General features: G+C 40.2%; 1 protein-coding gene across 1 annotated transcript; it reads right to left on the bottom strand.

Annotated features, from left to right (window-relative positions):
* Positions 1-21,804: 21,804 nt before the first annotated feature.
* Positions 21,805-64,978, bottom strand: LOC117049839 (cadherin-19-like). The gene is given in 12 exon segments (XM_033154827.1): positions 21,805-22,911; positions 24,126-24,377; positions 30,902-31,019; positions 46,920-47,041; positions 49,644-49,780; positions 51,598-51,695; positions 51,697-51,852; positions 52,929-53,110; positions 55,336-55,497; positions 56,754-56,855; positions 61,682-61,784; positions 64,751-64,978. Coding segments are annotated over 12 exon segments (2,151 nt in total). The 3' UTR covers positions 21,805-22,420.
* Positions 64,979-72,089: the final 7,111 nt, after the last annotated feature.

Genomic DNA, 72,089 nt, shown 5'->3' with positions numbered 1-72,089 from the left:
GGTCACCCAGCAGCTGCATGTGGAGGAGTGGAGACGCGAACCCGGTTCCCCAGATAACGAGTCTGCCGCTCCTAACCACTACACCAAACTGGCTCTCTGTGTATGCAGAAAGGGGGGATTTCCCCCTTTCCGAGGCTTTTTTTCGGCAGGGGGTGGTGACCAGCGAGGAGGGGGTGAGAAGCGTGACCCCCCCCTCGCTGGTCGGGCCCCCCCCCGCCGAAAAAAAGCAGCGGAAAGGGGAAAAGGAAGCAGAGCGGCGCTTAAACGCGCCTGCTCTGCTTCCTTTCCCGCCCCCCCCGCGGTTTTTTTCGGCGGGGGGTGGTGACCAGCGATGAGGGGGTGACAAGCGTGACACCCCCCCTCGCTGGTCGACCCCCCCCGCCGAAAAAAAGTGGCGGCAGCACCCCATCCATGTGCTGCTGCTCCTGGGGTGACGGAGGGCGCAGCGGCGCGTGGGAGTGGCGGGAGGGGCCGCCGCTTGTCACCCCCACCCGCCGCTGCTCACCCTGTCACTGGGGGCGTACCGCCCCCACCGCCCCTCCCCAGTGACGCCCCTGGCTGTGAGCAGCTTGAGGGGCCTGCCCATCCAAACAAGCGTGGACTAGGTTCTAGGAACCATCTTTGTTGTGAGAGTTTGGAGGTGAGCTGTGAGTTTGTCTGAGCCCTAGTTGAAGGCCAGGGATGGAGTCCTAGATGAGAGCTAGGAGACTGAGTAGTGGTGAGTGTGTCATAAGAAGGCATTTATACTGGTATATTTATTTATTAATAATCTGCATTAATATATTTCTACAGCATTTGTTGTTATGTTAGTCTGCTGTTTACTGTTTTAATATTTTTATATATTAAGTGACATAGAAATGGTCTAAACAAGCAAATAAAATAACCTTCTAACCTTCAGCAAGAGGTCTCACTCCTTTATAAAGTGCTTGCAATGTCAGTTTCACCCACCCATTATCAGCTATGAACCTCCCCAAGTAAAATGCTTACCCTTCTGTGAAAGAAGCAAAGTTCCCAGCTTATGAACTTCCTTTTCACAAGTGATATGTATGATTGCTCTTCCAATAGGAACTTTTCAACACTGCTGAAGGAGTAATTTCTCATAGCCAACTGGGAGTGAAATTAAAACACTGGTTCCACATAGCACCTACTGGTTTCTTCTCATCTGTTTTACCTTTATAGAAAAACTGAGTGATTTCACAACAACAAATGTGAAATAAGGGTGGGGTGGGGGTGGGGTGGGAAAAGAAGCAACCTGTAATTAAGGCACCCCCCCCCCCAGTGACTCTCATTAAAGAACAATTTGGAAGCTAGTCACAGGGCAATTCAAAGGTTACTCACTAGTAGTATTACATTATCTTCAACTAGAAGCAATAAAAGGGAGACAAACTGGAGGAACCTTTTAATTAAAGGCTCATTAGACCTGAGAGGTCTCTATATATCATTGCCAGTCCATATTGGATATCTGGCACCAACACTGCATTGTATTACACAAACAAACACACACACACAGCGCAAAACAGGTTTGAATTTTTTTAAAAGAGCAATATAGAGACATCTAGAAAATACTGGGCTAGCAATAATATTGTATGGATCCTAAGTAAAAAGGGAGTGGCAAGTTCCAGACTAATGTTATAGTATGCAAAAGCTACCTACACAGTTCTCCTAGAAGATCTAGCTGCCCTTTCATTTGCCCGGGCAGTTGCGTTATGTGATGCATGAGAGCAGCAAATAAGCAGACTGTACAAGGTGATGGAATAAATCAGGCCAAATCATTATTGACAGCAACAGGGTTGGTATGGCATTGGGACCAGGATCAGTTCATCATTCCACAACCACATATCGATCGAATGGGTTGGTTGGGTTTGGACCACCCCAAACCTGTTCCATGGGAGTTGGCCAGTGTGGAACCTTGTTGTGGTGCAAGCCAAGCAAGCAAGCAAAGATCTCATTGGGTGACCAGGGTGCAGATTCTCACCAGGCAGATACCCCAACCCAAGCTTGTGAAGTGCCATGGTCAACCTGCCCCATAGCTCTCCCCGCATACTATGTTGGTCCTGCCCAATGCCATTTCTGTTCTCATACAAACAATGTACTTCTGCTTAACAAAGGAAGGCCATAATTTCACTGAAGGGAAGGTGAGAAAACCCCAGAATCAAGTGCCAATTATGCTGATAGACAACATTCCTTTCTGGCTTCTCAACCAGCAACCCAAAAGTGATCAGTGAAGGCTCTAAACTGAGGGTGGGAAGCACTCAAGGCAAAATGCCTCTGAGCTCCTTGCCTAGTGATTTGCTGCAGTCTATGGGCCACAGCGCTTCATCTTCTCAACAGATCTATAGCATAACAAAAACCCACCTCTTTCTCATTTCTATCAGCCTGAAATAAAGCATAACCTACTTTTGCATCCAACCACTGTATTTAGTTATTTTGTCTTAAACAGGGATTGGTTTCTGTCAAGTTCTGTAGCTATGTCTCCCAAGCAACTTTTCCAGAACTCATTTTGAACAACAGATAATGTGTGACTGTGGATATGCTAGAGTGAATATGCCAGTTGAGCATCTGCTCAGCATTGTGTAAGCACCTTTTTTCTCTGAAATTTCTGATTTGCTATGAAATAAATTATCTGTTTTTATGTTCAATATCACCCACACATTTTTGGGTCACTTTTTCATGTCACCCCCTAAGAAAGCCTGCCTTTTCATTACTGGTAATTCAGAGAGACTTGTGGAAGGTGATGGTGGTAGGAGCAAAGGCCAAAACTCCTAGCAGAGATTTGTGGGTGATGTTGCTCCGGTGTAGTTTTAAGTCAGGCTAACACTCCTTATTGTGTTAAAATTCCCAGTGTATTTTCTCTACTGGAGAAAAATGTTTTGCATGTTGGAAAGCATATATTTGATTGTTGATGAAATATAGAACAGCATGAGAAATGAAAGATCATTGCAAATATCTTTCCCCATCATCATTATTTTTCTCATAATAGGAGCAAGGAAAATGAATTTACCAAGAAAAATATATATATATTTTTAAATCCCTAAGGCAATAACATGGATAATTGCAAATATTATTACTTTAGCTTGAATTATACAGACAAGGTATTTCAACAATTTACAGTACCACCATATACATGTCTACACAGAAGCAAATCCCAATAATTTCAGTGCGGCTTACTCCCAAATAAATAGACATAGGATTTCAAGTTTGGGCTGCAAGCTTAACCCCACTTACTTGGGAGTGAACCCCACTGAATTAAACAGAGCTTACTGCAACTGCATTGTTGCAGTTGCCTTCCAGTTCTAGGTGAGAAGACAAAAATGCAATCATCCAGAGAGAGAAACTGTATAGAAAAATTGACAGAGTTGTGCATTTGATAAAGGAAAAATAAATACACAAAGTTACACATAAATAAGCAATGACAAAGAAGAGATTGATTATTTGGGGCTTTAATAATAAATGTCTGCAGCACAAGCTGAAAAAGAAAGTATAATAAACAGAAAGAACATTCAAGATTAATAAGAATTATGATGAGCTGTGATGATTGCAGGATTTTGAAAATAATGGTTTTCCAGTAGTCTTTTCAGCCGTCATTATATGGACATAAACCCTGTAATTTCTTCTTCTTCTTTTCATTAGACTGGTAGTAAGCAAGAGTCTTGGCTGTGTTTGGCAGTAGGTTATGAAATGGGGAAAACACCCAACTCAGAATGATTATAGATCAGGATAAAAACTTGAATGATTATACTTCCTAGTTTTGAGGTCACTTGGCAGGGACACACAAATAAAATAGCCACTTTATCAGTGTTTGAAAACAGTTATTACTTTGCCATTCTCAGAAGCCACTGTTATGAAATGCACTTTCCTTTCCAGGGTACAAATTCCCATGAAGCATTGACTAAGAAGGGGATGGTTTGAGGTTTGGATAGCTTTTTCCACTGTAGCTGAACATGACCTTAAGTTTGAGTCTGTGCAGTTTAAATATGAATCTGAGCAGTTTACATAAAATAAAATTAAGGAAAAAATAAAGTATTATTATTATTAATTGCTACTACTACTATTAATAGCTTCCCATGAGACATACCAAAGTGATTTAGGATCCAAGATACAAAATGCAACAATGACAACAAAACTTTTAAAAACATAAATAAAAAGAGAATAAAACCAACCATAGATAAAACCGAGCAGTTTTATTCAGTGTGGGGGCAGAGGTTTGTTTCTTTATGGTTTTGGTATTTTTCAGTTGAAACCTCTGAAACCTCTGTTGTTGACTGCATGGGATCTAGAACTTGATCCTTATTGTATGCCCAAAACTGTATTAGGGAAAGGGCTTGTTATTAGGAAAGGGGCCATAGCTCAGTGGTAGAACATATGCTTCCCCCCCTTTTTTTTTTCCTTTGCATGCAACAAGGTCCCTGGCTCTTTCACCAGCATTTCCAGGTAGGTTGGGTTGAAACCACTGTTTGAAACCACGGAGAGCCACTGCTAGACGGATCAATGGTCTGATTCAGTAGGCAATTTCCTATGTTCTTGTATCTTTTGGGGACTGCAAATCTAATACCACCACACATTTGAACAATGTCACTTGACACAGCCTGAATCAAACAATATAAAAAAGACACAAATCTGACATTATTGGGTCATTTCTCCTACAATGCCCTATCACCACTTCTGATCCAAGTGACCTGAAGATTAAGCTAAGATTGCAATTAACCTACATGATTTTTCTACCTGAGTCCCTTTAAACAAAATAAGCTTGTTTCATTCTTCTTGAGCAGGCTGATTTTTATGGTGGCATACTTGGTTCTCCCCTTCCTCATTTAATCCTCGCAACAACCTTATGAGGTAGGCTAGGCTGAGAGGCAGCGACTGGCCCAAGGTCATCCAGTGAGCTTAATGGCTGACTAGGGATTCTGGTCTTCCAGTCCTACACACTAACCACTATGCCACACTGTCTCTCCAACTTTGCCCAAGGCTTTCAGAGGGATCTGGGGTGTTAAGAGATATATGTATCTCTTACTAGGTAGGGGAAATAACAGGTAGGTGAATATTTCATCCTGGAGTGTTAATATTATCTACACACACACACACACACTTCTACTTCCACTCTCTATTCCTTCTGAGTCTCACTTCATTCACTTTTTATGTTTTTTATGTTGCAATAAAAATACTATTAATGAACTTTATGCAGGTTTATAGACCTGAGAGCTAAGCAGGATGGCAGAAAATACATTATGGCATGTGTGTCACCTTCCTTGATCTACTTACCTTGCTGTTACCATCTTTGTACTACCTTGTTCCCTGCATGACTCTGCATATCTTTGCTGGGATGTCAAACAGGGTCCCAGTATGTTATGAAATTAGTGAAGTTATAAAAGAATGAGAGATTATAGATAATTCTATTTAGAAAGAATCCATAGCTAATCTATATTAGCTTTCAACATCATGCTTCCTCTCAAAATAGCTACACTACAGCTACCTCTACAGATAAGCATATTCTCTCTCTCTCTCTCTCTCACACACACACACACACACACACACACAAACACTAATAGCACAATACAAAAAGTATTCCTATTTTGCCTGCCCTTCACTCTAAAGTTTTGGGACAGGTTACAATCACAGAAATAAGGTGGGTTCTAAAAATATACAGCTCAAGTGACAAATGCCAGGGTAAGCAGGTGAATCTTCACCATTCACCAAAAGCTGAAACTCCCTTCCAGAGGCTCCTAGGGCTTGAACTGTAGGGCAAGACAGGTGAAGAAAGCCATCCCCCAATGGCCAATTTAAAGTCTCTCACCCCGTCATATTTAGGCAGAAGTACATGAAAAAGAAAAACAATGCCTTTTCAGATCCACTTTGGATATGTTTTGTTGGTTTTTACAGAATGCTACAACTATGAAACATGCTCAGAAGAGCAAGCAGGTTTGCATGCTTCCCCCCTTGGGAAATGTTAGCAGTGGCCACTGGCCAGTACACAAATAAGATTTGTGTCTTATAAATAGTCTTGTACATGCTAATTACCCTGCTGAAAATGTTCAGTCAAATAAACTGTTGCAGTGGGGGAAATTAGAGGAGAAATGTAGCTGTACGCAACAGATCTAGGTTATTTCAAAGACATACAAGCTGCCATTGTGGGAAATTAAGAATGAATGGGGCCCAACAATGAAACAATGTTCAAGGTTACCCATGTACGCTTACAATTAATTAACAGAAATGAGTGCATTAGTGCTACTTAAAAATATTGACGCTGTGGCGTGATGTAATGGCATGGGGGAAGCAAGAGTCAGCTACCGCTGCAAGTCAAGTAAGTCTCAAATATTTGCATTTGATCTCATCTAGTCTCACCAACTCTCAGGTTGCTAATACAGTTTAACTTTGAGGTTGCTTTCCCACATTGCCTCTCTCTATAATACAACTAATAATCATTTATTTTCCATGCCACCCATCTGACTGGGTTGCCCCAGCCACTCTGGGCAGCTTACAATATCCAAGAATATACAAAAACACAACAGCTTCTTCTGTGCCACTGAAGTAATGCCAGAATTCTAAAGCCATATGGGAGGAGCCCACAACTATGGCTCCTTCCTAATGTCAGATAGTGGGACAATACAGTGGTACCTCGGGTTACAGACACTTCAGGTTAAAGACTCCACTAACCCAGAAATAATACCTTTGCTTCAGGATGAGAACAGAAATCGAGCGGCGGCAGCGGGAGGCCCCATTAGCTAAAGTGGTACCTCGGGTTAAGAACAGCTTCAGGTTAAGAATGGACCTCCAGAATGAATTAAGTTCTTAACCCGAAGTACCACTGTACTGTTATGGGAAGGAGACAGCAATGATTTGGGAGATATTGACAGAAAGTGTGCCTACAAATGCATGTATTAATTAAAATGAACATACAAATGCATCGTATTGGGGGAAATTGCTTTGCAAAGAAGTGTGTATTAGGCAAAGTTGCATACAAAACTTCTGTTGTCTGTGCTCTGGTAACCTCCATGCTAGATTACTGCAATATGTTATATGTGGGGCTACCTTTGAAGATGGTGTAGAAACTGAAACTGGTGCAGAATTCAGTGGCCAAATGGCTGACCAGAGTAGGACAGTCTGAAAATATAAAACCGATTCTGGCACAACTGCACTGGCTACCAATTACCGGTAGTTTCTTTAGCTGATTTTCAGCTAAAAAGCCTCATGCAGCTCAGGACCCCAATAGCTTAAGAATCACCTTTCCCATTGTGAACCCCAACTCAAAGCTTGCTTTCATCATCTGAGGCCCTTCTCTGTGTGTGTCATTGCTCAATAAGGTGTGGAAGGAGGCAACACGAGAAAGGTCCTTTTCAGTGGTATACTTTCCTGAACCTCTAGCTGTGTAAAAAACAGCCTGTCTAATTAATCTACTTTATTGTGGCTGCCTCTTACATAAAATATATAAACATGAGATAGGGTTAATCTAATATTCAGCATGATTCGGTCCCATGATTTTCCCCTCCCCAATTTTCACTTTTAAATAAGGATTATATTAGTTCAGTCAGAGTTTGGGAGTCATAAAACATTAGAACTTTTGTCTCAATAGCCTTGTAGCTCATTCCTAAACCCTGGGGGGGGGGCAGTTCAGGGTTCAGATAGATGAATCAGAAGATAAATCAGAAAAAGACTATTTGCTTATGTTGTTGTTTAGTTGTTTAGTTCTGTCCGACTCTTCGTGACTCCACGGACCAGAGCACACCAGGCACTCCTGTCTTCCACTGCCTCTTGCAGTTTGGTCAGACTCATGTTGGTAGCTTCAAGAACACTGTCCAACCATCTCGTCCTCTGTTGTCCCCTTCTCCTTGTGCCCTCCATCTTTCCCAACATCAGGGTCTTTTCTAGGGAGTCTTCTCTTCTCATGAGGTGGCCAAAGTACTGGAGTCTCAACTTCAGGATCTGTCCTTCCACTGAGCACTCAGGGCTGATTTCTTTAAGAATGGATAGGTTTGATCTTGCAGTCCAGTCTCCTCCAGCACCATAATTCAAAAGCATCAATTCTTTGGCAATCAGCCTTCTTTATGATCCAGCTCTCATTTCCATACATCACTACTTGGAAAACCATAGCTTTAACTATACGGACCTTTGTTGGCAAGGTGATGTCTCTGCTTTTTAAGATGCTGTCTAGGTTTGTCATTGCTTTTCTCCCAAGAAGCAGGAATCTTTTAATTTCATGACTGCTGTCACCATCTGCAGTGATCATGGAACCCAAGAAAGTAAAATTTCTCACTGCCTCCATTTCTTCCCCTTTTATTTGCCAGGAGGTGATGGGACCAGTGGCCATGATCTTAGTTTCTTTTTTGATGTTGAGTTTCAGACCATATTTTGTGCTCTCCTCTTTTACCTTCATTAAAATGTTCTTTAATTCCTCCTCACTTTCTGCCATCAAAGTTGTGTCATCAGCATATCTGAGGTTGTTGATATTTCTTCTGGCAATCTTAATTCTGGCTTGGGATTTATCCAGTCCAGCCTTTCGCATGATGAATTCTGCATATAAGTTAAAAAAAGCAGGGAGACAATACACAGGCTTGTCGTACTCCTTTCCCAATTTTGAACCAATCAGTTGTTCTTGTCCCACATAGAGATTTCTCAGGAGACTGATGAGGTGATCCGGCACTCCCATTTCTTTAAGAACTTGCCATAGTTTGCTGTGGTTGACACAGTCAAATGCTTTTGGGTAATCAATGAAGCAGAAGTAGATTTTTTCTGGAACTCTCTAGCTTTTAGAGATCTTAGTCCTCAGCAAGAAATTTATTCTTAATAGATAATACAAATGTATATTATAACTAATGGATGATATACACAGTGGACAATTTTGTTTTCCGTTTAATATACTGCAGTAGTAATATGGGATTATTTTACCCAAACCACATACTGTATTTCTGAGTACCAATAATAATAAGGCAGAATATAACATCTTGTGAATGAACATCTACTCATGCAGCAGGATGTCATCTTCCTCCCCCCATGCCCCCCACAATCTGCACCAGAGGGTCCCACAGATCACTCCCCAGAGCAGATTTTGAGGAATCCCATGTGGCTTCAGGTGTGGGGGGGGAAGAAGAAGGTGAAGTCTCGTTGCATTAACACACAGTTTTTGATACAACCCATAATCAATAAAACTTAGTGTTTCCTATTTAGAGTTTTAAGGAAACCAGGGGGAATTGATCACTCTGAAAACTCCTGTTTACTTTAGTGGTACTCATAACATTCATATTGGCTCTAAGCTACTGGTATCTCCTTCATAAGATGTCTGATATATTTTTGCGCTATGAAATCATGGAAACTGAATTCTATTATGTGTAGGCCATTTAAGGTGCATCTAAGCAGTCACCATAACTAATGGATAAAGTCTGCTGAAAGCTAGTTTTCAAGATTTTCATTCTGCACACTTTTTAACCTTGAAAATGTGTGGCTTTCTGTTTCTGGGTCCTCAGAACAAATTCTTCCTTGTACTTTGTAGGTGGACATATTTGATGGATGATTTCCTTAGCTAGTCTGTGGCCCTGAAAGAACAGTGCAGCTAAGAAATCTTCATGGTAACAGGTCTTAGTGCTATGGGCCCACCTGTGCTAATGTTGCTTGACTTGGATCTAGTTCTGTTCATAGTATATTGGCTGCAGAACTGCCTAGTTGTAGTGTTTTTGCTGTATGGCTTTGTTTATCTGATCCCTTTGGGAAAATCCAAAACATTAAAGGCTGGAGTACTAATAAAATATACATATATGGCTTATATTCTACATAACAGCAGATTTTATTCTATTTTAGCAACTAACCACCATACAGTTTCAATGAAAATGTCCACTCATCTTTAGCTTCACTGTGACATTAATCCAGAATCATACAGACTAAAAGATATAGAACTACAGTGAAGTAAAATGCAAGTGAGCAGCCTGGTTCACATTTGTTGCACTTATATCCGGGGGAGAAGGTGAATTCCTGCTAGACATTTTACAACTGCATCCTTATGTAGATTCATTCAAATCCAAGCACTTTCCCCAAAGCTACCGTTATGAATTTTGCTATCTTTACTGTGCCGTACCTACACTAATCAGAGAATAAATATTGTAATTTATCATGGCTTTCTTCTGAATTTCAGCAATAGCAGTTACACATTTCTAGTCTCCCACTCCAGTAAAAGATGCGAAAGAACCTATATTCTACATAGTCTATGTACAAGGCACACATATTGTGGAGTCATTGTGGTATACTTAGGGAGCAATCTTATGCACAAGAAGATGGCATAAAGCATACTGTTGTTAAGTAGGCATTAAGTTACACCAGATCCAAACACCATTCAGAAGCGCAGCTGCTGTTGCTGCTCTGCCTAAGCCTGGTAGAAGCGGGGGGACAACCTTTTAAAATAGTATTTTATGCTGGGTTGCTAGGTCTTGTGACAGAGGTGAACTCGGTCACAAGACCCTTTGGGGGACTGAGCCCCAGCTGAGCCAGGATGAGCAAGTTATGCTAGTTCATCTTCAGCTGAGCAGGGGCTTGGCCTTAACATTGGCCATGCCCAGCTAATCTTGCCACAATATTGCCTCCCTTAGTGACATATTTGACTAAGTGAAACTCAGGACCCTGCCCTTGTTGGAGACCCATAGAGGTGACATAGATTGCTGGCCTCCTCTTACCTTTGGCAAGTGACTGTACTGATGATATGGCGACGAGATCGTACTGGCCTATTTACTTTGAATGTTTGTAAGTGATGCCAATAAAGGTTTTGATACTGACACTGACTAAGTGACCTGATAAAATGTTTATTTTAGGAATGTCATTTGCTTACATCATATTTTGATTCCCAAACACCACATTTGCCTTGATCCCTTGATCTATTGGGGAAAGTGATGAATGCAAGGCTATCAATGAATGCAAGGATGACCTATCCTTGCACCTTCCGATGTAATGCCTTGAAGTGTATGTCTTAAAAACCTTCTCCCATTTGATTGTGTGACACCAAATAGGAAGTAGATGCAGAAACATCCATTAATTTTCAGTCTAGTCACTCAGTGGTTTGGTTAACTCATCCTTGTTTCAAATACCCCAATAATTTATGAATTATTTAGAAAGAAACAATGACAGCACAACATTTTTGACAGTGCCCTCACAGCTACAGAGTTCCCTCCTCAGGTAAATACCCACATACTGACTTTTAAAAGAATGTTGACATTGACTTCTAAAAGAGCCATGGACTTTATTTTTTAAAGATCTATGTTTGTTTGATGTGCTCATTCTTGAATTTTATTTGTTGCCTCTCATATAGGGTTATTTGGAAAGTTTGTTTTATGTGGTTTTATGTTTGTTATTTTTTTTTAAAAAAAAATAATCATGCTGAACCACCTTGGGAGAGCTGTGCTCTGAAAGGGAGGTTAGGAATAAATAAACCACAAATAAATAATACCTACACCGTAGCTCACCAGGGACAGCTACCAGGAAAATTGGGATTTTTCTTGGGTCATTTGGCTCAGAGGTCAGCATATGTAGTACTAGCAGCAGCATAATGGTGACTGTGATAGAACTAGTCAGGTGAGTAAAATTTAGACCTTAGGCATTTCCCTTCATTATTTTTTTAGACAGAAAAGCTGCAAATTCTTTGGATTTCAGAGAAACCTGAATGCATTATGTGAAGGGAAATCCAGAAATCGCAATCTTTTCAGCTGAAGTGCTCCTCTAACAGACATAAGTTTATTAAAGCCCTTTATGAAATACTCTATCTGACTGCCACTGAAAAGTTAATCACAATATGAAGCTGTGACTGGATATCAGGATTTCCTCCAATAAGCTCTGTGATCTGCACAGAAGGCTCCACTGTAGCGCTTCTGTGCTTTACATGTTCAGGCTTGGACCCACAAAAACCACTTTAAGCTGAAAAGAAAGGCAAGAAACACAGTAATCAGAATTTAACCTAATGCAAGAGCATGAAAGGATCTATATAATCATGTGCTTAGTGAAAGCTGCTTGTGCGGTAATTCTCACTAAGCACTCGTTCCTAACGTCCTTAGTAAAGGCACTGCTTAAAAAGATGGCAAAACTATTCTTGTCAGCAACTAAAATTACTGCAAGGACAGCAATTCTTAAAATACTTTTTGGGTTTTAAAAAAACACATTTCAAAGCTCAGTGCAGTTGCTTTACACTAATCTAGCAGTTTGGGGAAAACTGCTGGAATGACGATAGAGGTATTCCACATTTAATGACATGGCTTATTAACTTCTTTCATCTTTTTTCCGGAAAAACTGTATCTTGTGTTGTGTGGACCATAGGGTAACAAAGCATCCTGCTAGACTTAGGCGGCAATTCTGTAGACACTTCCAGGGAAGTAAACCTCATTGACCTGAGTGGGATTTGTTACTGAGTAGACATGTGCAGGGCTGCATCGTTTGCGGAAGCCTGACTCACTGCAAACACAGAGGGCACACATTTATAGCTTCAGAGAGGCGATAACCATCATCTCTGTGTATGGGAAATGCAGGCATTTAGCAGTCTGGCCCCTATAGAACAGAAATACGCTCCTGCAGATTTTAGGGGTGGGCTGAATGAGGTGAAAAGGAACAACATACTGGATCCATTTGTTTGTGCTCACTTTTGTTAACAAATATTGGTAAAATACAAAAAAGAATCTACATAATATGAGGCCTAGACAGTGCCCCCCCAAAAGGTGCTGGTACTCAACATGAAGTTGTTACAGTAAGTGCCACACTTTTTTAACAACCAAAAAGAGGTGCCGGTACTGCATACCATTGAGTAAGCCCTCAGATAAAAAGCACTGGGCCTGGATGATATTATATGGACAATATCCATATTTACCAGGGATTGTCTGGTTTTTCTGGGGCTATGCTGAACATTTCTCCTTTTCCTACTCAGCCATTCCCCTTTCACTTAATAAGATAATAAAATGCATTTGAAAATTATCAAAAGGTAGATAAAGTATCATAGGTGTTTTGTCACATTTATTCTTATTTTCAAGGTGGCTGTTGGCAGAGGTGTAGGAAGCCGCTCGGGCACCCGGAGCGGCAACCATGACATGCAGCCGGGGGCATTGCATCGCTATGTAGTGCGCATGCGCAATGTCACTACGTACGATGCATGTGTCGTATGTAGCGGTGCTGCGCATGCACGCTACATAGCGAGTTGCTGGTGGCGGTGCTCCAGCGCCATACAGACGGTGCCAGGATCCTCTGCTCGCAGCTGCAGCCATGAATGGAGGATCCTCTACATGCAGCTGCAGCCATGAGCAGAGGATCCCGGCACCGTCCGACGGCACTGGAGTGGCGCCACTGGCAAACCGCATGCCTTGTCACCCCCAGAGATGTGGCATAGGGAGCGCACCGCCCCCACCGCTCCCCCGTTGCTACGCCCACTGGCTGTGGGGTGTTTTCAAGTGGCCTTCCTTTAGTTCAACAAATCATCTCTCCAGTGGTCTCTATTCTGTAGCCCTCCCAGGGGTCTTTGTTTCAATCAAAGCCCAGAGGAAGACATCATGAAGTAACTTCCTTCAGGAATTGCTGATAGCCAGGGACACTGCAGACTGTTAAAGGAAATGTTTACTGGCAAGAAAACACACACCCACACACCAAACACACACACACACACCCACCCACCCACACACACACACACACAGGCCACCTTAACCCAAACTCAAAACCAAACACTGAGTGCCCTGAGAATGAGAAAAATGGAATCTTGTTTCACAGGGCAAGAACACTTTTGAGAAATTGGAGGATGGATGTTGGTATAGAACTAGAATTTTCTAGTAACTGTCCTGGGAGAATGACTGTCCTTTTGCTCTTGATGCCAGAGATATCCAAGTTTCACTCTCCAATCTCTAGATTTTGAAAGGGGGAGGGGGGAATGAATCCTAACTCCCATGCATATGGATGCAAATTTCAAAACACTACTGCACTATTTTCCTACCACCTCCCCATAACTCTCAAACATCCTTAAGCATTGCTTCTTTCCATATATGCTTTTGCATGTCGAGGCTTCCGGCCAGCTCCCACCCCAGTAACTCAGACATCACACAGTAATTTTAGTTTAAGGTTTTTGGCATAATTTTGGCCACAACTTTATTTAAATACAGCCAATGTGAGTGGTTGCTTAGGCATTGGTTACCGACTACTGTCCCCCCAGCCATGGGACAGCTGACATTCGCTTTGAGGGCGAAGTCAGGAAGGGTAAACACCTAAGGGAGAAAAGGAGTCGGGCCACGACCCACGGTTCTCCCCCAAATGCTCCCAAGGACTCTGCGTGGCCCTAGCCCCCCACCACTTGAGGTGGGGGTGGACAAAAGCAAGAAGAGCCCCTGGATTCCTTTAACAGAATACCCTTTTTGCAGGGGTAGGCCCAGCCAATTCCATACCCCTGCCCAGCGCATTCAGGGGTAGGCCCAGCCTATCCATACCCCTGAAGCAGCATTACTAGGGGCAGGCCCAGCCTATCCTGACCCCTAGTGCGAGCAATTTTAACCAATGCCTAACCGCCAACCTTACAAGTTGTGACGATTTGCTACGCAGTAGGCAAAACCAGTGACAAAAGCCAATCAGCCACTGGACAAATTCTACCAGGCTCCTGCTCCAAAGCAGACAACCCCATGACAGGCATAGCAAGGTCAAGCAGCAGGACACCATTCCCTAAAGTTAGGGAGGGCGGGCGGGAGATCCGTTGCACACAGCAAAAGTGAAACTAGAGTTTCACAAACACAGGTTTTATAGGCAGCACCTGTCAATCATCAAGTGGCAACATACCCAACTCCCCAGCAACTCGCCCCAACCAATCGCTAGCTGTGGCCAAACCAAAAACTGCCCAGCAACTGGGAGCTGCTCCTTTAACCCTCCTGCAACCCGTGCTCTCTTTTAAGGGAGAACACGCTTTATTAGTTTAGGATATTAATAAAATAGTAATGAAAGGATGGAGCAGCTCTAAAGCCTCACTATGACCTAAAGAGGGCATGGGAACTCCAACGCCCTTCTGTCCCACACATAATGGCCCAAAGTCCAGAATGACGGAAATTGTAGTTCAACATATCCAGGGCTGCAACTTTCTTGTTCCAGGCAAGAGGTAGATCTAGCTAGAGCATGGAAGTTTTACCGACTTATGTTAGGAGCTGCATTTTTAAAGATTTTTTGGGCGGCGGGGGGGGGGGGTGCAGTTTCTATTCCCTGAAGGTATCCTTTTCTGCAGGTTGCTAAATTGACAATGGTGTCTTCAGCAACAAGGAAAAGCTCTGTATCACCCTCCATGTGTTAATAATTAGAGAGACAACAGCGACTCCCTGTGCAAATTGCAGCTTTTTATCTGCAAATATGATGAGATGCAAAAGGAAATGAAATGTATCTACCGAACACACACATCCTTTTAGGGGGTGTCTTTAAATGTGTTCGTTTCTTGTCCCACTTTGACCATATGCTTTGTGGATACGCAATATCCATTCTTTGTCAGTGTTTAATGTTGCAGAAGCCATTTCGCTTTGCTTTCCAAAGGCAGAGGTTTCCTGTCAAAAGAATGTACCATAAACGATGTTAATGCATAATGATGAACTTTTTTCCCTAGCACTCATTCCTTTTTATTGACATAGTTCTCTGCTACTTTCCCTTTACATATAAAATGCATTAGAAAGGCTGTATTGCCAATCCAAATAATTAAAAAACTCAGTGAATGAATTTCACAAAACCACTATGCAAAGACACTTGAATAAAGTGTCAGGTAGCCTACATAATATGAAATTCAAAGACAGCCTTTCTTCAGGTTGGGATTCCTTTGTCAGGAGAGAGCCGCTGGACTCTTATGGTGTTACATATCCTTTTTTAAAAAAACAAATATGCAAGTAGAGTTTAGGTGGAGGGAAAATTAAAACAAAGTTAAAGCACTACCGGTATTTCTTTTTTCTTTGCCTGTTGAATATAGTGTTCTCCAGTTTCCTTCTCACATTTACTATGTATATATGGCAACTTGTATTTCTCCAAGGGAATCCTTCTCTTCCCCCCTCACCCCAATTCTGTCAATATTTCCAGCCTTATTTCCAGACTATCTTTTTTATTTCATTTTGTAGCTTATCTCGGCTCTCCCTAGTGTTGCAATATATCCCATTTTTATCATTGGCAAATGCCATTAAAATGCTGTTTATCTCCTCTTCCTGATCATTAATGTAGGTGTTATAAACAACGTGGATCCTGTTTTTTGCCCCAGGGAACATTTCCCTCCATTTGATGTGTTGAAGTTTATCATATTCCTTTATTTATGATCCTTCAGTTACTTTCCAATTCTCTTGACAAACTAGGTAGGTATAATTGTCAAGAATATGGAGTATCTGGCTGCTGACTTATTTACCTTGAGGCTTTGACTGTTTATTTTCTTCTTCTTCTTCTTCTTCTTCTTCTTCTTCTTCTTCTTCTTCTTCTTCTTCTTCTTCTGTGCTAGGCTTTCATTAGCTTTCATATAAACTGCTAGTTATCTAGTACAATTTGTAAACTTTCAAATACCATCAAAATTATAGGCTCCTCCTTTTTTAGTGTAGTATTACTCTGGCTGATTCTGTGATGTCTTGAAGCATATGTTCCTTCATAAATATGATGCGTCAATCAGTTGGTGTCAGGCAGACAATCTAGGAAAAATGAGGGACATCTGCTGCCACCTTATTGAGGATCCACTCTGTATTTATCAAGAACTGCTTCATCATATTTATCAAACACCAAGTGCTCACATCTTGTTGGCATGTAGTGAATCAAGGGGTAACAGAAGTGTGCATGTCTGGAGTGGGTAGGAGAACAGCAAGAGTCTGATGATGGGAATTGTTGTGCTACATACCCTCCAACATTTCTCCAATAAAAATAGGGATGTCCTACTATACCCTCCAACATTTCTCAGATGAAAACAGGGATGTCCTAAGGAAAAGTGGGACATTCCAGAATCAAATAGGAAACTGGGACAGCTGCTGTAAATCCAGGGTTCTCCCTGGAAAATAGGAACACTTTGGGGGTCTGGTGCTATACCATGTCAACTAGTGTAAATGAAATTTAGCATGCCATGGTGGTACAACAATCTACAAAAAATGCAAACACTGCTGTGTAAAGGGAACATTAGCAATTGGGACAGTTTATATCTATTAAAATAACACAATAAACCCCATGTCTGAATGCAGCCCTAGTCTTCGTGGCTACATTGAGCTGGAGTGTCTTTAAATAACATAACCAATTCAATATTAATGGCAAACAACTGGTTTGTCATTGTACTTTGGCCACCTCATGAGAAGAGAAGACTCCCTAGAAAAGACCCTGATGTTGGGAAAGATGGAGGGCACAAGGAGAAGGGGACGGCAGAGGATGAGATGGTTGGACAGTGTTCTCGAAGCTACTAGCATGAGTTTGGCCAAACTGTGGGAGGCAGTGCATGATAGGCTTGCCTGGAGTGCTCTGGTCCATGGGGTCACAAAGAGTCGGACACGACTGAACAACTGAGCAACAACAACAACAACAACTGGTTTGTCAATTGTGCATCCAGCACATGCAGTTCATGATCACAGAAGTACTAGAGCTTGTGTTAGAAAAGGAGTGTTTAATAGGAGATCTGAAATAGGAATGTTTGTGGAACTGGATTCTTTGTGAATTCTGATATCAAGTGAGCTGATTCGAGCCACCTGGATTAATGTATAGAATTGGTTATCCACTGGCTTTCCCCCTTCCCAAACATTGCATTTCAATCACAGTTTTTGGCGCTCTCTCTCTCTCTCTCTCTCTCTCACACACACACACAGAGAGTATATACACAGTTTTAAATTCAGTTTTAGATAAAACACATTTAGAAATCTATTTGTCTGGGAAAACATATCATTGAAATACATGTTTTCATATGGACTTTTTATTTATTTTTTTATCACAATTGGCACAGAAAAAGGATTGAAAATGTATTGAAAGCAGATTTATCCATCCATTCTCTTGTCTGAAAGGGGTTAGCTCTGCACATAGAGCAGTAATGGTACAGAGGGTACATGTGATCAAGAATTTTGACTGGGCTGGATTTTTATCAACTGGAGGGCCTAAATATTAAGATTGTATGCATACATGTTGACTGTATGCACTCAGTCTCAGCTATTTCACTGAATATGTGGACATCAAGTGGGATGGCAATGTAACCTGATATATTCTTAGTGAAATAATTGTGTTTTACTTTTATAGTGGTTTGGGGTGTGTCGACAGACAGATGGATCTCTTATTGTTATAAGAAATAAGGAAAAGAGCCTCCTTTACTTAAGGGAGAGGAATGTGGGTGATTATCATCTGTGCTCACAGGTATCCCTGGGTGTCTCTGCCAATGAGCACATAGAAGAACTATATTTAGTTTTCATAGCCACGTTCACTCCCAGTTATGTATCTCTGAGACAAAGTTTCATTCTTCACTTTTAAGGAGCTCTGTAAAACTTCAGGAACTCCTTGGTGCTACACCACATAAAAGTAATTTAACGAAGTGTAGTGAGGAAACTCTCAAACTGTAGTGTCCATTGCTTTTACTTTGACACCTCCACATAAAAGAGGAAGCATGCCCTGGAAACTCAAAGTACCATGCTATGTGGAGTTTTGTGTGCTGTTACTCTATATCCTCCAGCTAAATGGAGAGCAGCATAGCCTGTGCTTTCAAATATCAAATCCACTGAATTTCATATTTCATCAGATCCCTAAAGGCAGAAGGTGTACAGATGCCGTTATGTCCTACATTCTGGCTTTCCAAGACAGCCCAGAAAATGTCCTCAATCCAGGAATATGTGTGTGTGTGTGTGTGTGTGTGTGTAAAATTTCATTTCATTATTATAACAACCAAATGAGGTAGATTAGTCTGAGAGAGTAAGAAATCCCTGAAACCTTTTAAGAAACCTTCATTGTGGGGCAAAGATTGAGTCTGTGGCTACCCAGCACTTAAACTTACCTCTTTAGCATCTCCAGGCTGGGTGAATTGACCTAATGTTGCTGGTGAACTGTCCTGTCTGGGGACTGCAGTAGATATTATGGACAGCAGAGGTTGCTAACGGTTGCTTTCCAGATTTTGTTGTACTCCAACTCCCATCAGCCCTAACCAGCATGACCGATGGTCAGTTATCATGGAAGCTGTAGTCAAACATCATCTATGCCAAGTCCAACTTCCAAGAGACTGCAATGTACTCCCACTATAAATAAACTGGCAGTGATCTACCCATTGATCAGAGTTGCTGAGCTTTCTTGGGGGGGGGCTTCTTCATAGTTGTTGAGCTTTTGGAGGGGGGGAGGCTTCATCAAAATTACTGAGCTATTTTTAGGGAGGATGAGCCAAAGTTGTTGAGCTTTATTTTCTTCATCAGACCAGTTGGACATATCAGAGGGTCAGAGGTTGTTCACCCCTGATGTAGGTGACATGACTGGATCTACCCATGTAGTTCCATTATTCAAATAGGAACAATTGAAAAAAGGATTTAGATCAGGACTACAGTATGGGGAGTCCCATCACCTCCTGGCAAATAGAAGGGGAAGAAGTGGACGCAGTGAGAGATTTCACTTTCTTGGGTTCCATGATCAGTGCAGATGGTGACAGCAGTCACGAAATTAGAAGACGCCTGCTTCTTGGGAGGAAAGCAATGACAAACCTAGACAGCATCTTAAAAAGCAAAGACATCACCTTGCCGACAAAGGTCTGTATAGTTAAAGCTATGGTTTTCCTAGTAGTAATGTATGGAAGTGAGAGCTGGATTATATAAAAGGCTGATCGCCGAAGAATTGATGCTTTTGAATTATGGTGCTGGAGGAGACTCTTGAGAGTCCCATGGACTGCAAGAAGATCAAACCTATCCATTCTCAAAGAAATCAGCACTGAGTGCTCACTAGAAGGACAGATCCTGAAGTTGAGGCTCCAGTACTTTGGCCACCTCATGAGAAGAGAAGACTCCCTTAAAAAGACCCTGATGTTGGGGAAGATGGAGGGCACAAGGAGAAGGGGACGACAGAGGACGAGATGGTTGGACAGTGTTCTCGAAGCTATTAACATGAGTTTGGCCAAACTGCGAGAGGCAGTGAAGGATAGGCATGCCTGGCGTGCTCTGGTCCATGGGGTCACAAAGAGTCAGACACAACTGAATGACTGAACAACAACAACAGTATGGGGAAGGGGAGTTTAATACTTTCCTTATCCAAATGACTCCCTCAGACCATTGTTAGTCAGAAAGAGGGATGCATAATAGTTCATTTCTCTTGCTCCCTTCAAATGCTTTGCAGGAGAAGAAATTATATCGGTGGAAAGATCTCTCTCTCCACCTTCACATGAATATTCAATCTCCTCTACCCCCTGCAAAAGAGAAAAACAAAACAAAACCCTACACAGCCTTCAGGAAAGTTCTAGAACATTACTTGGTGAGATCCAGTCACAGAACAACTAACTTTGGCCCCAAGAAACTCAAGCTGTAGAACAAATTGGCTGAAAGGGGCTGTGAAGGATTTGCAGAGGAAGCCTGGGTACAAAAATGTCAGAGACGCTTTAAGTGCAGGTTATTTTGTTTTAAATAAAGATTGAATTAAATTACCGATATTGTCTCTTACCAATTCTATTACACTATAGTTAAGATGGCAGGCAAATTGTCCCTTTACCAGCAGCTTTCCACTTAGCCTATACTCTTCAGGTTTCCGTTTCTGTCTAACAAGCAAGTATAAGAGTACAAACACTGGTATTTGCAATTCCGTTTGCTTTTTGCTTCTCCATTTTTGCCTCAATGGAAATTCATTTGAGATTTCCTGTCTGGCGTTTCTTTTGTTTTTGTTCTTAAAAACAAAGTAACTGATGGACTCATTTTCCTTATCACAATGCCAGCTTTCGGATATTGAAATGTTTCAATTGATTACACGACGCGGAGGCCATAAAATAAACACCTAATAGAAACATGGTAAATAAATAAGAGGCAGGGCTCTCTGTGCACCGGATGCCATTTGAATGCATTTGATGGCTTTTAGATCACTACATTTTGTGCTGATCAGCCAGATGGATAAAGTGACAGAGAATAATAGTTCTGAGCCAATTTTATACTGGCTGTAGATTGTGCAAACAAAAATACAGCAGGGGAATTTAATTTGGAAGACTGGTTCTATTCCTGAAAGATGAAATGGAATGGGATCATTTTCTGAAGAGCTGGATTAACATTAAAGTGTTTTACTATCTTATTATCTAATGTTATACATAAAGTTTTATGTCCACCAGCTTAGCATTTTAAAGATCTTTAATACTGTGACAATAAAATTGAGTGCTGCAGCTAATTTTATATTCCATAATAATAATAAAAAAATCTGTGCTGGGAAATCAGTCATTTTTAAGCTCTTAATAAAAAGGGAAAATGCCCAGATGTGAATAGTATTTGGTTTTATGCAACATGCTTGATTACCATAGTTAAGTTGAATATTGATTCACACTTGAACCTGCTATATTTTTTACTTTTTCAGGTTCTGCCAGTGAGAAAATTAATTAGGAGTTTAACAAGAAGTCACACTTAATTATGAATAGATATCGGCTGTTAATGAGATCTATGTTTTAACACAGATAAATTAGATTTATTTCAATTTCATATTTAAAAATAAATACTTTTGCTGAGAGTCTAAAGTATATGTACAGCCACAACAATGACAAATCACAAATTATGTGCACTTATTAATTTGTCTGAGAAAATGTAGGTGAAAGGCTCAGAGAGAGAAAAATGTGGGGAAAAATAAAATGACTGTCACAACTGAGTTTCATATTTCTCTAGATGATTCTAGAATTGGCAGTGAAACATATTGGGGTTTTTTCCCCTTTCTCTCCAATATTTCAGGTGTTTCTGTATTCACTATAAACTCTACAAAATTCCATACTGTATGAAATACATATACATTTTTGACTGTGGTTATTAAATTGTAGCCAACAGAACTTTGTAAATAGTTGAAAAGCTTAAGCTGCACAGAATATTTAAAGAAAATCTAAGTTTTTCTGTATTTATATTGTTGAATGTCTTTTTCTGAAGAAGAAAAAATAGCTCATACTGATAATCTGAGATGATCATTTTAAGCAAGGATGTATTTTCAAATGCAATATCCCTGTGTACAGAAAATGTTGTCTTAGCGACAGGTGCACCAACTCACAATTTGCTTATCTCGAAATCTTCCATTTTTGAAGGGAAGGTGGATAGCCTTTTATTCTAGCATCGTTTCTGTAAGATGCTGCCAGTACACAAATATATTTCTAACAAGCATGTGCCAAAAATACAATTTAAATAATAAGACTTGTGCTGTATTTCAAAACGACTTGGCATTGCCACCTGTGTTGATATTTCCCACTTTCTTTGATACAATAAGAGAGTTACACTCTTTTTGTAACTATTGCCACAATCATGCCTGCTGGACTTTCCCATAATGTCACAATTAGCAGTGCCTATGGCTTTGCCCTCTTTGCAGAGCCCCGGGTGCTTCTTACATACTTGAAGCGGGGTCCCAGTTCAGGAACATAGTCATAACTTTCATCCTGTTCAGAAGAACTTGATCCCAGGGAGCTAAGCGATCCAGCCATTGACCCAGTACCTTCAAAAGCATATATCTGAAGGGAATCATAAGGGGGAACATCAGGATCAGAGTTGGCTTCTTCTAACTTCATTGTAATGAATTCCCGGAAAACAGCACTCTCGGGGCCAACCTGCAGAGATTGCCTGTAAAGGCTCTGGATCTGTGTTGTGATATTTCTTCGAGGTTTGTGTTCCCTAAGGACAGTTTGGTTCCTCAAGGCTGAAATATCAAAAGCCTCCGTGTCCTGCTCCCCACCTCCTTCGTCGTCATACTTCACGATGTTTTCTCTGAATGCTTCTCCTTTCTTGTGAAATAGAGATTGCTTTGTCTGCTGCTTCAAGGCCACAATTGCTAGAATAAAAACTGCCAAGCAAACAAATAAAAGCGTGGTGCTGGTGAAATAAATACTTGAGAAATTCACACACAAACACACACACAGAATTTTTACTAATCTTGATGCTACTGCAGTGTGACCAGTTTTATAGACTCTGGTTTCATGGGTGAGATAGGAAGAGTGTGGATCATGAGCATGGTAGTATTATGAGCACATGTATGTGCATGGAACTGAGGGTAGATAAATGGGGTATATGAGTTATTGTAAATGGGGTTTTGTGTCTGGCGCTTTTTTTAGTTAAAAAAAATGAGGTGTTGGTACTTATATCTTGATAAAAGTGTTATAAGCACCAGCACAAAATCGTTGTCATCGGTAGCAAAGGAAAGAGATGATGGCACCCTGTACCAGTGAGTACTATCACAGATACAAAAGCACAGGTTGTGTCCAGGATATGATTAGCATGAAGGTGTTGAAAATTAGGGTTGGAGAAACTCAGGGCTGGGAGTCAAGTGTAGTCCTCCGGGCATCTCTATCTGGACCTTGGAACTCTCCCCAGGCTATGTGTTATTTCATCAGGCCACAACCCTCACTGGTGCTACTTTGTACACCAGCTGTTTTTGTCTGGCTATAATGCATTCTTTAACTCTAATCATGTCTCTTCTTTGTCTGGACAAGGATAGTGAGGATGTATTTCTGTGCATATGTGTAGAAACTAGCCTATTATACAATGATAAAAGGTATATTCATTCCTCTGTGCTATTTTGTCTCTGGCCTTGTCCACCACTGGCATCTTGCTCTAAGGAGATTGCCCAGAAGTGAATACAGTGGTACCTCGGTTTTCTAATGTAATCTGTTCCGGAAGACCGTTTGAGTTCTGAAACATTTGAAAACTGAAAGCTCAATATCCGACAGCTAGGCCTCAGGATATTGCACTCAGTGGAAGTCGCATGTTCAACTTCTGAGGCGTGTTCGAAAACTGAAGCATTTACTTCTGGGTTTATGGCATTCAAAAACCGAAATGTTCATCAACAGAGACATTCAAAACCTGAGGTACCACTGTATGGTCCTCTGTCTAAAAGAAAGGGTGTAGTCCATCAATTCATATATGAGTTCTGTCAGGTTTTAATTTGGGTAATACGGACCATGTTCTGGGCAACAAATCCATGAAACCAAGAAGACATAATATGAAATATTTTGGCCAAGATGACATAATATGAAATGAAGAAAGTATTGTTTTTCTTACCTAATATTATTAGTAGGCAAGCAACAACAGCAACTAAAGCTTGTACACTGATGCCCATTGAGAAGAGCATTGCTCCATATCTGCATGACTGGAGACTAGGTTCGTGGTCACAGTCGCACACAGTGACGGTCAAAGTGTTTGTGCCGGTGAGAGATGGACTTCCGTTGTCAGCAATTAGAATTGGTAAGGTAAAAATAAACTGTTCTCGACGATGAAATCCACCTCGTGTGGTGATAATTCTAGCTGTATTATCTTTAAAAAATAACAAAAAGATGATATTGTTTTATGACACTGCTTATGGGTCTTCAAGTCCAACAATTCATGTTCAGTTAGAATATCTTATTTATGAGAAACACTGTGCCATATTTTGTGCAGATAAAGAGGCGTAGGGGGAAGAAAGTTGGAAATCATGTTGCTAAGGGGACAACTTAGTCCCACTGAGATCAGTGGAGCTTGCCTCCTCGTAAGTGTGCTTAGGATTATGCTGCACATTGGCTAAAATCTGAATAGTTCAGATGCACCACTATCATCATCAACCCTACAAAATCTCAGCAACCCTTGCAGTACTAACTCAATAAGGTAGACTCATATTATGTGCAGGTGGGTGGTGTGAGGCTGAGAGGCACTGGTTAGTTTAAGGCCACATATTTTGTGGGCCAGGAAGAGTCTGAACCAAGCAATTTCTTATTCAGAATACAGTGAACTTTCCAAAAGTTAGCTGTATTGATTTATTCACCTAGCCAGAACATTCAAATAATTAGCAAAGTCAATATGAGCAATGTATACTTTAGTTGAATTTGAAATAGCTCTTCTTCTAAGTCTCAGAAGGCTGCCTTTAAGTGGTCTCCTTTCCTGCAATTTCATCAGCTGTTGAACTTAGGTTTTCCCCTCAGATTAGTTTCGATTGGTGTCCCCCCCTTTACGATTCTTTCTCAGCCTAAGGGATCAATACAAATGCTGCATAACATCGCAGCACAGAAAAGTCATTCATATGATGTCATCTGTCTATCGATGAAAACAGTGTAATAGGGGAACAAAAACAAAGTTAAATAATTGTGAACTGCGCCTTTGTCTTTAACTGTGTTTTAGCAGAACTAAATACAAAGGAGAAGTTTTTATTAATATTGAATCTTCACTTCATTTTAAAAACCTGCTCTCTCCCTTGCACACTCTTCCCTTTTCTAATACTACCAGTGTTTGGCAGTTTAAGAGATAATGGGAAAGTTATTACTCCTACAATCTGCCATATTTAGAAAGCAATTATTAAGAGATAAAATTGGCTTTTGAGATTTTGTTCTGAGGGTTTCTTTTCTTATTTCAGAGCAGATCTGCAGATCAGTGAAAGAGCTGCTGGAATAAGAATCTGCCAATGGTGCTCTGCATAAGAGGGAAGGAATTTAGTATCCTATCACCAAATCCAGTTTCCTGTTTTCAGCAGTAGCCAGTTCATATGTATCAGGAACAATCAAGAAGAGCATGAAGACAATAGGCCACCCTCAGTGATTTACTGTCCCTGAACTTAGAAGTTCTACTTAAATATCATCTACATCAGCCTCCCCAACCATGTGACTTCCAGGTGTTGTTTGATTATAATCAGGAGCAGAGGAAGGGGGTGCATTGGGGGCAGGCCACTCTGGGTGTCACCGCTGAGGGGGAGTGACAAAATGCCGGGCGGCACTCACCGTGGGGCCTGCAGCATGCCCAAGCCACGCATCTCTCCTGTAAGTGACACTGTGGCTAGGGCTCCCACAGGCTCCACACTGCCCCAAAGGTCTGCCTGCTGCCTCCCCCTCAGCAGTAGGGAGAGGAGGCAGGCAGACTCCTTGGAGGCCCCATGGAGTGTCCTGCCCCAGCTTGCCCCACCCCCATGGACGGCTGGCGCCACCCCAGGTGCAAGGCACGCATGCCTCCCCAGGTGCCCAAACGGCTTGCTCCACTGCTGATTATAATCCCCATCATTTCTGACTATTGGCTATGCTGGCTGGGCCTGATGGAAATTGGAGTCCAGAACATGTGGAGGGCACTGGGTTGGGCAAGGCTGACATTTATAGAACAGGAGCGCTCCACTCTGCAACATTTTGTTGTAGAGCCCACTTGTCCTGGCTAACAGCTACTGTTCACCTTATCCTTAATTTTATCTAACATTTTGCAACGCTGTCAAAGCTAGTAGCCATAGTGCACCATTTCACCATTGATTCTGCACATTTCTGCTTCCTTTTGAATCAATTTTATTGGTTGACTCCTAGTACTATGAGATGAGGAACATCTCTTCTTTCTTCTCATACTATCCTTGCTTTCTATAAGGAACCCCTACCATTCTCACCAACCCCAACAGCTAAAGGAGATGTTGCTACTGAACTGTGTGCAGTCTCCCAGTGCCCTGGACTATATTGGCATAGAAGAGGCTGCAATCTGCCTCGCTACTCCTCTATAGGCTTTCTAAGTCAGAATGCAGCTTCTTTTGCTGCAAAGAAAGACCCTTGAGGAGAAACCTCATGAAATTCAGCATCACCTGTAGTTTAGTCCTTACTCATCTTTCTCCCCTCTAAATCAACAATTCCTAACAATCTGCTACAACTGCCCAGATAGTTGATTATTTGAGTAAGTGCTGAATAGGCTTTTTTTTTTTTTAACACCAGGAACAGTGATGTAAGTGAGTCTGGTAGGATTTATAATTTTGTCGGAATACGTTTCACGGATCCGCCATGGATTCATATTTATTTGGTTATTTAATGAGGTTTTCGAGATCTACTTTTGGTATAACTACGCGCAAAAGCGAAAGTGAAAGCATGAATGAATAGTGTGGTTCACTTATGAGATTAATCCGCCTTTATTTTATAGTTCCGGTCATGTTCAAAGTTGTTAATGAGCGTTAAACTTGCTTCCCGCCTTTTTGGAGGGCAGCAACAGTGATTTTATTGGTTGAGGCATTGATGATGATGTCACGTTTGTTCCCTAATAAAAGGCAGAGGCACCCCCGCTTAGGCGCGTTTTTCCTTGGTTTCTTTGGTTTAGTCAGTCGACGTTCTTTTACCTTAGTTTAAGTTCAGGGTTTAGTTTAAGGGTATTGGGAGCGGGCTGGACGGGTTGGATGGGTTTTCTTTAGTTAGAGTTAGATCGCGGAAGATCATTCGGTTTAGCCTTAGACAGGTTTCTTTTAGGTTTAGCCTAGGGCTAGATTCGCGGAAGATATTTCGGTTTTAGTGTTATTTAGCTAGCCTCGCGGAAGATTGGGCGCGCAGGGACTTTAAGCTTAGGTGAACTTAGCTTAGGGGACGAGCCTATGCGGGTTCTGCCGAAGCCACTAAAGATACAACCGGTGTCTGTCTTCCTTTGGGGTAAAAGGGGGAGTAAAAGGTTTAAAGTAAAATTTTATTTTTCCTAAGTTGGTCCATCTATTCAGAGTCAGGGTATATTCTATTTCACGAGGCAACTTTTCACTAAGAAGGCAACTAGGAACTCATACACCTTCGGAGTCATCAATTGGCTTACTCAGCTTCCTTCGGATTGTGAGACTTGGCCGGCGACCGTGCTCAAAAGCACGCGGAACGCTGGCCGCTTTCCCCGCAACTGGTACCTCGTGCATGACTAGTTCAAGTTGTGCACGAGGAGCTCCAGCACCCAAACCCCGACATAATTTCTGTATGCCTCTGAGATTACACAGACTTCGGTGACTACAGCTGGCAAGAATTAAACACAAATGTTATTAGGGACAAAACATTCTGTCCCTGTGTGGGGGCAAATGTACCCACCCTTGACAGGAGACTTGCAGGGGGTAAGATCAAGCAGGGTGTGTGGAAGGCTTAAGGTAATGGTGTGGAGAAGCAGGCAGAGAGGAGGTTTTCTCCTTCTCATAATAGCAGAACTCAGGGTCACCCATTGAAGCTGAATGTTGGAAGATTCAAGACAGACAAAAGAAAGTACTCCTTTATATAATGCATAGTTAAACCATTGCATTAGCTCCTCCAAGAGGTAGTGATAGCCACCAAATTGGATGGCCTTAAAAGAACTGTAGACAAATTTGTAGAGTTGGAGGCTATCAGTGATTACCGGCCATGTTGGCTGTGTTCTGTCTCCACTGTTTGAGGCAATATGCCACTGAGTATCAATTCCTAGGAATCACAAGTAAAAAGAACACTGTTGCACTCAGGTCCTGCTTGCAGACTTCCTATAGGCATATGGTTGCCTCCTGTGAGCAGAATGTTTGACTGGATGTGCCTTTGCTCACATCCAGCAAAACTCTTATAATGTTCTCAAGCTACACAGTAAGAAAAAGAGGAGACCGAATATGATAGTAGAAATGCTTGTGGGAATCTATGTCCCATTCAGCAAAAACAGCACTACATTTTATCATTAAACTATGGAAAAGAGGTGTAATTAATTTGTCAGAAGATAAATGATAAATATGCCATAAATACAAACCCAATTTCTTCCACATTTGGTGGAGGAATTCAGGAACTGAAAAATCTTGGAAGCAATAACTTATCAACTTCCTGCACCTTAAATAGAATATTTTATTTGATCTATGGGTTATTTTATTTTCATTCTTATAATTAGATAAAAGCCAAGCATGCCAGTTTAATTTTTGCTTATTAGCTGCAGCTAAATTATAAATAGCTAAATTGGGGAGGGGATGACATTATGAGATCACTGCCTAATAAAGGTTTCAGAAACAGCAGACATAGCGGAATTCTTAAAGCAATGTTTTCCTGGCCTGATGACAAGTATTTAAGATTTCTGTCTTGTAGAATGTATGCCTGACTGTTGAGTATGCTGTCTTTGGTAATATGTTTTATAAAAGCTCAGTAAAAATACATTTTAAAAGAGGAAATGGCTCCAACACTGTATAGCTATTCTGCTCAACACATGAAATGACCAATGATCACTAAACTCCTTATTTATTTTAATGTATGTATATGTGAGTGTTGTTTTTAGTGTGTTTATGCACCATTCTTCTTCTCAGGACAGTTTGCAACATATAAAAATTAAAATTTCATTAAAAACCCAAATAGTGTCATCAGTTTTTTTAAAAAAATAAATAAATCATAAAAGTGTTGCCTATTTCAAAAATTAAAAGACTGCTAGAATAAACCCTTCTTTGATGCCTTGCAAAAATCAGCAAGTGTGGGGTGGGACAGTATTTAACTACACTCCATTGGTTTTACATATTATGGGACCAGTCTGGAGAAGGCTGTATCCCTTATCCTCATCGGCTATGCCTTAACCATAGGAGACACTTCTAATCAAAGGAAGTGGGCAGGATAATAAGGGAGGAGATGCTCCCTAAATTGTCTTGGGCCTAAGCTATTTAGGACTTTAACAGTAGACACCACCTCTATGAATTGTGCCTGTAGGCAAATTGGTACAAAGTGCAGATGTATTGGTGCAAAGTGACCCTATTTGCTAATAATAATAATAATAATAATAATAATAATAATAATAATAATAATTTGTACCCCGCCCATCTGGCTGGATTTCCCCAGCCACTCTGGGCGGCTTCCAACAAAATCAGATACAAAAATATCACACGTTAAAAATTCCTGAAAAGGGCTGCCTTCAGTATTTCTGAATGTCAGGTAGTTGTTTATCTCCTTGACCTGTGATGGGAGGGCGTTCCACAGGGCGGGCACCACTACTGAGAAGGCCCTCTGCTGGTTCCCTGTAGCTTTGCTTCTCGCAGTGAGGGAACCGCCCAGAAGTCCTCGGCACTGGATCTCAGCACTGTATTCACCAACAGCTACGGAAGTAGTACTATGTGGAGTGCATTACAATAAGCCTAACCTAGATGTAACTAAGGCATGTGTTACCATAACCAGGTTTAATTTCCTAAGGCATGTGCACTGCTGGTACAGCAGCCTCAGCTGACCAAAGGGACAGCAAACCACAGACACCACTTGATTATCCAGGTGTAAAACCAAAACCAGGATGACTGAAAGGGACTGTTCCTGGCAACTTTGAAATGATTAATTGTGAAAGTGTGTTGTGGATTTATTTTAGATGAAGACACCAGCCCAGGTTCTAAACATTAGGATAAAAGCCTGATAATTATGTATGTGGGATGTTTTTTTATTAATTGTATATTGATAACTATCCGGCCATATCAACAAGAAATTTACAGACGGCGAGTTAATCTCATTAATATTCCTGTGAGCTAATAAGAGAGAATGACAACATCAACAGATGTTCATAGCTGAGCTATGAGTCGAGTTTGGGATTCTAAATCCTGCAAATTAAGCCATTGTGTGGCCCACAGTGGTTCTCAGATACGCACCACAATTTGTACCATTTACCGGATGAACAGTAGATTTGCTCAGATGTTAGCTTTCAAGAGTTCTCAGAACATATGGAGAGAGGAACACATGCACTGCCCCCCTCCCAACAGTGTCCACATGTGGAAAAAAATCTCCACCCTCGATTGTAGTGCACTGGGTGGGAAGGTCAGCAGGGAGAAACTTTGCACATTCAGCTGAACGTGTTTAGAATTTTCTGTGCGAACTGAAACCACAATTGCTCAGGGTTTCCAGCTGCATAGAGGCTTCTAAGGGCTTTCTAAGTTAATTCAAATGAACACATGAAAATTCCATCTTTAGATTCAAGATCAAATGTTGCAGGCAGCACAAACAGGGTATGCACAACCAGTTCCTCCCTCCACATTTTCTGAGAACACATGAAGGTGAATGTCTGAATAGGTCTAGCGATAGTTTCATAATTAAAGTGGAAAATTGAGCATTCATTCTTTACAGAAATATTTTAAGGGCTGTGCCAACAATACCTACTTTGATTATCTTTGACTGCAAAACCAGAGCTGTTTGTGGCCTCCTCATTCAAATAGTAGAAGAAATGATGGTCCTCCACAGAATTGTCTTTGTCCACTGCACTGATGGTCTGAATAACCTAAAAGCGAACAATGGCAAACAGTATGCTTAGCACCAAATATTATTGGCTGCCTTTGAAAGCAATGCAACAAAATTGCGTGCAAGACATTCCATTCCATTAGTAAGGTTGAAATTCCCCTGCCTTGTCTCTGAAGGGCAGGAAATGTATTAGCTGCTGCAGCAAATACACATCACTTAACACAAGCCTGTTGAGCTTGTTGATTTTCTAATGTCCTACAATTATGCCACTTGATTTTGTATTGATTGGGAGGAGATAAGCACTAAAGTCGTGGGCTAATGCAAATGGCTTCTGGAATTGAAAATGCAAAGGTTAAATAAAGTTTCCATAAGGGGGGAAAAAGAATAATGTATAAAGTATTCTGCCCTTCCTTTGTTCTCCAAGGTGAAAAGTATATCATTCTATATTTGAACACATCCTTCAGTACAAAAACCTATTTCCTTCCAGCCCACAAACATCATAGGCATCACTCAAGTGATGTATTATAGTTGCCGTGACCGCAAGATTGTGACAAGTTCATGTGCTGAATTGTTGATTCTTTGAGATAGTAACAGATTGATTATGGGAACACTTGGTTGTGTTTTCAAAGAAACAAAATAGCCTAAATTTCCAAACCGATTGAACCAGATTGTCATTTGCAGGAGAACAGAGTCAAAATTAGCAGCTTTGCATTCAGAAATCATTGATTCCATCACTTCAAATAAACAAGCCATGTTGCAGTTGTTATAATGAACAGTTGTTCTGCTTGCTAAGAGTAAATATTTGTTACCATTATCAGTTGATAATATTGGGCAAATCGTACATTATCAGTGACAACATTTTTTATCTTGCTATTTCAGCTCCACATTATCTTGCCATTTCAATGCACTACCAGTTCATTTCTTTCATTAAGAGGGTAAGTCTTCTAAAATGTTGTTTAATGGCTAATTGGTGCTTAAAAACCCAGCCTTGCCAAGTACAGGGTCAGAGAAGCCAACAGACAGCCACAGAAATTACTTTGTGATTATGGCACAACCATAGTTCAATGCAATGATGGGCTAATAGAGTTTTTTTTTAAAGAAATGCTTTTTTAAATGTTTATTTTCATTGATAACGGCCTGATTCTATCATCTGCTGCAGCAGGTCCTCTGACTCTAGCTACCACAAGTTGCCAGCAGTAGCAGCAGCTCCTGTTCATTAGATACAACTCTATGGTAGCAGAATACTCATGGAGAGGTTGGGTAGGCAAACTCTCCTTGCTCTCTTCCCCTTCAGAAACAATAGTGGATGTGGTTTAAGAATGGACCATCTGTCAGTGTCATCCATCCCAACTGTTTCTCAGTTTTCAAGACTCAAGTTAAGTTTTCTGCATCAGTTTGCATTAAAAAAAAAATCGTCTTGAAAATTCACCAGCATTTTAATGCAATTTTTTCCTGTGCACATTTCTGTAAGCAATTTGCCTAACAAATACATTTTTACAAGCAATTTCCTCTAGCATGCATGGTATATTATTTTCTGTAATATATGGGGTTTTGTGAACAATTTCCCCTGAATATATGCATTTTTGCACACATTTATTTGGTTAGAGAATTGTCTCACAAGATTCAGAAGAATGTAAATTTAAAACAAGTAAGTTAAGTTAACCTCTGGTTAAGTACTTAATTCGTTCCGGAGGTCTGTTCTTAACCTGAAACTGTTCTTAACCTGAAGCACCACATTTCAGCTCTTTTCCAAATTATACTCCCAATATTAATTTTACTGGGCATTTCAGCCTCAAAATAAATCCTCCATTAAATATGTTTCACTAGGGCACTTTCCACATTAATGACTGAACATGTTATACTAAGCAAGTCACTATTAGATTACAGTGGTACCTCTGGTTAAGTACTTAATTCGTTCCGGAGGTCCGTTCTTAACCTGAAACTGTTCTTAACCTGAAGCACCACTTCAGCTAATGGGACCTCCCGCTGCCACTGCACCGCTAGAGCACGATTTCTGTTCTTATCCTGAAGCAAAGTTCTTAACCTGAAGCTTTATTTCTGGGTTAGTGGAGTTTGTAACCTGAAGCATCTGTAACCTGAAGCGTATGTAACCCGAGGTACCACTGTAATGATCTCCCACATCATTTTTACTTTGGTCCCAAACTACCTGATAGACAGCAGTTCACTAGTTAAACCATCATCGCTTTTTTAAAAATAAAATAATGAAAACAGTGCACTAATTGTTTCTGGATCAGGGTCTAATATGACTTCATACTTTATGTTAAAACAAAGGTAACATAGTTGGATATTGCTTCGGAAAGCTTGCATGGGTTGGTTTATTGATTGTGCTGAAATCTAATTGCCAAGAATTGTGTTATATCAAGGCTCATTAATCTGAAAACTGTAATAATCTACAAGTCAGTGGGGAAGACTACTAACTGGGGAACTTGCCTGGTCATTGTTTAAAAAGGAAATTGGTTTGAGTAAAAATCCAGGCTTTAGAGAAGGGCCAGCCCTAGCATTAGACATAGTGAAGCAACTGCTTCAGGCAGCTGCATTGAATGTCATGAATGGGGAGCAAATTGTTGGTTACACCCTTTATCATGATTATAGTTGTACTGCCATAGAGGGTGGGGAGCTTTCAGTGTAAGTTGACTGGCCTTGGGTATTCTGCATCTTGACTTGGGGATGAGGACTTTAATGCTCAACCTAAGGCAACAGCAAGGTGCCTTGGGTCAGCCTTTGAGTGGAAAGCAGTTCTGCCTCCTAAAAACCTTGAAAGCAAACTGAATCTTTACAGCTTGAAGTCTGCCTGATACAACCAGAGGGCCTTGAAACTTTTGTGGCAAGGGATGGAGAAAATGGCCAACTACAGTTTCTTTCAGTTTCATATTTTTTACAGTCTTGGGATCAGGCTGCCACATTTATGCAGCCAGGCATAATGTATTTCTTTTTTTAAAAGGAGTCTTCATTAAAAAAAAAAAAATTGCCAGCATTTTAGTGTGCATTTCTAATATGCACATTTTAGCATGCAGTATATATTTTCCAGAAATATATGCTATCTTGAGCACGCTATATATGTATGTCTGTGCGCATTTCCTGGTTGGAAATGATCATCACAAAATTCAAAGAACCGCACATTTCAAAGTTGTGCTTTGGTTCGCATATTGTTACAGCAAGTGCAAATAAAGTATGTCTGTGTTAAAATGCAAACTCAACCGAATCTCTTTCCCATCACAACTTGTAGCTAATCTGGCCTTCATTTCAGATGAGTAATCCAATTTCTTCCCCATTCCATCCTTAACACTACTAATCTTCTTTACCAGTTGGAAGGGAAGGAGAAAAGAGTATATAAACTTTGTGGGTATTGAGAGAAAAATCCTTCTCCTGCCTTGCTCATACATTTTTCAGTGGGTGATCCTCTCACTTCCCCACCTTTCATTTCCCACTTTCTTTCTCAGCACCGGAGCCAAAGGTAAAGATAAAATCAGTAGCTACCATACAAAATGAAACTGGGAAGAGAAGCTGTACACTACTGCAACAGGAACTTGAGCCCTTCTTAGACATTATGTCATCTCATTGGAAGGCAAAAATTGCAGGGGAGATGTTGTGGGCAAGTGTGGTGCATGTGCCCCTTGTCTTCATCCTTGCATGGTCAAGCTGAATAGCTGTAGAGGGCTTTAAGCTCTTATTCCTTCTGTCTCTCCCAGGGTCTGTTTTGCTGATTTGTCAGTAGCTGATTTTCATTGGAAAAAGCCCTTTTCATCTGAGCTGTCTTCTTTTCATTAGTATTACATGGGGGCTTCAAACACACTTCATTTTTCTTTTCAAGGATGGTTAGTGATGTTCAAGGATTTCATTTGACTTGAAGATTTTTACTTGATTCACATCTCAGGCTCAAACTGCAGTTTTCTTGTACTTCAAATTTTGCATTATACTTCACAGCTCAAAGAACATACCAAAATGTGTACAGAATATATACTTTAGGTTAAAACACAAACAAAATGCACACAAAAGCTGATATACTCTGAAACGATACATTCAGGGTTTGTTTTTTGTATTTTAATGCAGATGGATGCAAAAATGGGATGGGACAGAAATATTAACACAACATGTGAAACTGACACAAATCAGAAACAGGATGATCTATCCATCTCTTTTAATCACTCCCACACCAGAACTTTTTTAAACACAAGCTGGCTGCCAATATATTGTCACGAACAACTATCAGATGCCATCCTGTGGCCACGAGGTTCCACCAATTGGATTATTGCAGCATGTGCTGCCATCTTACTGTTTATAATAGGATAATTTATTTAGATAGCTCACCCTTTACCTCAGAGTAATAAAATAAATGATCTAAAACCAAGATTAAAATCCCACTAACCAAGCAGCCAAACTTCTTAAAAACACCAGCAAAGACAACTAAAAGCAGATAAACATTAAAGAAGATAAGACAATGACTTTTTTTAAAAAAAGCTTGAGCAAACAGGTACATCTTTTCTTTGCACCGTGTAGGGGAGGGCTGTCCACAAAGGGGGTGCCACACCACACCACAAATCTCCCCTAACAGTGAAATGCAAAGATTCCCCTCCATTGATCTTAAAGCACAGGTGGGCTGATATAGGGAGATATTCAGGTATTCCAGAAGCAGGTAAGTAAGCATGGTTACCAACTAAGTTTTACTAAGAGAAGACCCACTGAATTAATGGACCAAGTTAGCCATGTTAATGAACTTCAATAGGTGAGTTACGCTGAGTTATATTGGAGAAACCCTAAGCGCTTAACTACAAAATTGCCGCTACAAGGTAACATGAAAGGTTTAATAAGCGTCCCCAGAAACTAAAGTTTATACCACAAGGCAGAATTACAAGACTAATAGATGGAACAGAGATTGTGAGCCCATGCACTAACCCCCCGGCCTGGGAGCCAGCCCGTAAATAAGGAGACACGACAACGATGTATGAGATAAATTAGACCACAACTTTATTGATTTTAGATGTAGAAAACCTTGGCTTAGGCATTGGACAGCTTCTCTCTCAGCCTTCGGTTGGGACTGAGGATGCGCAGTGCAGACAGGTGTTGTGAGGGGGACTGTAAAACGAAAATTTACACAGCGTGCCCCCCCTTCACCTGATGTAAGGAATTTGACCTTACACCACCATTCAGGGCCAGTGACTCCCGCAATCAACCCTTTAACGGGCCCTGCAAATGCAGCCACATGGGGGTGCATAATAATGCTACCCCATTCCCAAGACAGACTATAGGATTCTGTCCAAAGCCTAAAACTGCCAAAGTTGTGGCAATTGCTACAGGGAAGGCAAAACTTGCAGAGCAGGGAAAATTCCTTCCTGGCTCTAGGAAACAGCAACCATTGTGCGACCATAGCAACGCCTACGGACCTAGGAAGGAAAAGGTTATCCTGCAAGAAAACCACATTAAGTTAGAGGGAGGGATGTGTGGGTGACACTCCAAAGATTGACTAGAGAGACGGTCAGAGCCCACCGTACCTGAATTCCGCCCCGCCCCCCAGCCAGCAACCGATTGGCTAACTGGGGAGAGGGCAGGCTGACACCCAGCCAGCTAGGGGGTGTTACCCAGGCATGGGAAGCCTGTGCCAGGTCACAAACCCCGCCCACCTATTTGATGGGGTGAGCGGTAATTGTGGAGAAATTAAAATGAACCCCCCTAAGTGCTCAGAGAATGCACGAGGGGGCAACAATTTTCAAACCCCGCCCAGGTCGCCTACCTTGTAGCCGCACACTCAGTATTATGTTATTTCTTTGTTTGTACTACTGCTTTCAGTTGAATGATTCTCAAGGTGGGTTAATGTAATACAAATTAAATAAATCCAAAATTCAGACATTAGATGAATACAGCTCCCCCACCCTTTGGGGAACCTGTTAGGCAGGCTTCCTCAAAATCGGCCCTTCAGATGTTTTGAGACTACAATTCCCATTGTCCCTGGCCACTGGTCCTGCTAGCTAGGGATCATGGGACTTGTAGACCAAAAACATCTGGAGGGACGAGGTTGAGGAAGCCTGCTGTTAAGGGTTCTCAGAACTGGAGGAGCCTTATGTGTGAATCTCTGTAGGGTCCCTTCCTCACTAAAGCTAAATGCACAGCCACTGGGGGTGTGGCCAGAAGGTACATTCATACTGGGGGCAGGGTGGGTGAGGAAGCTTGGCCAGAAGCCATAGGACTCCATTTGCCCCTCACATATTCAAATGAGCACCCTCCTTAAATGGCCTGCTGTCTTCTGGCGAATCCTATAAAGTCTTAGTGAAGCCAGTTGCAATGTGTAGATCTTCCGATAGCCAAAGATGCAACATCCACACACAAGAGAGTCGTATTAGCAGGACTGGGGGAAAACAGCAATAGAAATCTTTAGAAAAACACTAAGGTGTGTGGGAAGGGGAATCCCCAAAAGGGGAAGAACAGTGGAATGGGGGGGAAATGTTTGTGACATCCCCTACAGTGACCAAACTGGTTACACTCCCCTAAATCTATCCCTGCTCTGAATAATAGTACTTCAGTCTGCAGCATTTTGTTTCATGTTCCACTTGCTTGTTTTATAAAAATTTATCTTCATTCTCATCTTCCTACATAAAAACAGGTAGGAATTTCACAATTAGGGATTAAATTTGTCGTGGTCTAGAAGTGCATGTAAATAAAACAACTGGTCTCTGCTGACGTTTTCCAACACTTTTCACTCATTGTTTTTTTTCTTGATCCACTACATATAGATTGTCAATATTTTTTAATTTATACAGAATGCCTCCCTAGTTTTATATTTTTTAAAAACTAGTTTGAATTATATTCAAGTTGTTATTCTTCCTGGCATTCGCGGCATTATCTCTCTTTATAGAGAACTAATGTCAAGTAAGTAGCTTTCACTTTGACTGTAATTGCTGACTATTTTATTTTATGCTAAGTGCTGGGTTAATATGTATTGCCTTGCTATCTCTGTTTCAAAGTGCAAAATACACATTCATCCACTTTACGAGCTAATAAGTAAATGGTCAAGTAAATTGCTGCATCAGAGTCAATTCACAGATGATACGCAAATTGCAGGTATTTGTGCCAGAATAAATATGTATTAGAGAGGACAGTATTATTTCAGAAAGAAACAAGTAAACACAGTAGCTCACCCTCAGCAAAAAAATATTATTCTTTCCTTCATGCAAAGCAACAGTAATGTCCACAAGATAACAGGGGTACACTATTATTATTATTATTATTATTATTATTATTATTATTATTATTTTTTGTGTTGTTAGTTATTAAAAGAATTATTGAGCAACCACTCATTTTATTTATATTTATTTATTTTTTATAAGATTTTATTATTTTCCAATAAGACAAAGAAAAACAAAATACAACATCAACACAAAACATAATAAACAGTAAACATAATCAACATAAAAACAATAACAACAATAAAGGCATAAAGAGAACATATACAAACCTTAACCTCTATCTATCTTTATACATTTCTTGTTTCTAACTTCTCTATTTGGGGACTTCCCCCGTTCCCTCCCCTGTCTTCAAAAAACGAATACTTCTTCAAGGTAGCTTTATATATATTCAATTAACATTTACCCAAATTTTAATATACTTAGCTTTTACTTAGTCAAATATCTTAATAACTATGTATCTTATCTTAACGACCTATCTTCACATATTTTGACACATACATCTTTCACATAACAAAAATTCCTCTTACCATTTATATCTAACACATATCTACCAAAGCCGATATTCTGTCTAATTCTGCTCAAATATTCAGTTTAACTGATTTAACTAAATAGTCTTTGAATTTTTTCCACTCCTGTGACACCTTCCCCTCCCTCTGGTCCCGGACTCTGGCGGTCAGTTCTGCGAGTTCCATATATTCCATCATCTTCATCTGCCATTCCTCCACCGTTGGTATCTCTTCTCCTTTCCAAGTTCTTGCCAATAGAATTCTAGCTGCTGTTGTGGCATACATGAAAAACACTCTATCTTGACTGGGTATCTCTTCATTGGTTATGCTCAGAAGAAATGCCTCTGGTTTCTTACAAAAGGTAACTTTCATTACCTTCTTGAGCTCATTATAAATCTTATCCCAGAAAGCACTTACCGCTGGGCACAACCACCACATATGAAAGAAGGTACCTTTCGCATGTTTACATTTCCAACATACATCTGACATTTTGGTATTCATCTTGGCAATCTTAACTGGTGTCAAATACCATCTAAACCATTTTCATTATTTTTAAACCATGACAAGCAGTAAATTTGATACCTTTCTGCCACAATCTCTCCCAGTCATCCATCATAATATTGTGTCCTACATCTTTTGCCCAGTCTATCATTGACGATTTAACCAATTCATCTTTTGTATGCCACTCTAGCAAAAGATTGTACATTTTGGAAAGGTTTTTAAAGTTTGATTCTATCAGTTCTGTTTCCAGTTTTGATTTTTCTACTTGAAAACCAACTTTTTTGTCCATTTTGAATATTTCATGAACCTGGTGATAATGCAGCCAGTCGGGGACCTGACTTTTTACTTGATCATAGCTTTTTAGCTTAAAAGAGTCCCCTTCCTGCTGCAATATGTCCATATATCTTAACCAGTTTGCAGACATATTCGGTCTCTTATATGCCTTGGCCTCCACTGGAGAGATCCATCTAGGAGTCTTTCTCTCAAGCAGATCTTTGTATCTAGTCCAAACCTGATATAGGGATTTTCTAACTATATGAGACTTAAAAGTTCTGTGGATTTTAACCTTGTCATACCAAAGGTATGCATGCCAACCAAACATGTTGTCATGTCCCTCCAAGTCCAACACATCAACGTTCTCTAATTTAAACCAATCCTTTAACCAGCAAAAGGCCGCAGCTTCAAAATAGAGCCTTAAGTCCGGCAGGGCAAAGCCTCCTCTCTCTTTAGAGTCTGTTAAAATCTTAAATTTTATTCTTGGCTTTTTGCCCTGCCATAAATTTCGATAGGTCCTTTTGCCATTTCTTAAAACAGTCTAGTTTGTCCAAAATTGGTATGGCTTGGAATAAAAACAGCATCCTTGGTAGGACATTCATTTTAACCACTGCTATTCTTCCCATTAGCGACAGTTTAAGTCTTGTCCAAATCTCCATATCTTTTTTTATCTCCATCCACAATTTTTCGTAGTTATCCTTATACAGGTTCAGGTTCTTATTTGTGAGATTGATACCTAGATATTTTACGGATTTAACAAAATTGAGGCCTGTGGCTTCTTGTATTCTTTGGATCTCATTTTAATGATTTTTTCTGTACTACTTCTAAAGGGTGTTTTTTTTAAAGGTTTGTGTACTGATATGCAACACCCTGCTATTTTTTGAAAGGGTAATATATAAACACTTTTATAAATAAATAAATAAAAATCAAAATAAATATTTTCATGGATTTCATGCTCTCCAATGGTGTGTGAACACTGAATACTGTCTCCAAGCTGGGTTTTTAAAAATACAACACTGTACATAAAAGTTCAAGATCTGAAATAGCAGTAACAATGATTAAAATACAGCAGCAGATAAACCACTATAAACTACAAAATCATCCCAATGCAAACTGGGAAACCGTAAAAGGCAATGGAGAGAGTGGAGGGCACTCTGGCAAAACAGAGCCATCATGAAGAAGGCTTAATCCATGTTGCTTACTAACTGAATCACTTTCACTAGTAAACAGGCAACATATGGTGATAAACAAGTTTGGTCAGGTACATATGGATGTAAGCAGTTCTTCCAATAATGACCGCTCTCCACATCAACCGGAGGGCAACCTTTGTGTGCCTGTGCGCAGTACCCCTGATCCTACGTTACTCCTGGCAGAGCACTCCTGGACCACCTCCCCAAGTCGCGAACCTTGAGGTTCCTGCCAAACCTCAGTTCAATTAACCAATCACAACTTGGGAGGCGGAGCCAGGGGAGCAGACCAAGTAAGGGTAGGGTCCGCTCTTTAAGCAAAAAGGGGGTGGAGCCTACCTGGGAGCTCTCAGTCAGCTCCAGAGCTTCACCCGCCCTATCCTCCCTTCATTTAGACCTTTTATTGCAGGTTGACTTCTTCTTTACAGGTATGTGGGCGCTGCTGTGGTCTTATGGTGGTTGCTGTTAAAGGACCAGGAAGGAATTTCCCGTACATTGGCAGGCTTCGCCTTCCCCATAGCAAAACGTCACAACTTTGGTGGTTTTAGGCCTTGGCTGGAATCCTTTAGTCTATCTTCCCTAAATGGGGTGGGGGTGGGGTGAAGCGGTGACACCCACACACCCACACCCAGGGTTCCCCATTAAAGGCATTGTGTTTAGGCGAGTCACTGGCCATATGCTGAAAGGTTGTCAGTGCACTCCCCTGTGTTGCGGTGAAATGGGGGGCGGGCTTTCTGCTTAAACATACGTCTTCCAAAGCCAGCCCAATCCCCAGACAGATTGGTTAACCCTGATGTCCCCCACATCCCCGGACGGGGACAGGGAGGGATAAACGCCCAATGCCGAAGCCAAGGTCTTCCTACATCTGAAAGTTTAATGAAGTTGTGGCCAATTTTAATCCCATAACAGGTTGTCACGAGTCATTATTCCACTCGGGTGTCTCATGGGGTCAGGGAGTTGCAGCAGGGGCATGCAAACTGCTTACAAACCATTGGAGACTTTAAAGAGCAATAACATAATGCTTAAATTGGCCCTGAAATCAAATAGTTAGAAAATGTGACTGGTAACAGCAACAACAACAACAACAACAACAACAACAACAACAACAACAACAACAACGCAATAGGATCAAGATGGCACAAGCAATGCAAAGCAGATGCTCCTAAAAAATTTCTTGTTTTGCACTCTAAACCAATTGAAGTTTCCAGATGTCCCTCATGTTTCTTTTTCAGCTGGCAAGTCATGGTTTGAGGACCAATGCCCCACATAATCTGTGTTCCTTTTTTATTGGCTAATCAAAACATTCACCTCAGCTTTCCACTTTGCACCTTATTTGCTGCCCATATCTTTTTTTTTCTTTTTCTTTTCCTATTTCATTCCATTGCAAGTAATCCAAGCCATCTGGGATCATGTATTGAATGCCAAAATACTAGGCAGCCAACCATTTTGGGTTATTGTCTGACATCCCTAAGGGCAAATGAATGTTATTTAAGCAATGCTCACTGTACAAATCATTTGCACAGTCCTAAACAATCAGGGATCACAAACTCTCAGGGATCAAAAATGAAACTTATTTATTTATTTATCCTGAACAAATGATGAAAGTGTATTCTTCCAATTCTAACAAAGGGGTGTGTGTGTGTGTGTGTGTGTGTGAGAGAGAGAGAGAGAGGAGAGAGAGAAGGAGAGGAGAGAGAGAGAGAGGAGAGAGAGGAGAGAGAGGAGGAGGAGAGGAGAGAGAGAGAGAGAGAAAGAGACTCCCTTCTGGCTCAGCCCTACATATAGTACACAATAAAATGTTGCTTGGCTTGCTTACTTACTTGTCTACAAATACATTTGAAGCAGAACATTTCAATCTTCTTTAGGTCAGAACCAGGTTGTGGTAATTCTGACTGAGTCAGATTAATTCTGCTGTAGCATCTAAGATAAATTTGTTCCCCTTTTATATTGCTGGATATATTGCTACCATTCTGGCACCCTTGTTTGGAAGTAAGTGCAACTAAAAGCAATAGGATTTATTTGCAAACTGACAACTGCTCTGTCCTGAACAATTTTGCTTTACTGCAGCAAGTCTTATCTCAGAATGGACTAGAGAGCCAAAGACACGTGTCTCCAAATAACAGCAGACTCAAATCTATCTTGATCATGTTAAAGGAAAGGGCAAGTGATAATTTAGTCCACCCCACAGTCATTTTTACCCTAGCTCTGTTCAGATATGACACATTTTACTAGAAAAAAAAGTAACTTGGGAAAGGAAAGTACATAGTGAAATGGTGTGTTTGTGTGCATGTCTCTTCACTCTGTCTCACCCATTTCTCTGCTTGGTACTTTAAATCACACACTCCGCCACTTATGGCAGATCCAAGTTTGTGACCACTGCATGTAGTTTGAACCTTAGGAGCAGTTATAAGCGATAAATACTCTACAGGTTGTATGGATGTAAATTCAAAGTTCTTGCTGCACAAGGACTTGGGAAAGACATTCTGTCAGCCTAAACCCTGCATCTATCAAATGAGAATCTTAGCAACCAGCATAATTATAAAACGGGAGCCTTACATTTGTGTGTGTTGTGTAGGTGAATGGCATAATTACCTTGCACTTTAAGAACTATAGAAATGACAGGGAATAATAAATCAGTTAAAGTACAGTGCAGAGCTAATTGAAAAAGATCTTTGTTTTGTCAGGTTTTAATCTGATCATATTGCCCAGCTTTTATAGTTTGCTCTGAAAGCTGAAGAGAGGCAGTGTAAATTCATGTAAACGTAACACACAATTTACTGATATTTCTGTTACATCTGATGGCTATCAAAGGATTAGACTTTCATTTTATTGAGTTCCTTTCATGCACATCCTGTTTTGAAGTGTTTTACAGACCAATGAATCCAACGCTAGGAGTGCACTGGACTTGGTTTGTGTAAGAAAAAGCCACCTATTGTGTAGCCGATGCCTGGGTTTGTGGAAGGTATAGAGCACTGACATGAAAAGTATAATGGAAATCTATTTAAAGTGTCTGGTAAGCATGATGGATAGAGTTATGGAAAAATCAATCTCCTTTTACATTTAGTTTTTATTACCAAGTTATGTTTTCATATGATAGTCCCAAGGACTTACACATAGAGAGAGACCCATTTCCAGAGGGTATATAAAAAAGTTCAAGAGCACCCAAAAGTAACAATAAAGGCAAGAAGAGGATGCAATCACTTTACTAAATGCAGCTCCCTCCCCCCCAAAAAATCTTGATAAATACTAAACAAAATTTTGATGGAAGTGATTTTTATTGGGAATTTTACAAATGGACTCTCCTGCATTGGATTGAACAGATATAAGCCACATTAGCATAGAATCCCTTTTTTACTTTTAAGGTAACTATGTAGAGAGCTTTATGAAATCTTAGCCCTGGTTCATATATTTGGTCAGGATCAGTGCTGAGATATTGTTGGAGAAATATCAGTAGATGCTGTTCCATTAGGTAGGGCAACCAGGGCTTAGTCTGACCAAACTAAATTTCCAGCACTTCCCGACTCAACCAGACATCCACTGAATCTTAACCCTGCTTACCCCAGCAAATTTCCCTATACAACTGCTCATTTAGGTGCTAAGTATTGATGAAACGACAATGTTTTTAGTCTCCACACTTTCTCTGCAAAGAAGAAGGAAAGGAGAAGAACCAGAATAGGTGGAGGTTACACAACTTCCCCCCCCCCCCAGCAGAGAACAATTATGAAAACATATACGACATTTTTCAGTATGTTTAGGTGGTGCCTATTATAAACAGCAATGCTTAAGTGTCTGGGATATATTTGCAAGCTGAGGACCTGGCTATGCCCCTGTTACCTCTCACTTGCCACACCACATGACATCTTAGAAGTCCCAACAGGTCTAATGCACATCGGTTGCCACTGGGTGAGAGTCTATCCCCTTTACTACGGAATTAGTCTCCTGTGCGACACAAACCCTCTATTTTTGCATACAACCTATGAAGGCCCAGTTCACATTATTTCTCCTCTTCAGACATTGGTCAGGAAGAGTATATGTGGAATGGGACATGCTCCTGGCTGTTTATAAGGCCCAATTTCACATTATTTAGACACTAGGAGAGGATTTGCTTGAAAGGAACTGGCACAGTGACTGAAAATATATGTGCTACCCTTTTAAAAGGGAGAACGCTAGGCAGTCTAAAACCTGCAGTTTTCTGGCCCACCTGCTGCGTGTCTGGCAATGTTGATGTATTGTGTGGTGACCTTGGCATTTATGATTCACCTGAATAGCATTGTTATTGGTTTCTAGGGCCCCCACAATTCTTGTTTCATCACTATGGCACTCATATGAGGTTTGTGCCCTTATAGAGTGATCAATACACATTCCCTGCTCATTGTACATCAGCTTCAATACCATGGGTTATTATGAGATGCTGGTGATGTTTCTGTGGAAGCGAACAGGCATTTGAGAGATCTTATCATGTCGCTCTTTGTAGTCAAGATAAACATGAGGCTGCTAAGTGGTATGTCTTTAATGTACTGCTCTTACTTCTTTCTTTAAAAAGTCTGACCAGATGTAGTCTGGATAATAATAATAATAATAATAATAATAATAATAAAATATTATTTATACCCGCTCATCTGGCTGGGTCTCCCCAGCCACTCTGGGCTGCTTCCAACAAATATTAAAATACAATACAAAGTCACAGATTAAAAACTTCCTAAACAAGGATACAGTTGGTGAGCCAACAGAAGCTGGAGTACAGTGCTAGTACACTGGACTTATATGTTTAAATCAAAATATTTATATACCACGTTTCATTAAAAAAATCCCAAGGTGGCATGCACCAGGATTAACAAAAGGAGATAAATAACTGATATAGAATGATCATGAAAGTGACTGGCTCATCTTAAAATTTTAAACCATTGAATAGTGGACTTTCCTCCAGGATTCTGGTCAAAATAGAAGGGTTAAACCAGGGGACAGCAAACTTTCCAGCAGGGGGCTGGTCCACTGTCTCTCAGACCTTGTGGGGGGGGGGCAGACTATATTTTGAAGGGGGGGGAAATGAATGAATTCCTATGCCCCACAAATAACCCAGAGATGCATTTTAAATAAAAGGACACATTCTACTCATGTAAAAACATGCTGATTCCCGGACCATCTGCAGGCTGCATTTAGAAGGCGATTGGGCCCCATCCGGCCCCTGTGCCTTAGTTTGGGGACCCCTGGGTTAAACCTCCCCTTTCTATGTACTGTGGTCTCAATCCTGATTCCAATTCCAATTTTTTTAAAAAAAACCCTGACATTCCTGCAAGCCACCCCTTTAACATCCTGTGTAGCTAGTCCTAAATTTGAGTGAATCATAAGCAGGAAATATATAAAAGATAGGAGGATTCATGTTAGTGATTAGATTCAACCTCCTCTAGATATCTGGTGAGTAGTCTAGGGTACTCATGGATGCAGTGACAGTAATTGGAATGGTAGCCGGTGATGGTGGACGTGAACAATTCCCATCAACTGTATCTGATTAAAATGAGCTATGACATTATATTTCAGTTTCACAGCTGATGAATGTCAACCACAACTTTGAACCCTGCACAGTAATACTGTGCTTGCAGGAGAGAATGTGAGAGGAGAGAGGCAGACACACACACACACACACACACACAGAGAGAGAGAGAGAGAGAGAGAGAGAGAGAGAGAGAGAGAGAAGGACTACAGCTTTCATTAACAACACAAACAAGCATTATGGATGCCTGGCACTGAGAGGACAGGGAATGAAGCAGGTAGAAAGTAAGAGAACAATGCAGATCCATTACTGAGTCAGTTGTTTTTGCATACCTTCCCCAATATATAAGTTCCAGTTTCAGCAGTGGAGTGGACAACGAAACACCTGTCAAGAGCAATGACCCATCTAAAGGGATGCCAAGCACTGATGAAAAACCCAGGGTCATATGGCTGATTTTTTTTTCATGGCCATCCAAAGAAACAGTCAACAAACATCCACAGTGATAACAAAAGTGAAACAGAAAGCAATGCAGATGAGGCGATGCAACAAGACTGAGGTCAAAGCAAGGCTTCATTCTCCATTTACCTCCTGTGGTGGACTGGAAAGGAGAAGTACTGCAATGAGATGAACCACTAAAATCAGCTGCCACTGAAAGAAATCATTCATCCCAGAGTACCTGTCCAAATAAGAAAATCTTACACAATTTCAGGCAGCCAAGAAAGGAAGAGCACTGGCAGATCTCAGCAGGGAGGAAAAGAGATCAACAAGACTTTTTCAGCTTACCTGTCCAGAACCTGCATTCTCACACACATATGTCTCATAGTAATCCGAAAATTCTGGCACATGATCATTAACATCACGAACATGTATATAAACATTCACTTTCGATATTTGTTTTGGGTTCACTGAAGCAAAGGAAACAAAAATAAGTATAAATAAAAGGCAAAATTGGCAGCTCATAGTCCATTGTGTGACACTGTAGTTTGCTATATAATTTTGTTATTAAAATGCTTTGTTCAGCTCTAGAAGACGTGACTATTGTAAAAAAAGAGAACACCTCTCCTGTGAGACATACTGTGCCTTTGATTTCAAGAACAAATAATATGACTGTTGCATATTATATGCCACAAATAATAGTCATTTTGCATATCATTATCCACTGTGCTGATACAGAGTCTTCAATAGGGGTAACCACTTAGCATTCCATGGCTACCTGTGACTGAGTCACATACAACGTTCTAGAGCATGTTGCGGGTTCATTTAGGCAAGTTCGTCCTTTGATCAGCACAAGCGGCAAATTGCATATGTGAAAGAGCCATTAAAAAATAAACACCCCAAACAAACATTCCCTGACGTGACTTAAGACAAATGTTGTAGGTAAGTGAACTGAGTAAGCAATAACTGAGATATAGACAAATGTGAAAGAGAATAACTGAAAACCAGAACCACTGAAGGAAGGAATTTGCTTTCTTGCTTTCCTTCTTTCTAGCAATTCTTTTACAGAAGATATGCTAATTTAAAATGCTTTTGAACAAATGAATCTTTTGCTTTAGACAGGTATGACAGAGTATTGCACTATTCCACACTTAAATCAGCTTAATTTTCAAGAAGTACTTGATAACACCACTTTTTGTCTTTAGGCTACTTGTGCAAGTAAATGAAATCTAAAATTCTCTCCATTGGCTATCTTCAACAGTTTTATTTATTCTTGGGATTTTCTTAGTCTTTGGATATTGGTCCATAAGTCAACATATCATTGCTTTGAAAAAGCAGAAAAGGTTGATTTTTCCCTTATGTTGAAAAGAGGAAAGGGATTGCGGGAACTGGTTGTTAAACTTGGACATATTGACAAGGTCAGTCATGCCAATGGAAATCTGCTGTAATGAATAAATGAATAAAATTTATAATGAATAAAATTAAAAGCAAAAATAAAATCTGTATTTTGAATAAAGGCCTTTGTGGCATTTTTTGAAAACAAATAATGGCAAATAGTTCTGTTTTGTTGTTTTGAACAAAATGTTTTAGGCTCTTTTATCATAACACCTGCTGTTCCAAAGAGGATTTTGCTTCTTCTCCCCAATTAGCTATGCCACTGTTTGATAACAACCAACGTGACTTGCTTTTGAGAAATGAGGGTAGGATTACATAAATTAATTCAATATTTTTTGAAAAACCTCTGGAGAACAAAGATGTCAAACTAGATTTTCCATCGTATGTAATGCATTTTTTTATATTGACCAAATTAATATGGCAACTATCACTTCCCAGCTGAACAGCAAAATAAAAGCTAGCATACAGGTATAGAACTTCTTTCTGAATAGTTTATCTCTAGATAGTTTCAGACAACCAGGCTTTTCCCAGTAATCTGTAGCTTTCCTGATCAGCAATGGATCAAAATCGTATGCACATTGGACAACCAACTTTCCTAACGATCCAAGATTTTCTAAAATTGGAATTTTGTGAGAATTTGTGATTTCAGAAAAATATGGGAGATATGTAGAGACAGATAATACAAAGTACTGAATACTATTCAGGATATTGCATGAAGAAGATCTCTATTGTCATTCTGTGTTTTTTTTTAAAGTAAACAGAACAAAAGTGAAAATGAATTTTGCGTGATATGTTGGAATGTTGCAAGATGGAAGGGAAAAAATAGGCTATATTATCTGAGTTAAACTGAACTCAGTTTAAAATCTATTAGGATTCTTTTTTAAAAAAAAACTTATAGTTTTTCGATGCTGTAAGTAATTTTTATTTTGGTATGATTAATTTGTGTGTGCATTATCCTTTATAATGAAAAGTCCACAGCTCATCTTTTTGACAAGACAATCTCAAGTTATCTGAAATTGTTCCCTTGTGGTTTTATTTATTCTTTTTATTGCTAGGCACTAAGTTTCTGGCACACTGTTCAAGATTTACATTTTTGATTTTTTTGGAATTATTTCCCCAAGGCAAGGTGACCTGTAAGTGAGAGCACAAACGAGGCAATTTGCATTTGATTTTGAGACAAAACTGACAGGTGATATCTATATAAGGGATGCTTTCCTGATTTAATTGCAACTGTATGGAAGTCTAGCTGATTAAAGCCCTGCTTTCACAATTAATTTGAGATACAGGTTTCTGACTGGTGTTAAATTAAACCATGGCTAATTTCAAAAAATCTGCTGTGAAATTAACTGGGGTCTAATTTAACATAAGATCTTGTACCAAGAGAGCAGTTTTATATGCTTCAGTGTAACTTAAAACTGTTTTAGTTTCCATTATTTTTTTTTCTTTTTTAAAAAATGGTATAATATACTATATCATGAGAGTCCAAGACTTGGGAGCTCAAACATTATTTGGCTTCCAACTCGTCATTTTAGCAATGCTACATAATGTTAGCAAGCAACGGTGAAATAATGAAAAAGTAGCTTATTTTCTCAGTTCAGAAAGAAGAGATATCGTGAAGATAATTGCAAGGAATTCATGCCATCACTCAAGCATAGGGTTCCTTAAAGTCTTACTCACTTGATTCTGTGGCTGAAACGGTTATGTTGTGCCAAGTCGCTATCTCTCGGTCCAGAGGTTTGGTTATACTGATTGTTCCATTGTGTGCATTGATGCTGAAAAATCCCTTTAAATGCTTGCTGTGGACAATAGAATACCTGCACATCAAAGTAGGGAAGGGGGAGATGGAGACTTTCTTAAGAACTGAACAAAAATGGTACTTCTGAAACAAGGCTATATAAGCTATTGTCAGTGAAGAAAGGAGAGTGGTGTAGATATGAATATGGATGTGTTCTCCAGCTGCTCAGAAATCATGAAAAATGTACACTGATAAACATTTAAAATTCACTGCTACCCAGATCAAAGCGCTTCTTTCTATGAACTAAAATATGCCTCCAGACCTATATTAATGTGAACCAATCTAAATGCATTATTCATTCTTATTGCGCAGGCAGACTCACAGCAGGTGAGTGACTCAATTCAAAGAACAGCGAAGTGCCACTTGTGAAATGAGTAACACTGGCAACTTAGTTGGGATATAACCGTACATTTATTTCATCATGGTTGGCTTGATGCAGTGTCAAAGAAGCAGTGCAAAGGAGGCAGAGCTGAAAAGAGCCCCTTTGATAGTACGTATTCCACTTCCATAAAATTAAAAGAAAAGGTCAGAAAATGGTGTTGCCAGGAAGTGAGGGAAAACACCTTTGGGCTTACTTTTCACAAACTGCTTTGTAAGAGAGAATAGGGTTTTCTTACTTAAAAGACCTCCTTCTTAGCTTCCCTACAGTATTCCAGCACCCCCTTAAAAAAACCCCAACAACAACAACCAAAACTGGATATTTTAGGGATGAATTTTTTTTGGGGGGGATACTTATTATGTACCCTTGGAAAGGGGGCAATCAAAGATCATTTTTTAAAATGTCTTACTTTTAAAGCAGGCATCACCAAACATTTAGGGTCATTTGACATTTTGAGAAACTTCTGTTGGCTGCGAGAGGGCATAGCGTAACAAAATGGCTGCCATGGGGACATTGAGTAATGGTTGCCACAACTAAAACAACAGAAAAATGGAACAAGACCATAAAATGGTGCAGGCATGCCCCTCATCAATGAAGACACGGCACCTACACCAGCCACCACAATTCATCTCACTCACTGAAATAAATTATTGGGACTCTCCTCCTGTTCAGATGACATGTTCATTGGCCACGGAGGCTGGGCCAGTGCAACAGGAACTGAGCAGGAACAGCAATCTCATATATTGTGGATTTTTAGGAAATATTTCCTGAGATCTTTGCATACTATTGGAAATACTGACAGGTAAACTGGTGCCCACAGTTCCCATGATAGGGACAATGAGATTTTGCAGAGTGCATGAGATCTCATGAAATTTGGGCAAGATCTTTTCAAAATCAGTGGCACTGCTGCTGCTGCTGCTTCTCTGCCAGTGGGGTGGGCAGGGCGGCAGGGCAGCACTTCCCATTTTACCTAAATTGGGTAGCAAAACGGGATGTGCTACTCCTGATTAGATAACCCATTAAAGCAGCTGCTATTGAAAGAGCCATACATCCCAGAATACCTGTCCAAATAAATAATTCTTATCAGATTTGTGTCAGCCAAGAAAACATGAGAAGTAACCTCTGTTTCAAAATGTTTTGTATTGTTTAATAACCCCATTTTCTTTTCCCAGGATTCACTTTACTTCACCAACTATAAAAGCAGTTATATTTATAAAACAGCAGTTCTTTCCAAACAGCAAATGTGCAACTAAACACTGAATGTGCAGCCCTATTGCCAAGGCTTTGCCATTGTATTTAAGGGAAACAAAATCAGGTGACCCTCAACTGAAATTAATGGGAGAGTGCCATACACCTCTCAGATGGCACATACAGGTCTAGATTTAAGCTGTTGTCTTCAGTGTTATGTAATAACATATGACAAATCTCAGCTGTAGACGTATCTCTTGAAGCCACACCTGATTGAGCTGTTGACACTGTCTGGATCTCTGGAACTCACAACTCCTACAAATGAATCATTCAGATCCCCTTCATCAATCTCCATCACAAATTCATCTAACGGTGAAAATGGGAGGCTCATCAACATCCTTCACTCTGATCCTAAGAGAAGTTGTGTCTTCAAATGGTCCATCTTTCAGGAAGCGCTCATCTATGTGCTGTTTGAAACCTTTCACTTTCATATTATATATGCTTTGATTCTCATAATCCAATATCTGTATGTAAGAAAGGGAAGGGGGGGAAGTAGAATATTTCCATTCAGCATTAGGAAACCAATAGTAAGTGTAGAATTAAAGACAATAAACATACTAATGGTTCATCTTTGCCTTATTTTCTCTTTGCTTTTACTGTTAAGTTTACCTTTAGTTTCCTGGTGTTTTTGATGATCAATCATTTTTATGAGTCTACACCTCCCCTGAGCTCTTCCTCTTTGCATTTGCTGTATGCTCCCTCCCTATATGCAGTGTGAAGCTTTGGCTAGGTGCCTTTAGAAGAGGCTGAGCAGGATTTTTTTTGGAGGGGGGGTGGGGGGTTTCCTCATTGCCCCTTAAGGTACATCTTGTTTGCCTACTCCACACTGCTGGGGATAATTTGGCTGGCATTCTGGGGCAGTGGCCTAGATTAGCTGCTCATGGAGCATTGAGCCTGGGCATGTCAGGAAGCTGAGGGGGAAAACCTTAGGTATATCAAGGTATTACCAGGTTAAGGGCCCCACTTAAGGGATCCACCAGTGCTTTAGGTGTGGTGGGATTGGGAGGTGCCCTGTATACTGTACCTGACATACATATTGTGGATGAAACAATGAGCAACATTGCCTGGGTACACATGGTGAGCTCATACTCAAGGCTCACCCAGCAAAAAGGTGTTGTTTCCTGCTCTTCCTTTGCTGGGGAACAGCAACCTGCAGCTGTATCACATGCCCCCCTGGAGGGATGCTTCCTACCATAGACAAATTCTCAGCTGACCACAGTTTCTGAATGTGGTTAATTTGGTTTGTCGTTCCTGCATGGTGTTGTATTAATTAAAATCCCCTTGTCCATGTTTGGTCTCATGAATTTGTGTGGGTCTAGGGCCATACTTTTCTGCATACAGCACTCTATCCTGGATCATGCCACCAGAGTGTGGCATACGTCTGAGGGAAGAGTTTCTTCTTCAAAACACGGCCTTTATATTGCATTGATATTTTATCATGACCAACAACACAAGGCTATAACAAGCAAACGTACTTAATCTTGTCTGTTTCAATGATTTCTGTGATATTTCTAATGTCAAGTAATGGCTGACATCTCACCTTGTTTAATATGACAGTTCCTTCTTGAGTCTCATTGTTAGTAACGATGTGAACAATGTGAGGAGTGTCTCCTTCTATTACATAGTCCATGGCTGCATTCTCTCCCAGGTCACTGTCATCTGCCTTGATTTTGCCTAGGATGCTGCCCACAGGTGCTGCCTCAGATGCATACATTCATAACGCTCTTAAAGAAACAGCCAAATATCAGAGAAGTTCCCAACACAATCTTGATCACTAACATAACAACTAAATGTAGACCACTTTATATTCTGAAAATTGCCCAGTTACACAAGAGTATGGTTTGGGGGGGTGGGAGCTTATGTCATGAGCTCATTTTCTTTTGTTAAGCTTGACAGCCTTGACTTGGATCATCCATTCATGAGTTTCAACATTAATGAGCCAATTCAACATTTCAGTTGTTTATAAGTTCACTTGCTGCTTGTGTGCAATACAAAAACTCAATTGAACAATGAGCTATCAATTGTTCAACAACCAATTTCTAAGAGGGGAGATGAAAAATACAACTAATTGTGGCTGAAACATCTAAGACTGACTTCATTTTTAAGGGAGACCAAGAAATATGTATGATGCTTTGCAATATATTGCATTAGCTACAGCATCCAGAAACAGTCCCTAAACAGTTGTGGGTTGTTTTGTATTGAAAGCAATGCATTCTACATCCTCTAATTATGTGTCTTGTGTAAACTCTACAGGAAAACACTGGGAGAAGTCATTAGGTCACTTTACGCTGCTCAGGTCTAGCATATTTCTCCTTGTGCTTTCATTGCACAGTAGCAACCTAGTACCCACTAAATTTAAAGTTTTCCCCTAAAGCAATGGGGTTTCAAACATTCCACCTTCTGAGACTCATTCTAGATCACTTTGTATTTTGAGGAACCTGTGGGGAAGGTTTTGAAGGAATGTCATTCCATGTGCACACAGTTCAACTGGACTGATCAGGACTCCTGGACCTCACCATTGCTCTACTTGAACTAAAAGTGCACCCGAAATTATACTCAGCACCACTCTGCACATGAGGGAAGTGTTTGCAGCATTGTAGGAGAGGAGAGAAAAATTGTAGGCTGTCTGTCTTTTAGGGAAACACATGCCATGACTGGGGTTTTTTTTTTTAACTGAGGAACACCTAATAAGCTTTTAGAGAATCCAAGTAGTGAAAACCACTACCATAAATTACAGATTTTATGTTATTAAAAATGCAAGGTGTACTATGGCTTGCCTGTTAGATTGCACTGAGATGTGTTGGTCCCAAGTTACTCAGTTTATATTTATCACTTAATTAGTTGGTCCTCAGAGGATTTTTGTCCTTAGCAAAACCTCATTTTTATCCTTGTCGGTATATCAACAGTAGTTACAAAAATATAGGCTGCTGTCCCCAAGAGAGGTGGAAATTGTATTAGGTGCTCAAAGTAAGAGTTCTTTCTATTTTTAAATATCTGTATAGAAAGTGATAAGGCTGAGACAAAATGGCAGGGAACATGTATTGTGTGAGTTTTACTCCTGCAAAAAGAGATGCTCCCTCTTTCAGCAATGGGAAATACAAATATGAAAACAATAATAATTGTAGCATGGTTCTCTCTCTAACACCCATTCAAGATAAAAGTGATGCTCCTGGACTTTATTCTGAATTGCCTTTGTGATGCCATAACATATAAGTGGCTCTGTGGTATTTTTACATAATCAAATGCATTAGGCGATCCCTGTTTGGTTAGGATCATTCAGGGAAGGGGAAGACATAGTGGAGAGGTACATGGAACTAATAAGCAACAGTGAAGAAAAATAATTTTTCAGGATTCTCCATGTACACTCTAAACATTTCCACAGGGTGACTATTGGAAGAACTTTGTTCAAATGAAGAAGCTGCTTACATTGGTGGTGGACATGCAACTAAAGAAGAAACAGTTGCAGTTTTCTGACTGTGTTTTCTTTACAGGTTGCTCAATGCTTTATTTTTTATAGCCATTTAAACATAGGGACTACATCTATGTTATCAAGACAAAATTGACAGTACAAATTTAAACCGGTGTGAAAAGACTGAATTTGTAGCAGTAGTAGAGTTCTAGCAGCCTCAGTTAAGAATTCACAGAAGTATATTTTTCAAAGTTCCTTCATCTAGATTATAAACGTTCCAACAAATGGCTTATGGAGTCTGGACACACTGGGTTTACCTTCCATTGGCATTAATTATACTATCAATGCAATGTTCTTTGAATAGGTTATAAGAGGACAATGACACTTAATCAAGGAACACATGGAATATAAAAGGATTAATTTTTAAGATTTTGTATAAAAGTATTTCACATATAACATACATTTTTATTTATCAGAATTCATTGGTCTGAATTTGCTCCCAACATTTTTTAAAAAATTGAACCAGGAGACATTTTACTCACTCTGCTGAAATCGAGGAGGGTGTCATTAACATCAGAGAGGTTGATAGTTACAGTTGTGGTAGCTGTAGGGACACCTGCTTCACCAACTCTGGCTTGAATGACAACAAAGCACTGATCCTGTGTTTCTCTGTCCATTGGGTATGCCGTTCTTACTACCCCTGCAAATATACACTATTTACAGCACAGATAGATGTCAATGAGACCTGCAGCCTGGCAGGACTGTACATCACTGGAGTCTTAAAGTTCAAACTATTTTTTCTCACACCAACACATGAGAGTTTTATCATACCATTGCCCCAGTCTAGAAAGGACACTTTGCATGCACAGAGGGTTTCCATGATTGGATAGTCTCTGGTTCTGCCTTTGTATGGACACAAAAGGGGGGAGCCTACAGGATGGTATTCTGATGGCCCCAGCTGTTTTGAAATCTAAAGGTACTGCTGAATTAGTACTGTGAGCTGTAAGGTAGGGCTAAGGAACTTGTGATCTGCCCCTCTGAGATTATTGAACTACAAACTCCCATCATCCCCGAACACATAGACTTGTGTTGATGGAAGCTGGAATCCAATAACATCTGAAGGAGCACAAGTTCTCCTGCCCTGTTCTAAGAGCCCAGTTGCCTATTTGGGAAGACAGCCTGCAGCTGGTGAGAAGTGCAAGTCAAAGCAATCTGGGTCAGTATCTGTTGATTTAGAAGCTGTGCACCACACACAGCTGGGTACATTTTAAAGAACAATTCATATATGGAGGCTGATGTGGGTTGAAAACGGCCACCAACTTTATTTGTTACAGCTGGGATCGTTGGGTGGGCTGCTCCTATGGGCCCTGTAAACAAACACACGAAGTCCCAGAATGGAGGAACCAGGAGGAGGAGGAGGAGGAAAGAAGAAGAAGAAGAAGAAGAAGAAGAAGAAGAAGAAAGAAGAAGAAGAAGAAGAAGACTCATCCTTCCTCCCACCTTCATCTTTGTCACCACAATCTGAGTACAGAGTAGGCACTGAAAAGGCAAGAGAGATGGCACCTGGAGGGAATTCTAAAGGGTATTGATCACAACACTTAAGACCCAATTCCTACATTGTGCAGAATAGACCTTCTGAAAGATTGTATCTGCAGGGGCCCTCACAGGCAGAGCACAGTGATCAATTGGTATAATAAGGAGTGAGATTAACTTTGCAGGGTCCCCAGTCCTCAATGGAGGATGGGAGCGGGGGCCACCATGGGGAAAAAGCAGCATCTTCCTGCAGCTCCATTATGTGCATTAAATCTTAGATTGAAATCTGGATCCAACCCAGTTCTTTTAATTTAATTATACTACAGATATAACATCAAAGGGAATTATTGGTTATACAGGTTTTTCACACCCATGTTGTGCATTACTGATACTCAAGAGTCTTATATCCATAACCAGCAATACCTGTTGTTGGCTCCACAGAAAAATAGGGTTGTTCGGAAGGGATACTGTAAAGCAGGCGGGCACCTGTTGGAGCTGTAGCTGTAACCTGAATCACCGAAGTACCTGTGGAAGTGTTGAGTGAAAGGCACAGTTTTTATGGGAGCATTTACTATAGCTAGCTATGTAAAAAAGTTACTCGAGGTTTGTTAATGTTTCTATATGTATATAGACATATAGGCAACATAAATATACTTTCTTTTCAAGATCCTGTTAGGGAAAGTGAGGGTTAGGGTTAGGTTAGTTTACATGCTTTAAAGGTAAAGGTAAAGGGACCCCTGACTGTTAAAAAGCAGTCGCGAACGACTCTGGGGTTGCGGTGCTCATCTCGCTTTACTGGCTGAGGGAGCCGGCATTGGTCCGCAGACAGCTTCTGGCTCATGTGGCCAGCGTGACTAAGCTGCTTCTGGCGAACCAGAGCAGTGCACGGAAACACCGTTTACCTTCCTGCCAGAGCTGTACCTATTTATCTACTTGCACTTTGCCATGCTTTCGAACTGCTAGGTTGGCAGGAGCTGGGACCGAGCAACGGGAGCTCACCCCGTCATGGGGATTCAAACCGCCAACCTTCTGATCAGCAAGCCACAGTGCCACCCACGTTCCATAAATAAATAAATACCATGTTCCTTTAAAGTGTAGATGAATCCTCTTTTGTGTGTGACCCTTTATTTACCGAAGTATAGTGGATCTCTTTACAGAGACACCAGCTTTTGGAATTTTTTTCCTGAAAAGCTGCCTGTCTCATTTTTATTTTATTTTTTTAAGATTGAAAAGCCTAGCAGAATCTAAATCTTGTCCTGCTTTTACTGAATCTCACACTGCGAATGCCTCCCATATCACTGCAAGGACAGCTACTTTTGGATTACATTTTGCCCATGGTAACAATGTGTAAACTAACCATTTTATGTATTGCATTTTTAGATTTCGACTATGGCCTTTGGACAAAATGGAAATAAAACTCAACTGACAGCAGAATCCTATACATTTTGTGGAATTTAAGTAAGGTAAGTAATGTAATCCAGACCCATGATCTGGCTGATTAGAGTTTAGATTTGGTGGATCTTGGGCTTCAAGTCCCTGTCAAAATATACATCTCAAAAGCCAGTCTAAAGAGGCACAACCACCAAAAGCTGTGTAATGAAGATGCACCTGTTTGGGAAGGGAGTTCCACATTATAGGGGCTGCCACAGAAAATGCCCTCCCCAGGGCCAACCCCCCAAGCTTCTGAGGGTGGTTGGACAGCCAAGAATACTCCCTATGCCAGGCTTCCTCAAACTCGGCCCTCCAGATGTTTTTGGCCTACAACTCCCATGAGCCCTAGCTGACCAGTGGTCAGGGGTGATGGAAATTTTAGTCTCAAAACATCTGGAGGGCCAAGATTGAGGAAGCCTGCCTATGCTGATCTGAACACCAAGGGGTCTGTAGGGAATGATGTGGTCTTCAGCTATTTAGGGCCTGAGTCATTTAAGGATTTAACCACTAATTTGAGCACCTTAAATTCAGTCCAGAAATGAACTGGCAACCAGTGCAGTTGTTTTCAGTTGGCCATACTTTTAAAACAGGAGTATGGGGGCCTGTGGCCCTCTAGATGTTGCTCAGCTACAACTCCCATCTTTGCTGGCCTTTGACTATGCTGGCTGTAGTTGAAGGGAGCTGAAGTCCAGCAACATATTGAGAGCCACAGTTCCCCCATTCCTGTTTTACACTTTGTTTTTCGCACACATGTGTACATATGCGAGATGCTCTGTTAATTTTCCACTGGCTACAGGTTTAAGAGATAATAAAGGACTCTGTATTAAAAAAACAACAACACCAAACCAGGAGCACTGCATCAGTCCTTAATTTAATGCCTGTGGTGCGGCTTAAAAGAAATAAACTCAAAACAAGCAATGCAGGCAAGACACACAACAGGATTCTGATAGCTTTTTATATCCTTGAGGTTGGTAATGAGCATTTTCCACTGAATAACAGATAGTGCAATCCATCTAGAGAAGACAATTTTGTCTCTGGTTGGGAGCTGGCTATATCCTAGATCTAAATCTGACACCATCCCCACGGGCTTTTCATAAGATTATACCCATGAAGGAAATATTCGTCAGAGCTTCTCATTTTATAATGCAGTGTTTATGTCTAACTCATTTCTTTCCTAACTCCTAAATACAAATACAAAATCGACCTCTCTTGGGGCACGCAAGACCTCCAGCCTCTTTCTATCATAGAATCACATTATCGCATCTTATCCCAAGACATTCCACTACAACGGCATGTTTCTCTGATAAATTAGTCGGCAGCACCCTGAGGACTTTTAGATGCCTATATAAAGCTGTAACATTATCTGTAAATATGTTGATAGGGAATCTGGCTGCTTTCATGGCATCAAAAGAAATGTCCCAAACTAATGGCTTTTGTGTTGTATCTTACCTGCAAACTTATTTGTATACTATTACTTAAGAAAGGAGCACAGAGTATTAAATTTATCTGGTTGGAAGCTTCTTTGGGACCATATCATTTAAGTCAATTATGTCTACCCTGTGGGCCTTCAGAGGTTGTTAGACTACAAATTTTATCATCACTGGCCAATGGCCATGCTGGTTGGGGCTGATGGGAATTGGCGTCCAATAACTTCAGGAAGGCTGCAGTATCCCCATCCCTTATTATATTTTGGCTGTGACTTGGTTTACGTACAAAAGAAGTCACTACTAAGAAGATAATCCTTAGGTAATACCCACTATTATAACCTTATTATTGTGTGCCTGGCGTGCTCTGGTCCATGGGGTCATGAAGAGTCAGACATGACTAAACAACAACAACATTGTGTGGCTTCAATCATGTGATTTTTTTTTTTGAATGGCCTATGAGGCACTGAATAGCTCATGAGGCTAGACATATGGCACATAAACTGGATTGCTACTTACATATGTTTATATGCTCCTGAGGTAATACGAGAAGAACAATTCTGAAATCTGTATTAAAATAACCAGATGGATATTCAGCTTTTTGCAGACTCATAAGGCCATTCAGGAAAATGCTAGTAATGTGGCAACATAATACAGCAATTTCAAAAAGTTGGCAAAGATGAATCAGTTGTGCCATGGAATTTGTTCCTGCAGTAGCTTCCACATGTTACATTTAATAGTTTCCAAATACTATAGGACTTCAGAAGCAACTAAACCTTCAAGATTGTGTACTCAAAAATGATTTCAACTAATTAAAAATGATTTCATGTGTGACTATTAGGCTACAGTGTTTAAACTGGAATGTTACTCTCACTCACTGGGTGACTTTGGTACAGTACAACAACTTGTCAGAGTTGATGGAAGCCAAGAACTGTGGATGCAATGAATGGAATAAGAATTCAATAATAGAATATGTCCTGAATTTGCTACTAGATAGCAATATAAATAATAATATCATAGAAATTGCAGAAAAAACTATATGGATAAAGTTTTAAATCAGATCTCGAACCCACTGAAATATAAAGTATGACCACTGCACTCAAATCTTGCTCATTTTCATAAATGTATTGTCTGTAGACATTTAAACTATATGAATTACACTCATGGAAAGTACCAACTTGCAAGGGATGGGGGCAGAGATCATAGCATTGTATTTGCAGAAGAGTCTACAGTGGTACCTCGGTTTTCGAAAGTCTCCGTTGACAAATATTTCAGTTTTTGAATGGTGTAAACCCGGAAGTAAATGCTTCGTTTTTCGAACACGCCTCGAAAGTTGAATATGCCACGTGGCTTCTGCTGAGAGCAAGATCCTGAGGCCTAGCTGTCGGCTATTGAGTTTTCAGTTTTCGAATGTTTTAAAAGTCGGTCCTCCGGAACGGATTACGTTCAAAAACCGAGGTACCACTATATTTCCTGTTACATTTTAACTTAGTATAGCACATGTATTTAAAACCTGAAGAAAATGTAAATGCTGATTATAGTAGAGAAGTAAGAAAGTGTACTAAATAATAAATTAATAATAAGTTAATACAGATATTGATTCTTGAATCTCACTTAAAGCTAAATATTCTGTTGGAGAAACTATATAATTTGAAGAGCCCTGAAGAGACTGTGTGAATGTGAGATAGCAACTGAGTACTAGGAAGGAAGCGCTTAAAAAAAGAAGTTAAAACTTAATTTATCCAGTTAAACTAGATTTAAATTGGTATATCTCTTATCCTTTTGCAGATCCCCCCAAAAGAAGAATGTGATCTAGACAAGCTACAATTTAGATCTCAGGAAGCAAGCTAATCCAAAAGAGATGTTCAGATGGAGAAAACAGAAAAAGAAAACCAAATCAGAGATTAAAGACTCGTACAGACAATGTGTTTATTGTGCATTCATACTGATTTGCTTACTCAAGGGTTATACAATGTCCACTCTTTTTGAGCATTTGTTCTGATTTGGTTGTGGGAAGCTTATGTGGCAAAGAGCCTTTTTTGCAGTGGCTCCCCATTTGTGGAATGCTCTTCTGGCACTTTCGTTACATATTGTTTCTCCATAACCTTGCCTTTGGTTGATAAAACATTGTATGGCCTTTTAAATATGTTTGTGGGAGGAGGGTAATTGGTTTGTTTTTTATTGTGTTTTGTGTTCTCATTTGGTATTTTTATGTAACTTTGCCCAGTATTTTGCTGCAATCTATGGGCCACAGCATCACTGGGCAAAGGCATCTCATGCTTATTGGGCATGGAACGAGGCTTATAGGAATGAGAGGGATGTGATGATTAGAAATGCTGGTTTAGAGAAACCCCATTGGTTTGCACATATTTAAAGTTCAGAATCTTTTCAAATTTGGATTCTTTAGAAAAATGAAATAATCTAGCTGCAACAGCCTACTTCATAAACACAAACACGTATAGAATCAATACAAGGTCAAAATACAACACATAGCACCTCTTATAGACATTTCGGGAACAGTGGCTTCATAGGGCTCATCCAAGAAATGTGGTCCATTATCAGCCAGGGAATTGTCTTGTTTATCTACATCAGATTTCAGCTGCAAGAATAATGAGTAACAAGCTGATTTCCAGATAGGATTCAAACAAACAAACCTTATCAAATTTAATGTCAAGTCTGTTTCCCCCCCCCCCAATAAGGTCAGCAATCCCTTTAATGTATTGATTTATACCAAATTGAATGAGCTTGTAGCATATCATTCTGATTGCAAAGCAAATGGAGTCTACACAATTTATTTTCGTAATTAGCAGAATTTTCTCCTTGTAATAGAAACAAACAGTTGCAGAATTTCACAAATGTCCCATGATTTAGCAGTTGAGATACAAAAGGTGCCTAATATCTGGAAACAACTTTCTGGAAACAACTAAAGGCATTTTTGATCTGAAAGACTCTAGCAGCTGAATAAATGGGTCTTTGCCATGAGTGTCTATTTTGTACGATTTTAGTTTTGTTTTAAACGTATTTGCTGCTTTGGTTGTCTTTATTGTAAATCATCTTGAAATGGCTGTTTGGAGTGTGATTGATTGATTGATTGATTGATTAATTCTTGTGAAGACCAAGTGAAAAGTATTTGGATCCTTAATATGGCATCAATGAAAAAGGCAAGTTCATCAGATATGACAAATTTAAAAGATATGAGGTGCTAATGAAAATTCAAATATTTATCAAATCAACTCCAGTTCTCAAAGTTGAGAAACACTAGCCATCTTGATTAATAATCAATCACTCTTCCCAGGGAAATCTAGGAACTTTAAGTGGAACAGTGATCTCCTAACAACTCTCAGCACCATTAGCAAACTACAGTTCCCATGAATCTTTGGAGGAAGCCATCTCTGTTTAAAGTGCTATAATACTGCTTTAAATGCACAGTGCACATGAGGCCTCAATAAGGCTTTTTAAAGGCTTATATATTTAAGGAGAAACTTCAGAAGCAGTTTCTAAATGCATGGATGAATGCCAGGAAATGCTTCCTATAAACAAACATAGGCCCTCCGCATCACATTACATTCTGCAAATTAAAATCCATATTTGCTTTTTCATATTGCTCTGTTGGGTTTTTTTAAAAAAAGCAAACTTTCTAAAAGCTGATCACATTTTTGTGACCTTTCTGTTTAAAAAAGTGACCCATATTTCCAGATGCACAAAATATAAAGGGATTGTCTTGTTGTCTCCTTTTGAAATGAGACATCATACTTCCAGAGTTTTTGCTTTGAAAGGCTGTAAAAAGTAATTAAAGAATTTTGAGCACTTCACCCTTTGGGCCCAATTAAATTTTAGTGCTAGTTAATTAGTGGTTAAACTTTTTTTTTTTTTTTTGCCATTCATTCAGCTCAAAAGTTGCCTTACAGGAAAAGGATGCAAGATGGAGAGATTAAAAATGGCTTTAGCATTGTGTTTTTTTCTTCTCTTGTTTTGATTTCTTTTTTTTTTAAGTAACTAAATAACAGCAATAAAGAAGAAGATGGAAGAATCATTAAGAAAATTACTGGGCATCGTATGCATTTTCAAACAGGGTGAAAAATAATTGCTTATTGTGCCCAAGTCACGTTAACGTAATGAACTGTGCCGGTTCCTGGTGCTTTCTTACTGGTAAAAAGGATTTAGTATTAATCTGCTTCATTAAAAATTAATGAGGGGTAAATCAAATGCCACTTAACGTAACAGAATATCAATCTAAATAGTGTTGGTAAACTGCATTGCTGCTCAGTGTTTCTGTTCTGATGCAATGCCAAAAAAAAAAGCCTAAGCAAGTTGCCAGATGTTGATAAATGAGTCCTTTCTTTCTTTTCGGAACATGGAAGGGAATTTCAAAACACTTTTGTCAATACAGCATGATACTATTTTTTAATTGCACAGTGCATTTCCCTGTGCTGTAGCCTAGATAAAAGTCCAGAAATATGTACATACCAATCCTCAGGTTATACTACTATGATTGGATACCTCGGCCCATAGGGAATTCAATTCTGAGTTTGTAAGTTCCTTCAAGGAGCCAGTGAAATACTGAAAAGTGGCCTAAACCAAATATGGTTTTAAGTTTATGATAGCAACTTTAGTGTCAAACAAGTATTTGCAGTTAAAGGACAGGCTGGATGATGAAGAGTGGTTGGAGATGTCAGCCCAAGAACCCCCTAGGGATGACATGGAGGAAGAAGACTTAGACCAGGACAGTGGTGGTGGGACACTGAGGAAAAAAGCTGGGAGGTGGTAGAAGCAGGAGGCTTGCGTGAACACGGAGAGTCAGAAGAAGGAAGCTGTCCAAAGATAAGGTGGGATGCCAAGTATGTCAGTTTGAGTGCAGAATCTGACAGAGAGGAGCAAGACACTGCCCCATTTTCATATCAGTAGGCAAGTCCTTCTACAGTGGTCTTACCTCCTCCACTGACACCAAGATCACGAAGAGCCTTGCACATTGCTGAGCAACAGGCCAGACAGGCCCAGAGGAGGGATCCCTCCTCCTCACCATACTTTATGTCTGCTTGGGAGGAGTCCAGAGGCAAAGGGCTAAAGAGGGAAGGAGGGGCCAGATGCCAGCCCCAACAACATATTCAACTAGGGCAGTTGAGCCTGCGTGAACTCTGCTGTGTTTTCCTTTTCTGAATGAAAAAAACTGATTGCACATTGAGTCTTGAGTCATCATTCTGACCTGTGGATGATCCTGCCTGGCTGACAGTCCTAATACAGAATCTTACATGGCTCCCTGACCAGGTCCAGCACATGCACAGAAAGAAGCTCCAGTCCCAAGTAAAACCTGGACAGGAGAACTTTCAGATTCTTTGATGCTAAAACAGCTTTGAAAACATGGAGTAGATCTTTAAACAGTGCAAGAAGGGCAAAGATGGTGCTTATTCTTCGGGCATTGGTGTATATTGCTGCACATCTCAGAAGAAAGGCTTCAAGGAGACTGTTTTTTCACAAGGCCAGATTGAGGGAAGATTTAGAAAAGCAAGCAGGTATAATCAACACCTCAGTAAGATATTAAACCTCCCACAGAAAGAGTTACCGTACCTGGCCCGATTTCAAAGGATGTGTTAACATCAGTTCTTCCTGTACAACCAGCAGGCTCCGAACCCCGCCATGTTTCACTCTCCGACGTCTCACAAATGCTTGCTCCAAGTCATCGGTGTTACAGTTGTGCGTACAGGGAAAACAGGGCCCAAGCTGAGCCAGGGTCAGTGCGAGTGAGAGCCATTTGTAACAATGCATGCTAAAATTTCCTTTTCAATCAATATGCATCTGTGGGAAGACAAAAAGTAACTCTTACAAAGCAGAACAAATATTGATTCTCCGTCAAACTGAAGGCTCAATTTTCGCCATTAGAAAGACTTTTTACTCTTGAAAGAAAGGAAGTAGAATAAAGCCACAGGTTTTTGATTAGAAACACAAAAAAGCATAAAGTCAACCTCCCCCTGCCTTTCTTTGTTTGGGAAATGTGTAAACACCACACAAACACATTTGCCACATAAAGGAAAATAATCTTTCAGTTAATTCACCTTACGTATTAAGCTTGGTAATGCCTATTGTGCAGCCAAGCCATTATGTTTTAAGTAGATTCCATTGTCACATTCTACCTACCCAAAATTCATTTTGAGATGCAGGTGCCTAGGAACGTGAATGAAGCATTCTTTGCTGATTCTGATGAGTGCAACAAGAAACAGGCATCCTAAAAATTGTGGTTGGAATACACATTCTCTGTTCTGAAAAGAAATACTTCAGAAGTCTCATTCATATGTTGCTCATGGGAAGAGACTAAACAGGAAACCAGGAGCTGTGGAGTCCTGTCTCCAAAATCCACATGCCTCCGACTGCTCCTGATTTCTCAGTGACTGTATTCACAATAACTTATTCAGCAGAAATACTACATGATTTAGAACCTTGATCCTTTAGGGTTCAATAATGGGCAAGGAGACTTCATGCAAAGAGCAGGCTCCCTATTGGCAGAGGTTATGATGGGCACATGTGAAGAATATTACCCACATGTTTGAGTGAAGATGGATGTACCTTCCAATTTCAGGTCCTCATTTTTCTGATCTTAAATTCAGTTCTCCACATTTTCATTGAAAATTTTTATCTGTTTTGAGAGAGAAAAACAACAACCCATGGCATTAGTAAATTAGTGAATTTCTCCTAATAAATAGTTTTGTATTGGGTTTTGACAAGACACATATTTTTGCAAGTAATTTTTACCCAGGCACATTTCTGTTTTGTTTTTTTCATTAATGCATGTATTTTTGGACCCTTCCCCAACTCCTTCCCAGGGCACAACCATTCTGAGTCCTCTTCCCATGGGAGTTGGGTTGTGGCAAATTCACCTCCACTCTAAGGTGGTAGTAGCTGTTTCTCATTAAAGTGCAAACATAATGAGATCCTCCCCACAGCCCAATATGTGAGTCACATGGTTTTCAGGATCTTTTTGCCTCCTCAGAAACAGAGTATCACAGAATTAGGATGAACTTCATTTTCACATGTCTTCCCTCAAAAAATCATGGGAACTATAGCTTACCTCTCACAGTGCTACAGTTGCATCCTTAACAAATAATAATTCCTGAGATTATTTGGGGAAAGTCATATGCTTTATATGTGTGTGTATATATCCTGAGTTTCAGGAACATGATAGAATCTCAGCAAGTCTTTTTTTCTGAAAACATAACAGCATCTCGTGTGATTTTAGAGGAAGAGACTAGCATGTGGAAGAGACTAGCTCCCTAATAAATGATACAGTACTTTCCTCTTTGTTTTTCTTTTTAACCTTTTTATGTCCTTTCATGCTATCAGTTCATCTGACAAAAGGAAAATGTGACCCGCAAGTTCCTGGTTTAAAATGCATGAATGATAAATTGATGATGCAAACGATGCACTTGGTGAGCCAAGCATTTTTGGAAGATGTACACAATCAGCATTTGTTCTGAGTGGTTTCTTTATAGACAAGGTTAATAAACCTGTGCATCAGAGGCAAAGCTTCAAATGACTGAGCACGGCTTCCCACCTCCCATGATGTAAATAAAATATTTCATAATACCCAGCCATTCACACATTATCATTATTTTTTATTAAGAGGAACAGCTAAATCTAACAGTGGTAGGCATTTAGAGTTTTACAGTTCTTAGAAGGAAAGATCTGCCTTGTCTACATGTGGCAAATGTGTCTGCTCCTCATTTACAAAGTGTGTTTGTGGGCTGCATGTGTGTTTGTTCCAGGAGCTACAAGCTTGCATGGATACAGGCTTCCCTAGGCCAGACCTGGAAGAATGCTTTTAAAGACATCCTCTGAAATCCTCAGAGCTTGAAATCCCAGGGCCTAGAAAAGGCAGATGGTTTCATTGCCCCTCAACTGGCAGATACAGCATTCAGGGTTTGAGCTCTTTAGTCAATGGATAACTAGTCTAGGCTATAAAGCTCAATTGTTTCAGGACACCATTGAGGCAACTTGTATATTTTGCTGTCAGTGACAGTATAATCAGCAGTGGTCCTAAAACCCACACCTAGGCCACTCTCCAAGGTGCTGATCTTGCTTTGTTTCATTCTCCTGTCTCATTGGACACTGGGACTACTAGCCTTATCCTTGCTTGGGCCTATCCATGGTGGTGGGCATCACTATAGATCAGGACATTTATGTCAACAATCCAATTGCATCATTTCACATTGGACTCCTGCCACTTATACCCTATAAGTATACCCTAGGGCAGGCACCCCCAAACTCAGCCCTCCAGCAGTTTTGAAACTACAGTTCCCATCATCCCTGACCACTGGTTAGCTAGGGTTGGTGGGAGTTGTAGTCCCAAAACAGCTGGAGGGCCGAGTTTGGGAATGCCTGCCCTAGGCATTAGCTTCTTCTGTAATGACATCATATAGTTGACCCACGTAAAAGGCACCTGACTTGAGGGCCATATCCCTTCCTTCTGGTTGACAACAGAAGACTTGATTTAAATCCCAACTAATTGAGACCTGCAGTGCCTATTTAAAGTAGGCAACAGCTATGGAGATGTTCTCTTATATTTTCCTATATAAATGTTCAGTATGTTAGTGACTGGACAGGGGAAAACGTACTCAAAGCCAAGGAAAGCTGTAATACAAAAAAAAAAAAAATCTGCTTAAGCTCACATCATACACAAAACCACAGGGGAAAATCTTGACAGGCCTCAACCCAACTTATTTACCAAATATATTTACTTATTTCTGACTGAGTTAATCTTACATAGCATAATGAACAAATTTGTCCTGAACTATTTCTCCTTCTCTTTAGTTCAAGCTGGCAAACCACTTACAAAGATTGAATCCATCCTACATTTGCACTCTATGAAAGAAAGGAATGTGATCAAACCTGAGTGACAATTGGCACTCACTGTATCATTTGAGCCATTCCACAATGAAATAATTCCATTTTCTCCTTAGGCCAGCAGACAGGTATGAAGCCTGAAGCCTGATACATATATATGCTATAAATTAGCAGAAATTTTGATCCCCTGCTTTTGACAATGATTCCTTTGCACAACCAATTCGAAGTGTGTCCTTGCAGTGGAAAAGAACAATGTGAAAGGAAGCTTGTTAGGGCACGCTGCTGACACATAATACAGACATTGCTATCAGCTTAATAAGCATACCCAATATGACATTACCTTTCTAAAATAAGTATCCCACAAGGAAGGTACTCAGTAGGCAGCCGTCAGTAGAGGAACATGTAAAGTCTCTAACTAGTATCTAAGTCAGTTGGACCACTGATAAATATGAGGCACAGCTATATTGAGCTAAACTAAGGCTTAACCTAGCCATCTACAGCAAACTGAATGTGCAGGACCTTTTCTCACCTTTCAGAGATACTGTTGAAATTCTTCCCAATCAAATTCATGCCTGGGCTTTTATTTTTATTTAGTTCTGGATTACCTGGTCTTCATTAGAAATGATGCATTAGGATTTCCCCATTGTTCTGATTTTGGCTAGGGGCCATCACTTAGTGATGGAGCACCTAATACAGAAGGTCCCAGGTTCAATCCCTAGAATTTCTAGGTAGGACAGGTATGTCCTTGCCTGAAATTGTAGACAGTACTGAGTGACATGGTCTGACTCAATATAAGACAGCTTCTTGTGTTTCTATGTACATGTCTTGCCATGGACAATTATGTAAGGGTCACCAACTTCAAATCAGAGTTGAGAAAAACATCATCAATGAACTGGGGAGGGGGAGGATTTCTCATAGCATCCCCATCACAAAGCACTGCTCCATCTACAATAAATCCAGTGTATCAACTAAAATAGCACAGACATCTGGATCACACTTGGCACATTTTCTAGCAATTAAAAAAAAACCTAAATGGAACAGCATTAAGTCTCATTTTTTAAAAAAAAAATCTTTCCCACTGTTGTGGGGGGGGAGGGAGACTCACCTATTATCTAGCAACACCTGCGGATGATTTAAGATGCTTATATTTATGCTTTACATGTCATATTCATTATCTCAATAATACCCAAGGGGAGACACCAGCATAAATCAAAGCATGCCATTAATGCATTTGTTAAGCTGGTTTTCTTTGCAGCATACTTAGGAGAAGCTACAGATCAATGAGGAAATCTGGAACTGCATGCCAGGCAGCGACTATAACATTATTCTTACTAAAATTGTATGGTGAATTCCACAAGGATAGTACACACCAATTACTGAATTTGTGGTGCTGATTAATTATCCATCTGATTGCTTTTCAAACACACTGTTTGTTTTTTTGCAGTCACTGTGAAGGAAAGACTGGTGTACCATTATCTTCTCAGCTTAGGTTAAGAATATGCTGCACAGTGAGCTAGATAAATGCATATTAGAAAGTAGTGTCATTTTGAATGAGTTTCTTTATTCATGTCATGCTGGTAAGTCACTCTGCTGTTGTTGTTTGTTAGGGAAGCAAATTTAGGGCAAAGCTATCAGTATGAGCTCTGGAAATAGTTTTCTTTTACATGATATTTCAATTAGTTGTACTTTTTTCCTAGGCTACGGGGCTTATACTTAAAAATGGTTCAACAGATTGATTTGAAACATCATGAGAAGAAAGCTTGTACATGGAGTGTGCTGCATTTTAGGTATAAAGGATAAGAAACAGCTTACTTTGAATGAGTTAGCTTGTTTGACAAGACACTCTGGCACTAAACAGTTTGAGAAAAAATGGGGAATATAAAATACTCAGGCAAAAATTCTACATGTGCTGCTATTCCAAATACTTGCTGTCTAAGTAAACTAATAATTTCTGCCTGATAATCCATAAAATGCAATGTTCTCTCACCACAGCAATATGTACTGGATATCCAGTAACTAATCCTACAGATTCAGCCTCCTCAAACACTTGCTATAAATGCACCTGATGTCACATTTCTTACTCTCACACATGTACACTAATACCCACCCACCCACGTTGAACGGAAAATCAGCTTGAATGACATTTGGCTGGACCATAGAATTGTAGAGTTGGAAGGAACCCCTATGGTAATCTAGTCCAACTCCCTGCAATGCAGGAAATCTCAACACATGGTTCCCCATCCAATTTGAAACCATACCAGACCCTGCTTAGCTTTGAAAATGTGCTAGCCGTTTTATTGCCAATTTCATACCGACACAAAACATGGTTTTAATATTATTAAAAATACAATTTATAAAGAGGGCCAATATGGTATAGTGGTTAAGAGTGTTGGACTAGGACCTGAGACAACAGGGTTCAAATCCCCATTCAGCCACGTATGTCACTGGGTGATCCTGGAACAGTCACCGTGTCTTAGCCTAACCTACCTTGCAGGGCTGCTGAAAAGGGCAGGAGGAGACCCATGTATGTCACCTTCAGCATCAATCAATAAAGTATTTATTTATTAAATAAATAAATGTACTTTTAGCTTGCATTTCAGATGCATGGTGGGTCTATTCCACTGAGCAGATAAATTTGGTCCACTGACAGCCAACCACCACCACCCCAGTAGTCCTGAAAGATGCACCAACCACAATATAGGATACCATACTATATTTATATTTTCTAAATAACAAGCTATTAAACGCATAACACTGCTGCAATTTGCTAGCATTTTAGAGCCTCGGTGAACAGGGAAAGCCTTTAACACAACTTGGCAGACTAAAAGGGTTGTTGTTGTTGTTGTTGCTGCTGCTGCTGTTCATTAAATTACAAAAGATAGTTGTACAAATCATTAATATCATCATAAGCAAGTAGTTTTTAAGACTAATAGTTTTGTGATCAAGCTCTATTTTTAAAAATCTTTTTTTTTAAGATAAGGAAGATGTTTCATCACAGCAGGGGGAAATATATTTATTTCATAAAATTTATATGCCGCTTAATCGTAAAACACAAAAACAAAACTCAAAGCAGTTTACAAAAAAGTAAGGTATTTTTATGTTGATGTGATTCTTCTGCTTTGCTCTGTCATCACAAGACCCTACAGCTACTTCCAAGAGAGATAAGAGACATCACACTACAAAGTGCTTCACTTCAGCTGAAGATTTCACAAGACTATTGAGCAATTTAGTATTAAAATGGGGCTTGGCAGCAGAAAATCTGCTGCCTGCAGTTCTGTAAGGGTTTATCTACCATATTGCACTACACCAGGAGTGGGAAACCTTTGGCCTTCCATATATTGATGAACTCCCATCAGCTCTAACAAACCTGGTCAGAGATGATGGGTATTGTGTAGGCTCCCCATACCTATACCACATTGAATTACCTGGTTCCTTTATGCTCACTCTCATGTCATTCTGGGTAATCTCTAGCGCTCTAATCTCATTTGATTAAGGCACATTGCTTGACTGCGCAGCACACAGTTGACACTTGCCTGGAATACATAACCCTGTACCTCAGTAATCTCACTTTCTGTGCTGATCAGAAATAAAGGCCTTTCAGTGGTGGTGCTTCAGTTCTGGAATGAGGAAGATACAGCGTTCACTCACACTGTGCACCTTTTTGCCCTCTGAAGCACATTCTTTCTCTCACAGAATTCTGGGCACTCTCGTTTGTTAAGGTTTGCTGGGAATTGTAACTTTGTGAAGTGTGAACTACAGTGCCCAGAATTCTTTGAGGGAAAGAATAATGTGCTGTTGTAGTGTGTACACGGCCTAGCTTCCAACAGAGAGATGCTAAAACAGGGATGGGCAGCCTATGGCTTTCTATCAACCCTGACCATTGGCCATGTGGGCTTGGGCTACTGGAGTCTAACAACATGCCATTGTTCTCCTCTGCACCATGATATTGGCTGAACAAACTTCAACCTGAGAACCAGGTGTGGTGGGTAAGATCTCAGAGAGGTCCTTCTTTGCTGTGGTGCCTGTTCTGTCTCTGCACCGCCTTGCCCCCTTTCAACACCAAAAATGGCAC

Source organism: Lacerta agilis, chromosome 7, assembly GCF_009819535.1.
Source record: "Lacerta agilis isolate rLacAgi1 chromosome 7, rLacAgi1.pri, whole genome shotgun sequence".
Classification (NCBI taxonomy): domain Eukaryota; kingdom Metazoa; phylum Chordata; class Lepidosauria; order Squamata; family Lacertidae; genus Lacerta; species Lacerta agilis.
Note: the sequence above shows the minus strand (reverse complement) of the source record. Positions and strands in the feature narration are given on the sequence as shown.